Genomic DNA, 72,089 nt, shown 5'->3' on the forward strand with positions numbered 1-72,089 from the left:
TGGGCTTTTCATGTACTGCCTTTATTGTGTTTAGGCATTTTTCTTTTATTTCTAGTTTGTTGAGAGTGTGTCTCTGAAACAGTGTTGAACTTAGTTAAATGCTTTTTCTGCATCTTTTGAGATGATCATATGATACAAATATTTTATTCTGTTGATGTGGTATATCATACTAATTGATTTTCATGTGTTGAGACCCTGTGTTTTTTCTAGTAGCTTTAAAATTGAAGTCTTATATGTTTTTAGTTGATTTTTATATATGGTGTGAGATAAGGGTCCAATTTCATTCTTCTGCTTGTGGTTATGCAGTTTCCCCAACACTACTTGTTGAAGAGACTGTCCTTTTCCATTATGTGTTCTTGGTCCTTTTGTCAAAAATCAGCTGATTGTTAATGTATTCCTAAGTTCTTTTTTTGATGCTCTTATAAATGGGATTGTTTTCCTGATTTCTTTTTCAGATAGTTCACTGTTAGTGTATAGAAATGCTACTGATGTTTGTATGTTGAATTTGTAATGTGCAACTTTACTGAACTTATCAGTTCTAGCAGTTTATTGGTGAAATCTTTAGGGATTTCTTAATATTAAATCATGTCATCAGCAGAGATGATTTCCCTCCTTTCCTGTATGGATGCCTTTTATTTCTTTTCCTTGCCTAATTGCTCTGGCTAGGACTTCCAGTACTTCATTGAATAGAAGTTATGAGAATAGGTTTCCTTGTTTTGTGTCTGATCTTGGAGGAAAAACTTTCAACTTTTCGCTATTTAGTATGATGTTAGCAGTGGGCTTATTATATATGGCCTTTATTATGTTGAGGTATAGTCCTTCCATACCTTTTGTTTTTTGTGAGAGTTTTCAATATTAATGAATGTTGAACTTTGTCAAATGCTTTTTTTTTTGTATGTATTGAAATGATCATGTGGTTTTTGTGCTTCATTCTGTTGATTTGATGTATCACATTTATTTGCATATGTTGAACCATCCTTGCATCCCTGATAGGATTTCCACTTGATAATACTGAATGATCTTTTTTTATGCGCTTTTGAGGATTTTTGTGTCTGTTCATCAAGGATATTAGTGTGTAGTTTTCTTTGCTGTGTCTTTGATTTGGTGTCAGGTAATGCTGGTCTCATGGAATGAGTTAGGGAGATTCCCTCATCTTCAATTTTTTGAAATAGTTTGAAGAGGATTGGTATTAATTTTTCTTTAATTCAGTAGTGAATCCACCTGGTCCTGGACTTTTCTTTGTTGAGAGACTTTCTATTACTGATTCAATCTTACTACTCATTATTGGTCTGTTCGGGTTTTCTATTTCTTCCTAATTAATGATTGGTAGGTTGTATGCTTCCAGAAATTTATCCATTTTCTTTAGATTTTTCAGTTTGTTAGCATATAGTTATTCTTAATAGTCTAGGATGATCTTCTGTATTTCTGTAGTATCAGTTGTAATGACTCCTTTTTCATTTCTGATTTTGTTTATGTGGATCTACTGTCTTCTTTTTTTGGTTAGTCTAATTCGTGATTTATCAATTTTACTTAACTTTTCCAAAAACAAACTTTTCATTTCACTGATGCTTTGTATTGCTTTTTCAGTCTTCATTTTGTTTAGTTCAGATCTGATATTTATTATTTCTCTTTTGCTGCTGGCTTCGGGATTGGCTTGTTTCTACTTTTCTGGTTCCTTGCAGTGCATTGTTATTTTTTAAAAATCTTTCTATTTTTTTTTGGTGTAGGTGTTTATTACTATAAACTTCCCTCTTGGCACTGTTTTTCTGTAAAATACAAGTTTTGGTATGCTATATTCTCTTTTTCAAAAAATTTCTGTTTCAAGAAATTTTAAAATTTTTATCTTAATTTCATCATTGACCCCATTGTTTCTCAGGAGCATGTTGTTTAATTTTCATGAATTTGGATAGCTTCCAAAGTCCCTTTTGGTATTGATTCCAGGTTTTATTCCACTGTGGTCTGAGAAGATACCTAATATGATTTTGACTTTCTAAAATTTGTTGAGGCTTATTTTTTGGCCAAACATATGGTCTGTTCTGGAGAATGTTTCATGTTCTGATTAGAAGAATATTTATTTTGCAGTTGTTGGAAAAAATGTTCTATAAATGTCTTTTCGGTTCATTTTGTCTAAAGTCCAGTTTAAATCCAATGTTAATTTGCTTATTTTCTATCTAAATGGTCTGTCTAATGCTGACAGTCCCCACTATTATTATATTGGAGTCTATCTCTTTAGATCTCATAATATTTTCTTTATGAATCTGGGTGGTGTGTGTGTTTGGTGGCAGCAGGTTGAGTGGACCTGACCTCAGATCCCATGAGGGGTGCTCAGGTGTGCCACTGGTAGTGGACTTGGCTGGGCGTTCCCCAGGGCTTTGGACTGTGTGCTCAGGTACTGGAATTGGGGGGTTGGAGCCAGGCTGGGCTGTGCTTTTAGAGCCCCAAGAGGTGCATATAGATGCTAGGGGTGGTATGCAGTGGTGGAATGGACCCCAGACCCCCAGTAGAATGCTCAATTGGAAGACACAGTGGCTGTGCTGTGCCCCTGCTACTGGGGAGGACAGAGTTGCTTTTCCTGGGAGCAGTCTTAGGCAGGCAGCTAGGAGACATGGGCTTGCTAGTGCAGCTGTGGCAGTTGCAGGCAGTGGAATTTGTCCTTGGGGGTGTGTGAGAATGCTTGGGAAACCCTCTGCGGTGGGGTAGGTTTGCTGCTGGTGACTCTCTCCTCACTCCAGTTGTAGGGTAGTATGCAGTCCAGTGTGGGGTAGGCTCTTAAAGTGGTGCTGTGCTGCCACTGCTTAGGATTCAGGGTTTTGTGGGATCCAGTGTGTGCTCTCTCTGGAGCAGTGCCTTCGTGCAGTTTCCAGGGAGCTTCAGGGCTAGTGAATGTTGAGGGGCTCTCCTGAGGCTAGGATTGTAGGGATCCTGTGTTGGGAATGAGGATTGCTGGGGCTGCCTCACTTATCTTTTTCCAACCTTGGGGAGTCTCTCCTGGTTCGTAGCCAATCTCAGTCTCCACCAAGCAGGTTGTCGCGCTTCCCTCTTTTTCCTTGCTTTAGGTGTTTCCTGTCACTTCTCTGTTGAATTCCAGTGGTCTTTCCTGGATGATCTATTTGAAGTGTGACTACTGACTAATTTGGTTCTTCTTAGCAGAGGAGGCGAGTAGATCCTCTAATCAGACATCTTGAAGCCTCTCCCGTTAGGTTGTTTGAGATATTTCTACTATTTTGGCGTAGGTTTTTATTGCTATAAACTTTCCTCCCAGGACTGCTTTTGCTGCATTTTGTAAGCTTTGGTATGTTGTATTTCCATTTTTGTTTGTCTCAAGATATTTTTAAATTCCCTTTTAATTTCTTCTTCGACTCATTGGTAGTTAAGGAGTGTGCTGTTTAATTTTCACATACCTGTGAAGTTTTCCAAGATTCCTCCTGTTATTGTTATCTAGTTTCATGCCATTGTGGCTAGAAAAGATACTTGATATGATTTCAGTCTTTATACATTTGTTAAGACTTGTTCTGTGACCTAACTAATGATCTATCCTGGAGAATGTTCTATGTGGTGATGAGAAGAATATTTATTCTGCAGTGTTGGATAAAATGTTCTGTAAATGTCTGTTAGGTCCATTTGGTATAAATTGTAATTTAAGTCCAATATTTCCTTGTCCATCTCTTTCTTCAGATATTATAATATTTGCTTTATATATTTAGGTGCTTAATGTTGGATGTATATATATTTATAATTGTTATATCTTCTTGATGAATTGACCCTATAATGATCTTCTTTTCTGTTTTATAGTTTTGATTTAAAGTCTATTTTGTCCACATTTTCTTTTGGTTTTTATTTGTGTGAAATATCTTTTTTCCATCCCTTTAGTTTCAGTCTTTGTGAGTCCTAAAAGGTGAAGTGAGTCACTTGTAGCTAACATACAGATGTGTCTTGTTTTTTAATTCCTTCAGCCACTCTGTGTCTTTTGATTGGAGAATTTAATCCATATACATTCAAAGTAATTATTCATAGGTAAGGACTTACTATCGCCATTTTGTTAATTGTTTTCTAGTTAATTTGTAGATCCTTTGTTTCTCTCTTCCTCTCTTGCTGTCATCCTTTGTGGTTTGATAATTTTCTGTAGTGGTATTATTACAAGTTAGACAGGCATGAGTAGGGCGGAAGAGGGCTCTCTCCCACCCACTAGGAATGTCAGGTGATGGCTTGACTGACAGTGATCACACTGACTCTCGAAAAATGATAATTTGGCAGCTGGCACTAGGAACAGACAATCTCCTAATGGTCCACAAGCTGTTAACATTAAAATGTTAATTGAATGCAGACACCAGGGAGAAGCAAAAAGGGCTTCCAATAAAATCTCAGATATTGGGCTAGTGAGCCTGGGCACATGCATTAAGAGACAAAATGGCAGAGTATGACCTTCCAGGGGCACTCCACTGGAAAAGGGAAGAAAGCCTCAGATGAGCATGTGTACAACTTCCTGAATACACTGTGCATGCACACTTCCCAAGCATAAGGAGGGCACTGTACATGCAGGCCGCCCACCCTATGGGAAGAATCAAGGAAAAAGGTTGCAAGATGCCGGAGGTGGGCCAGCCTATAAACTCCTAGGATCAAGGTCAAACGCTGCGTTTGACCTTCTCAGTGCCTGCTTGGGTCTCTTCGAACTGTACTTTCCTTTATTTCCTGCTCTAAAGCTTTTTAATAAACTTCCACTGCTGTTCTGAAACTTGCATCAGTCTCTTTTTCTTTTTTCTTTTTTGAGATGGAGTCTTGCTCTGTTGCCTAGGCTGGAGTGCAGTGGCATGGTCTCAGCTCACTGCAACCTCTACCTCCTGGGTGCAAGTGATTCTCCTGCTTCAGCCTCCTGAGTAGCTGGGATTACAGGCATGCACCACCATGCCCAGCTAATTTTTGTATTTTTTTTTTTTAGTAGAGATGGGGTTTCACCATGTTGGCCAGGCTGGTCTCAAACTCCTGACTTCGTGATCAACCCACCCCAGACTCCCAAAGTCCTGGGATTACAGGTGTGAGCCACCGTGCCCGGCCCTCAGTCTCTTTTTCCGTCTTATGCCCCTCATTCGAATTCTTTCCTGAGAAGGCAAGAATCGAGGCTGCTTCAGACCTGCACAGATTTTGCCACCAGTAACTAGGATAAAGATATCCACACTGGTAACAGTGTAGTTTGAATTCTTTATTTTTATCCTTTGTATATCTACTATAGCTTTTTGCTTTGTAGTTACCATTAGGCTTGCACAAAACATTTTGTGCTAATAACAGGCTGTTTTAAGCTGATAATGACTTAACTTTGATCACTTGCACAAACTCGACTCTTTTACTCCCCATTCTCAATTTGTTTTGTTGACATGTTTTGTATATTTTATGGTTCGTGTCCCTTGACAAATTATTGTAGCTATAGTTGTTTTTAATAGATTTGTCTTTTTTTTTTTTTTTAAAGAAAGGCAGGAGGATCACTTGAGGCCAGGATGAAGAAAGCCTACTTAATATAGCAAGACCCTGTCTCTACAAAAAATAAAATAAAAAAAATTAGGCATGGTGGCACGTGCCTATAGTCACAGCTACTGGGAAGGCTGAGGCAGAGGATGGCTTGAACCCAGGAGTTCAAGGCTGCAGTGAGCCATAATCACACCACTGCACTCCAGCCTGAGTGACAGAGTGAGATCCTGTCAACAACAACAAAACATAAAGAAAAAGTAAGAAATAGTCTTAGGTGAAGGAATGAAAAGATAATGTCTTATGAAAAGGGAATGTTAAAATGAAAGCTTCCTAACTTGTTTCAATGTAGCTAGCTCCTGAAGAAGTTAAAAGTCCATCTTGGAGGGATTTTAGAAGTGGTAAATTAGGTCTAGCGTTCATAAGAAAAAGAAAAAAAAAATGCTGCTTGAAGATGAAGAAAACATGCACAGAATAGCCTATGCAAATAGACTCTAGTAATAACTCTAATGACTCAGACACCATGGAGAATCTCAGATTTAGGAACTTCTGGTCTGGCTCCTGATTTGAGAAGGTACAAGTTGTATTATAGACTGATTAGGTACAGAAGGGCCCAGAGCATCTGAGTAGGATGGTTCATGAGATACAGCCAAGGAGTAGAAGCAAAAGACTTTCAGACCAACTGGGGTGTGTGATAAATAAAGCTTAATTTTGAAATTTGAGATACATTTTATTTGGCAGAATTCTTAGTAAGCTGGTCTCTTAAGAAAAGCAGTCGTCCTCAGGTGCAAAAACCTTATCCTAAGAGCCTGGTAAGAAGGGTAATAATTTGAAAATATACAGAGACTAATGAAGAAAACCTAACAATGCCATAGTGTGATATTTTGGGAGGAGGGAGAAATGTCAAGAGGCATTTTAGGCAACTTTCTATATGATGTGTGCTATATACAACTTAGTCTGGCTGGGCGCTGTGGCTCATGCCTGTAATCCCAGGACTTTGGGAGGCTGAGGCGGGTAGATCACTTGAGGTCAGGAGTTCGAGACCAGCTTGACCAACATGATGAAACCGTATCTCTACTAAAAATACAAAAATTAGCCAGGTGTGGTGGCGGGTGCCTGTAATCCCAGCTACCTGGGAGTCTGAGGCAGGAGAATTGCTTGAACCTGGGAGGCGGAGGTTGCAAGAGCCAAGATTGTACCACCGCCCTCCAGCCAGGGCAACAAAGCTAGACTCTGTCTCAAACAAACAAACAAAAAAACAGCTTACTCTGTGCTGTACTTGTCAGGAAAACTACAGTAAATATCTGTTTTTCAAGGCTTCTGTATTACCATTTTTTGACAAGGTTGATAAGGAGAAATAGACTGTACAAAAGCCCAAATATGTTTAGATTATGTGTGTATCTTCTCTTCCCTAGGGTTATCCAGTATATTTCCTTTTAAAGGAAACATCTTTCCCTCTAAACACTGAATACACACATCAAAAATTCTCTGAGATGTTGAAAATTATTTCCTCACATTTGGAGATAAGAATATAAAATATTAATTCACTTTTTTTAAAAAGAGTAAATCATTATTTCTTTTACAGTCACCTACTGCATAACATTCCACATCTAACCCCCTTTGTATGGCCGTACCGTATATCTTATTGAGATAAAATGCACTTTTTACACAAACCAAATAATTTTTTTAGTTTTCTAGATAACTGGCATCATAACACTTCTGTTTCTGTTTTTTAAAATTGGGATCTATTTTGTTATTACCCTATGTTACTAGTGTAATAAAATAATATCATTTAATGTTCTCATATCCTTTAATTATAGACTGAGTAGTGTTGGAGGAAAGTCCCTGGGCCTAGTAGAGGGACAAGTTGTGGACTGCTAGACATGGCATATGACAAAGCTCTAAGCAGCCAACTAAATTGTTTGAAGTATAAAAGTGACACACACATCTTCATATTTATTTGGTGACTACAGTAAGTAGCATCTATAATTTTCAAAGACCACATAAAATCAATACCACAGAGAAGAACAAGACTAGTTATAGCCCCAAAAATCTAGCACAGTCCCAAGCCTCCCTTTGTATAACAAATATGTTATTATTTCTCCTTCATGATAGTAACATGGAATTCTCAGATAATTTAACCTACCTACATACAAAAATTTAGGAAAATAAATGCCCTAGTTGTAAAATGAAAAAGGAATAAAAATAAAACAATAAACACATTCCAGTGTGTAAATTCATGAGCACAATTACACTTGAAGACATAATGATGTGTATCTTTTTTTTTTTTTTTTGAGATGGAGTTTCTCTCTTGTTGCCCACACTGGAGTGCAATGGTACCATCTTGGCTCACCACAACCTCCGCCTTCTGGTTTCAAGCGATTCCCCTGCCTCAGCCTCCCAAGTAGCTGGATTACAGGCATGTGCCACCACACCTGGCTAATTTTGTGTTTTTAGTAGAAACGGGGTTTCTCCATATTGGTCAGGCTGATCTCGAACTCCCTACCTCAGGTGATCCGCCTGCCTTGGCCTCCCAAAGTGCTGGGATTACAGGCGTGAGCCACCGTGCCTGGCCAAATGATGTGTATCTATACATAGAAAGCATGTTGAATGCAATAGCTAATAATGCACATTGTATTGTATTATACACTGAAGGAGCATGATGATGGTGACTTTTTTCCAAAATATTGAGAAACTCTTTGCTAAGTTCTGGGTAAAGCAAATACATTTTTTTCCTTGATTACATGGTACCACATATATGGTTACTGCATAAAGAATGCCAGACATACTTTATATTTACATGTGAAGTGGAGTTAGGTTCCAGGCCCAAGTAATTATAAATAAGTTTTCACTTGCAGAAATCATGCACATTGCCATTTCATTCTTAAGGGTATAGTCCTAGTGATTGTATTGCAGTATATCTGGCATATCTGGCCCCCACCCTTTAAATGCCGCTAGTATTCCTCCCAATTATTTTGACAACTAAAAAAGTTTCCCACTATTTTCACCTTTGTTGAAAATATTGCTCTCCTACTTTTCCTTGGTGTTTAACTGTTACAGTGTTAATGGAAAGAATAACACATCTATCACTAGAACATATGAAGTCCGCAACTAATAGGCTCCTGTTGACTGTTTTAAGAAAAGCCTTTTTTTTTTTTTTTTTTTAACTTGTATTGTTAGCTATCTTTAGATCTCTAGGTATTGCACCCTCCATATGCAACCAGATTCTAAAAACTTCTGATAAAAAATGCATCTCCTGGAAATGTTTGTGAAAAGGCTTGTAGACAACGAGTCAGTGTGGTAGGCAGAGCAATGGAACCTAAGAATATGTATATGTTATCTTAGCACAAGGGACTTTGCAGGTGTGATCAAACTAAGGATCTTGAGGTGGAGAGATGATTCTGGATTATCTGGATTACAGGCGTGAGCCACCGCCCCTGGCCCTCACGTTCTTTTGATTGTTGGTCTCCTTAACAATTTTTCTTTTCCTTTGACCCTCTGCTTTTCTCATTTTTTTTTTTCTCCTTGAAGAAATGATCCATTCTTAGGGCTTTAAACATCTCTTTTTGTGTTGATGTTTAAAAATCTTTTATTATTAGTCTCTATTAATATTAATAATAATAAATCTATTATTATTAGTCTCATATTCTCACTCACGACTCAGACTTCTAGTACTCCTAATGAACATTTGTGTCCATTGGGTGATCCTGCTGCCATCCTAAGCTACACATACTGGGAATGGAACTCAATCATCTTTTCTTTGCAAATTAGTGTCTCTTACCAATTTCTTTCATTCTGTTCACCCGGTCTTCTAGGTTTGAAATTTTGGGGTTGTTTTTAGGATTTTGTATTGCCTTTATTTTCTTAATTAATCAGAGTCCTTCTAGTTCTAGTCTAGAAATATGTTTCATATCCACCATTCATGTTCCACTATGATTTTGACTATCTTGAAGTTACTGATAATTTTATGAATAGATTAATATAATGCTGTTTAATTTTTTCTATATGCTTAATTCATTCTAGACATAGCTGGAAGACTGATCTTAAATTATAATTTTTTTCCCTATATGTTACTCCTTCAATAAAGAATAAACCTAGGTTAGTATTTCACTTGGCAAAGTGTAGTACATCATGCATGAATTGCAGCATCAGGATCACTTGTGATATTTGCTGAAGGTGGTCATCCCACATCAACTAAACCAAATCTCTGGGCCTGGATTCTGGGAATCAGCATTTTTAGAAGGCATCGTAAGTGATTCTGATGTACACTAACATTTGAGAACTACTGGAAAGGATAAAATTCAACCTAAAATTCAAAACCCTTTAACATATGGCCCTACCTTGTATATTCCAGTTTATTTTTCACTAGTTCTAATATAACCTTTTGTTCACTCTAGCAGTCACTCTAGATATGCCACCATCAAATTGCTTCTGAGAATTTGTTTATACCCCCTTTATTCAGAATGCCTTATTTTTTTTTTTTTTGAGATGGAGTCTTGCTCTGTCACCCAGGCTGGAGTGCAGTGGCGTGATCTCTGCTCACTGCAAGCTCACCTCCCAGGTTCACGCCATTCTCCTGCCTCAGCCTCCCGAGTAGCTGGGACCACAGGCGCCCACCACCACGCCCAGCTATTTTTTTTTTTTTTTTTGGTATTTTTAGTAGAGACAGGGTTTCACTGCGATAGCCAGGATGGTCTTGATCTCCTGACCTCGTGATCCGCCCACCTCGGCCTCCCAAAGTGCTGGGATTACAGGCGTGAGCCACCGTGCCCGGCTGCCTTATGTTTTTTTTTGCATCCATCCTTCAAGCCCATCTTCTTTATGGACTCTTTTAAGCTATGAGCACCTACTATTTATGTCAGACACTTCATGGAAAATTTTTACTATCCATTAAGCAACCTAGGTATAATTGTTCCCATTTTACTACCAAGGACATTGAGACTTAAGCAGCTTGCCCTAAGCCCTACAAATAGTAAGGAGTAGAGTTTGATTCAAATCTAGGTCTAGATTTGACATGTTCCTCCCAGTGGTAGCTTTCAAGTTGGCTCTGTAGGCAGCTGCTTAACTAAAACCTACCTGGTTTTCTGTGTTTATATGCTAGGGCTTTCCCACAGGTCACTTTTAAATACAGCTTAAGTATTTTTAAAACCCATTATATGAGTTATATTAGGACAGTAGGGCACTGAAATGGAAATTCATTAGATCATTACTTAACTGTTAAATGTGTGTCAGCTTCTCTGTAGTTGAGCCACAAACTTCTTAGAGAACTGAAAGGAAATTTTAAAAAGCCTATCCCTTTCATCACCCAGCGTGGTAGTGGTTGTATTTAGTAAGTATTCACGGAATATCTGCTCAGATTAAATAGAATCCAGAACAGTGAAAGATGTACTTTTGTGGAGTAGGAATCACTGGTTCCAGAAAACAAGAAATTGTGAGCATCTGAGGACAAAGACTACCAGTTATTTTAAAGTTTTTTTAGAGCATTTTGAAGAAGATGGGAACCTAATACAATTTTAATTATCATGTGTCTATCAATTGGTGATTAGAAAATGTTTTCCAAAGTTTTTGTGTGTTCAGCATGAAATAAAAGCAAAATATTACTAGAAGAATTCTACTAATGTAACATAAAACTACAATGAAATATACCATTTTGGGATGTTATCGACTAAGTATCATTAAGTTTGTCCCACTATAGAATTTAATACTTGTTTGTCCTTGTAAAACATGAATATTACTATCTTACAATTTTATCTAACCTTCAATATATTTGTAGTTTAGGCCAAAAATATCTATGTTCTCATATCACAAAAAAACACTTAGCTCAAGTGAATTGACTTCCTCTATCATAATCAACTCTGTGTGATTAAGAAATTACTAAACCTTGAAGAGGAACAATCAATAAAGTAAACATTTTTGATCCATTACGTATAATGTTAACTCTCAAGCATGTCTGGTGAAGCTATGCTTTCATATAATGCTTTCAATGCATTATTAGACAAGAAGACAAGTTCTCAGTAAGGTTGTGGTATATGAGTATTAATAAGCATTGAAGGCGTAACAGCACTGGCTGTCAAATCTGTGTGTATTAATGTGAACTAATGAGCTTTTCCTCTCCCAAGAGGAAAACAGGTTATTATAGGTTAAACAGTGGTGAGCAAAACACAGGCAATGCCACTGTGATAGAAAGCCTTCAATTTAGAAAAGTGACCTTTAAAAGGAATTGCATAAATAACCTCAACATAATCACTTGGTATAACATTTTGTGTTTAGAGTTTAGATAGCAGTAAAACATGTTTATTGATTGGTTTGATTTTTCAAAATTGTACCCCTTGGGAAATCACCTCAGTGCAGAATTAAAGTGAAAAGACAATGATAACAACAAAACATGTATGACTAAAACTATCATAGAATGAAATACTGGTTTGAAAAAAAAAAATCATCCTTTTAATGTCACACTATGGTGGAAAGTTAGGTATTTTCAATTCTCCAAATTATACAGAGAAAGTAGAAAGCACTGATTATGTTTATAGTTGTTGGTGTGGAAAGGATAATACCTTAGGACTATTAAGCTAATATATTTTCGTTTTTAGTAATCCCTAGTTCCAAGTTGATCCAAGGCTGTGTTTAGAATCATGCCAAGAGGACTCACATATTTGCGTTTATATTATAGCAAAGATATCCTTCTATGATTTAGGCTGAGCAGTTAGGCTTAGCATCCCAAAGAAGGAGGATTTGATACTCTGGAAGACCTTGACATAAGGAAAGTTAAAAAGCCTGTTCCTTCTGGTCTCAGAATATGTGCGAAAGAATTAATCAGACATAGGTTTCTGACTTCCCTTCTCCAGGCTGACAAGTTTGCAAGAAAGCCAAAAATAGAGTAGCTTTTGTTCAACTTTTTTTTGGACTGTTCATATGAGGCTGTCACTTCGGGTGGCTCTGTGTCAACATGTGAGGTAATACGTGGCGATGGTAGATGAAGGTGGCTACAAAGATGAATCTGAGGCAACATACCTGGCTCTGAGAGTCCAGCTGTGTTTGGAGGGGGTCTTGCTAGGAATTTGCCCAAAATGGTTTGCTGCAGTAGTGGGCGAGGCCATTCAATGGGAGTCACCTCTAAACTCCATTAGGATAGCTGCACAGGAAGCAAGATTTGACTAGGGGTTGAATCAGTGAGAGTTGCATGGGGTGGAGGTGAAGTGTCAGCAGCCCATTACTGAGCAAAGATAACAGACTTTATATTCCTTTGTAAAACAACGGCATATCTAAGGGTCGCACCAGCCACATCAGAGTGGAGACCAGCGCAAGGATGGCAGGCTACATGGAAGGGATAATCCGTTGAATTCTGTAAGCTTTCCTCTATACCCAGATGTCAGTTTGGGAGGAGGAGGGTGAAAAGTTCAACTCTGAAATCGAGCTAAACTTTGAGTTAACCAAATATTTTACATTACGAGGTTGTTTAAACTGGAGCTATCAGTTGGCCATTTTGAGATAAGTCCTTGTCCTCTCACTTCCTTCCAAATAGGGTGGAATATTGAGAAGAATATTAAATGAGTTATAGAAAATAAAATAGGCTTTTTTTTTTTTTTTTTGCACATTTCATTAATAGTGTAAATTTGAGAATTTGCTAGTGAATCTGCTGTACTTATCCCCACTCCCCAAGTCCTCACTCTCAGCTGAGCTGGTTTCCTTTTTCTCTAAGAAAACTGAGGTAATCTGAAGGGAATTTCCACAAATTTTCATCATACATCTATTCGCTTACAAATTTCTGTGACCATATACTCTGTCTTCCCATCTGGAACATTAGAGGAGTTGTCTGATTCATCCAAAGGCAACTCTTCTACTAGGACCTTAGATCCTATCTCCTCTTACCTATTATAACGATTCTCACCTCTCTTTTGAGTAATCAGTTTTTTTCTTGTTATTGATTATTCCATCATAAACACGGTTTATCTCTGACCATCGAAAACATGTTCTCTCAATGCAATTTCATTCTTCTTCATTCCCATATCTGCGTGTTCTTTATAGCAAAACTTCTCAAATACCTCCAGTATCATTCTTCAAGTTCTTTTAAAACTTACTACAATAGGTTTTCACCCCAATCATTCCACTGAAACTACTCTTATGAAGGTAACTAATGACCTCCATATTGCTAAATACGATGGATAATTCTTCATTTTCCTCTGTCTGGACCCACCATCAGCACTTGACCAGGTGATCGTTTTCCTTTTTTTCTCTTCCTTGACTGGCTTCCACTTCCCAGTCTCTGTTATTGGCACCTCCTCATCTTTCCAACTTTTCAATATTGGAAGCTCTAAGGGTTCAGTCCTGGAATGTTGTCTCTATTCTGTCTACACTTACTCCTTTTGTGATCTCATTCAATTTCATGGTTTTTAATATTATTTCTATGTGGATATCTCCCAAATTTTTATATCCAACCTGAAAATAGGTCTTCTGAACTTTTACCTCCTATAGTGAATTGCCTACTCAGCAACTCCACTTGGATATCTAATACATATCTCAAATGTAACATGTACAAACAGAACCTTCCCCTTCTCAGCTGATGACAGCTACATCCTATGGTTGCTCAGGCCAAAGAGCCTTGGAATCGTCATTGATTCCTCCTTTTTTCTCACAATCTATATGAAAGCCATCAGCAAATCCCAGAGTCCAGCTCTGTCTCACTACCCCCACTACCACTGTCAGTTTTTAGTCTCTCTTTCATCTTTGTCTCCCTAGAGCCTATTCTTAGCTCAACCAGAGTGATGCTTTTGAATGTAAGTTATGTCACGTCTCTCCTCAGCTTAAAACCCTCAATGGCTATCTCTGTCCCTCAGAGTAAAAACTAAAGTTTGTATCCTGATCTGTAAGTTCTTATGGTCTTCATGGCCCCTCTCCCCCACCTCTTTATCTCATCTTTTACTACTTCTCCTCATTCTTACTCTGCATAGCTGCACCAGTTTTCTGTCTTTCAAATACACTGGGTACATTCTGATCTCAAGGCTTTTGCCTTTGCTCGTCTTTCTGTCTGGAAAGCTCATCCCTAATTTCTGCATGATTCAAGCTCTCACAGTATTTGTTTTTATTTCTCAAATGACACATTCTCATTAGGACCTTCTTTGACTACCCTGTTTAAAATTACAGTCTCTACCCCTAATATGGCATTTCTTATCTCTTGTTCCTGCTTTGTTTTTCTCCATAGCTTTTATGACTTTCTGATATCCTGAACAAGTTATTGATTTTTTAAATAATAAGGCTCTATTTTAATGTTGTGTAAATTACCAAGAAGTAGAGATTGACTGTAATTTGCCAAAGACAGAACATTCATTTCACAGCTACACAAGAACAAGGCTGTGAGTGAAAAGGCACTCTAATTTGGGATAGTGCGAAGAAACATCATTTGTATTTTGGACAATTTATAGAGAAAAATTTCCAGGGGATGTAAGAATACTGTTGGTTTATATGGATATAAAGTGAAAAATGAAAGAACTCATGCAAAAATCTATGCTATCTTTATTCTCCCTAGGTTTATTAAATCTATATTTACTGCAAATTTTATAAGTGTATTCTCCTGTTATTGGAGACAATGAATGTTTTCAAAGAATTCCTATGCTCCAGTTTATGAAACCGTACTCTGTCTAGACAAGGGCATAGGAGGTATTTCTAAATTCTAATAATAAACTCAGAAAAAGAAATAAAGCCATCTCATTTACAATAGCATAAAAACTTAGAAATAAATTTAATCAAAGAAGTGAAAGATCTGTACACAGAAAACTATAAAACATTAATAAAAATGGAAGAAACATAAATAAATGGAAAGATATTCCATGTTCACGGATTGGAAGAATTAATGTTGTTAAAATGTTCTTATTTACCCAAAGTGGTATATAGATACAATGCAATTCCTATCAAAATCCAATGACATTTTTCACAGAAATAGAAAAAAAAATTCTAAAATTCATATGGAACCACAAAAGACCCTGAACAGCCAAAGCAATCTTGAGTAAAAATAAATAAATAAAGAGGGAGGCATCATATTACCTAATCTCAATATTGACTACAAAGCTATGGTAATCAAAACAGTATGGTAGTGGCATAAAAACAAACACACAGAACAATGGAGAATAGAGAGCCCAGAAATAAACCGAAACATATACAGTCAACTAATTTTGACATTGGCACCAATGAGATGGCATGGGGAAAGTTTAGTCTCTTCAATAAATGGTGCTGGGAGAACTGAATATCCACAGGCAAAATAATAAAATCAGACCCTTATATTAGGGAATGCGAGAAAACAAAAACAAAAAAACAAAAACCTCAAAATGGCTTAAAGACCTGCACATAAGACCCGAAACTGCAAAACCCCTACAAGAAAACATAGGTGCAGAGCTCCTTGACTTTGGCCTTGGCAATGATTTTTTGGTTGTAACTCCAAGAGCACATGCAATAGAAGCAAAAATAAGAGGTACTGCGTCAAACTAAAAAGCTTCTGCACAACAAAGGAAACAATCATCAAAATGAAAAGGCAGCCTACAGATTGGGAGAAAATATTTGCAAACCATGTATCTAATAAAGGGATAATATCCAAAATATATAAGGAACTCACACAACTCAATAGCAAAAAAATGAATAACTTGATTAAAAAATGGCAAAGAACCTGAATAAATTTTTCCAAAGGAGACATAAAAATGGCAACAGGTATATGAACCGGTTCTCAACATCACTAATCATCAAGAAAATTCAGATCAGAGTTGCAATGAGATATCATTTCACATCTGTTAGGATGGTTGTTATGAAAAAAACAAGAGGTAACAAGTGTTGGGGAAGGAGTGGAAAAAAGAGAACCTTTGTACACTGTTGGTGGGAATGTAGATTGGTGCAACCACTGTTGGAAACAGTATGGAGGTTTCCTACATAGTCCAAAACTAAATATAGAATTACCATATCTCCAAAATATGATAGAACTATTATAATTCCAAAAATTTAATCTAGAACTACAATAATCAAGCAATCCCACTTCTGGATATATACTCAAAGGAAATAAAATCTCTACTCCTGTAGCTAGCTGCTGTCTCATGTTAACTGCAGCATTATTCACAATAGCCAAGATATAGAAACAATTAAAGTGTCCTTTGGTGGATGATTAGATAAAGAAATTGTGGTATACAATGAAATATTATTCAGCCTTCAAAAATGAGATGCTGCCATTTGTGACAACATAGATGAATCTAGAGGACATTATGTGAGGTGAAATAAACAGAACACAAAAAGAAAAATACTGCGTGATCTCACTTATATGTAGAATTTTTTTAAAAATGAATTGTGTAGAAACAGAGAGTAGAACAGTGGTATTAGGGGCTGGGAGATGGGAGGTAGGAAAGTGTAGGCGAAAGGACACACAAAGTCACAATTATGCCCCATGAGTAAATCTAGAGTCCAATGTGCAACGTGAGGGCTGGGCGTGGTGGTTCATGCCTGTAATCCCAGCACTTTGGGAGGCCAAGGTGGGCAAATCACTTGATCTCAGGAGTTCAAGACCAGCCTGGACAGTATGGTGAAACCCCATCTCTACTAAAAATACAAAAATTAGCTGGGTGTGGTGGCAGGCGCCTGTAATCCCAGCTACTCGGGAGGCTGAGAGAGGAGAATTGCTTGAACCTGGAAGGTGGAGGTTGGGGTGAGCCAGGATTGCCCCACTGGACTCCAGCCTGGGCAACAGAATGATACTCTATCTCAATAATAATAATAATAATAATAATTGTACAACATGAGGACTATAGTTAATAATATTGTATTATATACTGGTAATTTGCCAAGAGAATAAATTTTAGATACTCTTACCATCAAAAAAAAAAAAAAAAAAAGAGAAAAAAGAAAAGAAAGGTAACTATATGAGATGATAATTTGCTAAACTGTAATAATCCATTTAGTATGTATGTGTGTGTACATATATATACACACACACACACATATATATAAACATGTTGTAGCCCTAGAATCTATGCAGTGAAATTAAAAAAAAAACCTAAGATAACTTTATTCTTCCTAATTAAATTTATATTTGCTGTAAATTTAAGTTTATTGTCCCATTCCAAGTGCTAGTGAAGGCTTTCAAAGAAGTCCTTTGTTCGATGTTATTAGCGATATCATACTGTATCTAGATCAAAGCATAGGAGGCACTGAAGATTGCAACTAAGACTAACCAAACCCCAGGGGTTCTCAAAATTTAGTGTGGGTAAGAATCACTTGGAGTAGGTTGGGAGTTGAAGAAAACTTGTTAAAAATGCACATTTCCTGGCTGTAACATAAGGTATTCTGAACCAATAGATTTGGGGCCTAAGTTGGTAATCTGCAGTTTCAATATGCTCCTCTGGTGATCCTGAACAGGTGGTCCATCTCCCATCCTTTGGGAAACACTGCACCAATGTTTATTATCATAGAAGAAAATTACATAGAAGAAATCTAGAAGAAATTTCAACAGAATTTTAGAACATTGCAGAATTTAGGGGTCCAGATAGCTTTCTTATTTTTTTGCTGTTCAAATCTTATTTTTTGTAAGAAAAAACTGAATAGCTAGGGACATTGGTGATATCAGAAACCTAGATTTCACTTCCTTTATCATTGTTTATAAAATCAAAGTGATGGAGTCCTAAGAACAGACTAAGTTTATTTTACAAACACCGAAAGAATGTATTTGATAGGAAATTAGCACCTGATCAAAGTGAATATTGACATGCAGGGAGAAATTTCCTGAGAAGACTGTAAACTTGGCATTATGTTAGTTTACAAGAAAATGAAGCTGCATGAAGAGGATATTTATTAAATAGTGAAACGTTAGGTCTCTCTTTTGTTTGAATTATTTACAATAAACGTAAAATACATTTTAAGTAAAATATGTCAATGAATATATAGATAAGAAAAAGGGCACAGGTTTTTTTCACGCATCTTGTAACCATTTAAAGGAGACCATTGTATTTAGTGCTTAACCAATACATGTTTTATTGTGTAAACCAAATATTTGGATATTAATATTTTTAAAAACTGATAAAGTCTTTATCAACTTTTACTGAACACCGTATTATCTACTTGACTGTTATATTGCTTTAAGAGTCCAGTCTTAACTCATCTGTGATCCTAAGTGAAGAATAAATAACATGAGAGCCTTAAAATTTCCTAGTGAATTAAATTCAGATTGAATCCAGATATCTAAAAATAAAAGTCAAAGTAACACTATCATAAACAGTCTATATTAGCTTTTCAATTAATTAATAAATTAATTAATTTTTTTAGAGATGGAGTCTACGTTATCCACGCTGGTCTTTGACTCCTGGGTTCAAGCAGTCTTCCCATCTCAGCCTCCCAAGTAGCTGGGACTGCAGACATGTACCACTATGCCTTGCTGACTAGAATCTGTATTAGATTTTTAAAAATAAACTTGTTTTTATTCTTTTTGGAATAATCTGAGATTTACAGAAATGTTTCAAAGACAGTATAAAGTTTTCGTTTCCCTCATTTTTTTCTCTTTTTTTTCTTGATTTAATTGACAAATAACAGTATATTTATATGGTGCAATGTGATGTTTACTTATATGTATATGTTGCAGAATGACTCCTCTTATGTCCCTTGCCCAGTCTCCCCTAAAGTTAACATTGTATATCATCATAGTACATTTTTGAAAACTAAGAAAATAAGCTAGGCATGGTGGCTCACACCTGTAATCCCAGCACTTTGGGAGGACGAGGTGGGAGGATCGCTTGAGTCCAGGGGTTCAAGACCAGCCTGGGCAAAATAGGAGGACTATGTCTCTACAAAAAATACAAACATTAGCCGGTCATGGTGGCACGTGCCTGTAGTCCCAGCACCTCAGGAGGCTGAGGTGGGAGGATCACTTGAGCCCCAGAGGTTGAGGCTGCAGTGAATTGTGTTTGCTGGGGCAACAGAATGAGACTCTTGTCTCAAAACAAATAACAAAAAACAACATTGGTGCATGGTTATTAATTAAGCCCCAGACTTTATTCGGATGTCACTGTTTTCCTGCTAATGTCCTTTTGCTCTTCCAGGATCCAATCCACAATACTTTTGGTACATTGGCTATATATATAGATGTAAAGGGCTGCCATAGGCTGTATGCTGTACTACTCTGGGGGTGCCATTTACATTGCTGTGCCAGGCACTGTTCATAGTGCTTTACATCTATTAACTTGTTTAGTCATCACGGCAGCTCTAAAAGGTAGGCAATATAATTATCCCTATTTTACAAGTAGGGGCATTGAGGACAAAGAGATTCAGTAACCTTAAAAGATCACATAGCTAATAAGTGGAGAAACTGAGATTCTAGTTACACAGCCTGTGCTCTTAGAGACATTTCAAATTGGTGAGCTTCCTATCCCAACTAATCAGCTATGAGAACACACTTCTTATTCTAAGGAACTGGCTGATTGACCTTAAGCAAGTCACTCAATCTCTCGGGACCTCTGTTTGCTCATCCATGAAACTGTAGAAGTGGATTACATAATCTATACAAGTTTCCTACCTTTAAAACAAATGTATAACCTTGAAATATGTATCTTTAAATTTAATTTCCAGCTCAGAGACCTACTGCATTTTTGTACTCTTGCCAATCAACTTTTAAAAAATAAAATGTTCAGTAAAATCAGACTATTGAATATTAAAATGCCAATTGTATTTTTAAGGAGGATCTATATATCACATAGAGACACTTCTTTTTTTGCCTCGAGTTGTTAGCTTGTTGATTTTGAATTTTATATGATGCTTTTGAATACTACTCAATTTTACATATACCCTTTGTACGCCAATAAAACTAAACTAAATGTATGTCACTTCTTATGTAGGAATGCACAAGCAAATAAATAGTATATAGCCACATATTTCAGTAGATTAAACCCAGCTGAAATTATCCCACATGCTGGCACTGTAATAGGCTATTGATCTCAGAGTGCATTTTCTGTTTCTTTATAATTGAATTTTGTTCCCAAATGAAAGAGCATGTTCATTTTCAGTTTGTGTTTAGTGAAATAAAAACTGCATCTGGGATCAGTTTCATCATGTGCCCAATGGAAGACTAAGTATGAAGTCCTCCATTATACTTCCATAGACCTAAGTATGGAATATTGTGACTATTTTAAAAAAGGAAGCATGCCACCTTCTTGGAAGATACTGTTTTTCCCCAAAAGTGCTAAAGTTTAGATTTGAACTGCCATAAAAATTCTGCATGATTATATCCACAAATCAGGATATATACAAAACTATGGATTTTTCCCCCATGAATGACGAGTAATGGAAGATATGCTGCAATTACACAAATTAACCCATCTCTAGAGACCAAAGGAAATTAAGATGGAAGGAAGTAGGGCAGAGGGCTTAAAAATAAAACAAAAAAGATCTTAAAATAGAAAATATTATGCCAAAACTAGAGGTGATTTTCTTTCTTATGCTAGACCTTCCTTTGATTCTTTTAATTACAATGAGACGGAAATTTTAGGACACCAAGGGAGACAGATTATTCAAAGGCTTTTGCATGCTCTTTATTCTCTTTCAAATACGATACTCCCCATAATAGTGTAATACCATTCATCACACTGCTTTCAGCCCTCTACCTGAAGGTGACAGTCTTCAGCTGTTCCAGAAGGTCCTGGATCCCAAAGTTCCTGTTACTCACTGCTGACTGGGCATAGATGAGAGCGCCTAATTTTCATTCAGCAGCCTGTTGTGGGTACAGGGTTACAGTTGCAATGAAGCAGGGCCTTTCTGATCCTTTTTATTATTCTTCTTTCATGGGGGAGGAGAGACATAAAGTGCCTGCAGTGAAATGCACTGCAGTACATTCACTCTACGACTCATTTTTCAAACCCCAGGGAAGACTTCCCTGCATCTCTTGACGTAAGTCCTTGAAACAAAATGCAGCTGCATCCTTGTGCTGTGAAAGTTGTGTGTGGTGGTGGTGTTCACATTGGAGAAGGACACTGCTTCAAAGCACGGGGAGAATGTGAGCAGAGCAAACACGTAAGTGAGAGAAAAGACAAATTGACTTTCCAAATTCTTCCAATCAGAAGGCATGAATGCTGATCCCCACAGTGCCTAGTGTCATTTTCTTGTTTCACTTTGTGTCCAGCTTGAGATTTTGGGAGTACTCATGTGTTAGTAAGGTATCCTCAATGGTTGCACATGGTTGGTGAGAAATATTTTGCAATGGTGAGCAATTTATTTTATTTTAAAATGTGTGTGTATTTATGTATGTATGAACGTATGTATTATATTTATCTGCATGTATCTATTCTTAAATTTTTATTAAAAATTAAACATAATCTTAAATGTAATATGTTTTAAGCATAACACATTGGCAGCTAACACATTAGCATTGAATATTAGAATTTTAGATGGTTTTATTTTTCTAAAGTATTTATTTTATTAAAATCTTTTTTTTTTTTTTTTTTTTTAAAGAAATGGGAGTCACTTTATGTTGCCCAGGCTGGACTCTAACTCTTGGGCTAAAGCAATCCTCTTGCCTCAGTCTTCCAAGTAGTTCTGGGATTACAGGCACTGCTATTTTTCTAAGTATTTAATAATATTAATTACATTTTCAAAAAGTTAGGCAGAAAATTGATTTTAAATAATTTTGATTTAAAAATTGATTCTGTTAATATGTGTGCCTTTTAATTTTAAGAAATAGTTTTGAATGTTTTAAGAGAGAAACAAACTATTTGAAAACATGAGGCTGATGGTTAATATCCAGTGTCAACTTGGTTGGATTCAAGGATACAAAGTATTATTCCTGGGTGTGTCTGTGAGGGTGTTGTCAAAGGAGATTAACATTTGAGTCAGTGGGCTGGGAGAGGCAGACCCACCCTCAATCTGAGCGGGCACATCTAATCAGCTGCCAGCGGGCTATAATGAAGCAGGCAGAAGAAGTTGGAAGGACTAGACTTGCTGAGTCTTTCGGCTTCATCTTTCTCCCATGCTGGATGCTTCCTGCCCTCAAATGTCAGGCTCCAAGTTCTTCAGGTTTTGGACTCTTGGACTTACATTAGTGATCTGCTTGGGGCTCTCAGGTCTTTGACCACAGACTGAAAGCTGCACTGTTGGTTTCCCTACTTTTGGGATTTTGGAACTCGGACTGGCTTCCTTGCTCCTCAGCTTGCAGACGGCCTCTAGTGGGACTTTACCTTGTGATCGTATGAGTCAATACTCCTTAATAAACTCCCTTTCATATATACATCTGTCCTATTAGTCCTGTCCCTCTAGAGAAACCTGACTAATACAATGAGGAATAATTTAATTTTTCAGTTTTCTAGCACTTAATTTAATTTACATTTTCGGTGCAAATATATCCACATTTGAACACTTTGAAGACAATTACATTTACTTTTTAATTCTTTAAATAATTGAGGATGAATACAAGTCAAAATTGTGATAAAAATAGATTGAATAGAAACAGCAATCATTTGGTTGTGGTTTCAGCTACTTAGGAGGCTGAGGCAGGAGGATCCCTTCAGCCCAGAAGTTCAAGGCTATAGTACACTATGACCATGCCTGTGAATAGTCACTGCACTCCAGCCTAGACAATCTAGAGAGACACCAACTCTTAAAAAAAAAATGGAGTATCACTTGTTAAACATTTCTCTCAAAAATGAAGCTCAGGAAAGAAGAAAATTGGGGAAAAAGCTGGGGTTGGGAGGAATAGAAAGACTTGCTTCCAACAAATAGAATAAGGCAAAATGAGAGTGTATATCTTCTGAGGACTGGGTTGCAAAGATAGTGTGACTTCTTTCTTTTGGATCTCTTGCTTTGTGGGAAACTAGCTGCTGTGCTTTGAGGACACTCAAGCAATCCAATGGAGAGAACATATGGCAAAGAACTGAAGCCTCTTGCCCACAGCTACATGGTTCAGCCATTTCAAAAATGAGTCCTATGGCCCCATTTGACCCTGGAGGAGACTGTAGCCTCAGCTGACATGTGAACCTTCTAAGAGACTGAGCCACAATGACCCAGTTTAGCTGCCTCCAAATTCCTGACCTACAGGAATTAACGATAAATATCTATTGTTTTAAGCTGATATATTTTTGAAAATTTTAGTGATGTAGGAATAGGTAATTAATACAACCTCTTTTAATCTATTCTCATAACAGCAACCAAACCATGTTTTAAAAATATGTCAGATCATTTTGTCCAGTTTTTCTCAACAAAGTGAAAAAGTCAGATCATGGACTTCTCACAACTGTCCTATGGCTCTCCATTTCCCTCAGAGCAAAATTCAAAACCTTTAATGGCCTTCAAGGTCTGGCCCCTTCTCTCATGATTTCCTCACTGACCTCAGCTCCTCCTTGCTCTCTCACTCAGCTTTGGCCACCCTCTTCTCTTTGATGTTCCTCAAACATCCCAGGAATGCTCCCACTTTAGAACTGTTTTACTGGTGGTTCCTGCCAACCCAAAACCCAGTGAGCCACACAGCTAACTTCCTCATTTCCTTGAAATCAGCCTAAATGTTACTGTTCCAATGATGTATATACTGCGATCACTCTATTTATTATATTTAAAATTCACTGCTATCTCTAGCTTTGAGACCCCTCATGCCATTTGTCATGCTTTAATTCACACTAACATATTATAAAATTTCCCTTTTAATGTTTATATTATATAATGCTTATTTTTTACTGTTTTCGTCTCCCAAATAGCAGGAATTTTTGTCTGTTTTGTTTATTGATATAAACAAAAACATGCCTAAAATAGTGCATGGCAGATAGTAGATGCTCAATATATGTTTGTTGACTGATTTCCTCATTCCTAGCATCTCACTTTTAAAGCACATCGCTCAATAGCAGGCACTCATTCAATTTAAGGCACTGAATCCTAAGTCTTGCATGATCCATCTGAGGCTTTTGAAGAATATATGCAAACACCATAAATATGGCCATCATTCATTCATTCACTCAACAAATATTGTTTATTGAATGCTTTTTAGATTATAGGCATTTTGCTTGTACTGGGGATACAAACATAAATAAAACACAGTTATAATGTAAAGAAAGTTATAGTTTAATAGGAAGAAAAAGCAAACAGTTCATTACAGGAAATGGGAAAGGGTGGTAAGTTAAAGATGCTTTGGGGATACCTAAGTAGAAATATATTTGTCTACAGAGTTTATGGGAGAGGTTTGGGCAAGATGTATATTTGGTTGTCATTGTCATATAGGAAGTGAATGAAGTCACTCAGGAAGGATATACACAATGGAAATCGGAGGTCAAGAATCAAATTTTGAGAAATATTTGCAGTGAGAAGGAGAGGATGCAGTTACAGAGGCAGTTTAAAAATATTTCCGTTCTTTTCGTTTTGGGCATGGGGTAGGATTGCATTTCTCTGGTCACTGTGAAGTTATAACCACACTGCTAGCTTTGGCCAATGGAATGTGACCAGAAATGATGTGTGTCACTTCTCAGCACAGGCAATGCACCAATCAGCTGGTTCCCTTCTCCTTGCCTTGAACGATTTGAAATGTGTTTGTCAGAGGCATTGGAACCAGAGCAACTCCATCTTGAATAGGGACTGGGTAAAATGAGGTTGAGACCTACTGGGCTGCATTCCCAGACAGTTAAGGCATTCTAAGTCACAGAATGAGTTAGGAGGTCGGCACAAGATACCGGTCATAAAGACCTTGCTGATAAAACAGGTTGCAGTAAAGAAGTCAGCTAAATCGCACCAGAACCAAGATGGTGATGAGAGTGACCTCTGGTCATCCTCACTGCTACTTCCCACCAGCGCCATGACAGTTTACAAATGCCATGGCAGTGTCAGGAAGTTACCCCATATGGTCTAAAAAGAAGAGGCATGAATAACCCACCCCTCATTTGGCATATCATCAAGAAATAACTACAAAAACAGGTGACCAGTAGCCCTCAGGGTTGCTTTATGCAGTAGCTATTCTTTATTCCTTTACTTTCTTAACAAGCTTGCTTTCACTTTATGGACTTGCCCTGAATTCTTACTTGCACGAGATCTAAGAACCCTCTCTTGAGGTCTGGATTGGGTCCCCTTTCTGTAACATGTTGACATGGAGCCTCTGTCAATCTGCTTTCCTTAGTGATTATCAATAGTGAAACTCCTCAAGACCTGTCCCAGACTTGCAGTGTGAGTCAGAAATACACTTTTGTTGGGTTAGGTCACTGAACTATTTGTTACCACACCATAACCAAGTCTACCCTAAGGATTCAAGGAGAGTCTTAGGAAAAGGAGACTTTAAAGAGGATTTAAAAAGAATGGAGAAAGAAGATTCAAGAAGATGAAGATGTCAAATGCCTCGTTGCAAAATAGAGATTGGAAAGTGTTCCTTTAACTTGGCATTTTGTGGGTCGTTTGTGATTTTAGTGTATTATGCAATGTGAAAAAGTATACAGTTTCTTTCAAATGGTGAACAATTAAAGAAAAAAAAGAAGTCATAAGTGTGGGCTGTAGCAGAAGTGAGGCTCTTACTGTTATCATTGACTGATGGAAATCTGAATTCTGATCCCACAAATTTGTCTCCTCCCTTTTCCCTGCTCACTTTGAACTGAAGTACCTCTTTACTCCTTCCTTCCTTTCCCTCCCTCTTATCGCCTTGCCTCCCTGTAGATTCCATCACAGCTTCCTCCATCCTTTCTCAGGGGAATGTCTTAAAAGAAAAGCATATAACTGCCATTTGCAATTCCTCACCTCTTATCCACTCTTCAGCCTACTGCAAATTGACTTTTGACCTCTTCAATCTACTGAAGTAGCTCATGCAGAGAGACTTTTTATGAAAATCACATATAATTTAGATTGTTTTATTTTCTGCCTAAATCTCTTTCATTGTATGTGATAATACAGTGCACGATTATTGGTTGAGCCATTAATTTTGTATCAGCCAAAGAGAAAGGTGAACCTGTCATTTAAACTGGATGGAATAAGAAATAATATTTTAAAATTAGCAGTAAATAGAAACTTGCACAATAAAAATATTTTTGTGTCACTTGAAATATTACCATTGGTTGCAAGATTTAAAGATGTAAAAGGTGTTTTCTTTCACGTTCGCTTTATTTTTTTCCAGTAGAGATACTGACTGCAGGCAGCTTGCCTCTTTTATTTATTTATTTATTTATTTTGGCTTGTAGTCACAATACTTGAGCACAAATTTAATGAAGCATTGTTTAATTGAGACTTCCCTGTAGTGAAACAACAATATTGCAAATTTTTTTTCATAGGCATTTCCTCACTTAATTTTCAAACAAGTTTTTTATTTTTATTTTTTTCATCATGACACCTGTAGACAGGATCAAACAACTTTTGAAGGGTAGTTGATTTCCTCCTATTTACAGATTAAGAAACTGAAGCTCAAAAGAGACAAATTGCCACATTCACCTTGCCACAGGGTGTGTGTGTGTGTGTGCATGTGTGTGTGTGTTTTCTGACTCTAAACGTAGAGCAATTTCTACTATGCCCCAGCCACTTGGGTGTAGTATGTGTACAAAAGTGACAACACAGATACAGTGATTCTTTAAAGTAGGTTTATTTTTCTAATTGACATTTTTGTTCAAACATTACAGGATTATACATTTCCAACAATTTTAAGCAATTTTGATGCTTTCCAAAATGTTGTATATTGAATAACTTTTTGCATTAAATGAATTTAGGTTGGCAATAAGGAACCACCATACACTTTAATAGATACTATTTCATACCACAGTTGTGTTGTCTTTAATGCAGGGATGGGTGTTTAACACTCTTTTGCAATGGGAAGAAGTTAAAGGAGTTTGAGTTAAAATAGTGAGAGAAATAATTGGATATGATTGTTACCTTAAATAGAGCCACAGTCTGTTGATTTTGGCTTCTGTTAGTCCTAAAATATTCAACACATTCATAACAAAATTTTTTGGGAATCTCTGTCTCATTTATTAATACCTATGAACCTGCAAAACACTGCTCTATTTGTAAGACTGATACGTGTGTGATAATGTATGCGATAAGCAAAAATCTGAGTTTTCTAGATAGCTTTTGAACTGAAAGTAATGGAAACATGACTACTCAGATTTTAAAAAACCAGGCTTTACCTTCCATAGTTCAATTTATGTTAGAGCAAATTCTTCTCAAAGGTGGTCTCCTTGAGAAGGTGCACAGGCTACTGGAAATAGTGAAGACAGTAATAAGAAGATTAACTGGCTTACTTACCAAGAAAATGAATTCAGGAAATTTGATTCTAGTAGAGAACTAGAACAAGCAAACAGGATGAGCAACCACTTATTGGAATAGTGTATTTAAATTTGAGAAAGAGTGATTTTTTTTTTTTTCTCCCAAGGGTTAAGAATATGATGAAAAGCCTGGAGCTGAAAGAAGGACAATATGTATGGGAGACAGTGAGGACACTTACCTGACCAGAGAAGGTGAACAGGTACAATAAGGCTAGATTGTAGTGGCTGCAGTGGGTGTTGAAATACATGTTGAATGCAACAAAGAGGTATTAAAATTTCTTGAGCATTAATTGATTGGTCTAATCCTGGGTTTTAGGCAGAGCATCCTAAACCTTAACAAATGGTGAATTTGGAAGCAAATAAACTCAGGGAGATCAGCTATATTGTTTTGCAGAGTTTTGAATTTCATAAGCTAGTAAAGCTCCCAGAAAATTCTTGAGGACTAACATGTAGTTGTTAACTATTTATCTTGAAGGAAAGAATATTTAGAAAACCTCAACAACAAAATATAAAGAGTAAATTACCACATACTATCTTCACTATTTCATACAGGAATGAAAATTTAACATCAAATCAGCAGGAAGGACATTCTCCCAGGGTAAAGGACACAACACTAAGATGAATAAACTTGATGTTCTTAGAGACTTACTACATTGCCTCTGTTTTCTCACTTTCTCCTCTACCTGTAACTCTGTTTTATAGCTGCGCAGATATTCAGAATGATATCTGAGATCCACTGAGCTAAGAAAATACCATAATTACTCAGGTATAACATAATGAAAACCTGCGAAAGGAGAAGAAAGAATAAGAGAAGGAAGGGAGATGATAGAAGAATGACAGCCCATGGCAACAGATTGAATATAGAAGGTAAAAGAAGAAAGTGAAAGATACCTACAAAAATTATACTATGACCTCGTATCGTTTTTAATTTTAATTTAATTTAATTTTATTTTTGAGATGGAGCCTCGCTCTGTAGCCCAGGCTGGAGTGCAGTGGCACAATCTTGGCTCACTGCAAGCTCTGCCTCCGAGGTTCACGCCATTCTCCTGCCTCAGCCTCTCAAGTAGCTGGGACAACAGGCGACCGCCACCACACCTGGCTAATTTTTTGTATTTTTAGGAGAGACGGGGTTTCACCGTGTTAGCCAGGATGCTCATATCGTTTTTAATAGTATTGCACATAACACTGCCCTAATTCATCTTGTAACAGAGTCTGTGGGATGTCGTATCAATTGATTGATGTCCTGCTGTCTTCTTTTTCAGGACCAGACGCCAGAAATGCAATTTGCCAAGCATATGAAGAACATGTTTTTACTAGTTTTTGATAACTTAAAATACTTCTTCATCTAAAACCAGGCTGATCTTGAGAAAAATTTTAAAGGAGATTAGAAAATTCACTTTAACAAGCCACCATCATATAGTCACATCAATCTTTCACAGATATTTTTCCAACAATTACCAGAATTCTTAGAGTTTATTACTGATATTTTGTTCTTAACCTTTGACAATTTCCATTTAGCAATTGTATGGTTTTACCTTTGTGGTTGTAGAGTTTCTGTTTTGTTTTTCATTAGAATTATATAAGTAGAGGAATAGAAACTGTTATATTTGCAAAAAAAGAGCAAAGATGCTTTGTGACTTTGGTAATTATATTTGAAGGTGACTCACAAGAGAAAACTTGTTTAGGAGAGATGGTTAATTTTTTTTTCTTTCAAGCAGACATTTTTTTTCAAAATCGGTTAATGGCAAATGTGTTCTTTGCTGAATATTAATCTATAGTATCATTTAAGATGTTCTTAATTTATGTTTCTGGACTTCGTTTAAATGTGAAACTCTAGAAAGGGTAAACTAGCTCACCCCACTGCTAGGTAGTAGCTAGTATTGTCTTTGCTACAGGGCATTTTATAGTAAAATTTTGAAGTATATTGAAAAAAGTTACCAGTTCACTTACTATACAATAGCTTGGAATGTGAATGTCTGAAAGAAGAAAAATTCAATAAATGACTGTGGAGTTATTTGGTGGAATTCACAACATAATAACAAGAAAAGGTTTTCAGCTTCGAGCATAATGGAAATGAGTCATTTAATTTTACCCTCAGTCCTGGTACACAGTTTTAGCACCTACTAAGAAGTCTGCTTGCATTTAAATGACTTAAGCAATTATTAAAAGCAAGTTTCAAGAAATAAATGGCATTTATATAAAAAGGAGACTGGGTTTAAACTGCTAGTGCTTTAATTTTCCATAAAAGCAAATTCAAGTTCAGAACAGGATTCAGGATTTAGTAACAATTCAAAGGTTTTCAATCCCTTAATCTCTTTGTGATAACTATATTCATCATTTAGCCATTTTTAAAAGGAAGAGAATAAAAACGTTAATGCTGATTCCTACCAGCACTTGTGACTGAAAAATTCATTATATATGGTAAATACTTATGGCTCCAAATAGCTATTTGATTTATAATTTTGGTATTGAAATGTAATGAAATACTTCTATTGTATTTGCAATTGCTGGAAGAGTAGCACGAATCATACTTCAAATAAAAGTATTTCTTTTTATCATTTTTCCCAAATGTTTCGAGTGTAAGAATGCCGTTTCCTTTTCTCTCAGGTGTACAGATCTTTACTCATTGTCTCAAAGGTGATTATTTTGTAATTTGACCTTAGTCTTGCAAAGAAGCTCTATTTAGAGATTTAAATATAGTATTAACTTAGAAAATAAATTTCAACTATTCATACTGTTTTACCTAGAGTTATTACATTATTAAGAGTAAGTATCTTATTAAACTCAATGAGGAGCCACAAAATAGATAAGATTTCTAAAGGAGATAACTGATGAAAAATAAAAGTTGAGAAAATGGGGCAGCTAAGTCATCTGTCAACAGTATTTATACTGAAAAGACATTGTAAATATTAACTTCAGTTTTTCTAGCTTGCCATATGGAATTGCTATTATTGGAAAACAAAACAAAATGTGGGAGATGCCTGACATTTCACTTAAATTTATTTAAACAAAGTTTGTATATGTTCTGAGCCACCTACAATTTTTGAGGCACTATTCTAAGTGCTTATATTTCTTAGGTCACTTAATCTTCACAATATCATGAGGTGGGAACTTTTGTTTTTGATAAGGAAACTCAAACAAGTACAATCTAGACCTCCAAATGGACACATGCTGCTTAGTAGCTATGTGGCCTCTGTTCTGAGTCCTGTGACCATTTCAGAGTTATAGTTCATGATTCCTTCTCGTAGTCCTGTCACCAAGTGCTATAATTTCATCATTTCCTTGAATTGTTCTTTCTTCTTTTTGCCTGGGTTGTCTCCATTTATGCCTGAATGACCATATATCATAGTCTCTTAGTTTAGTGAATTTCAGGCATCAGTCTGAGGACTTGAATTGATTTGTGAAGAAATTTCAGCATCTGCTCTCTTAACCTAGTGATTTACTTCCGGGTTTCAAAAAAATGGTTCCTACACAATAGCTATTATTTATAGACTGCTGTAGGAACTACTATTTGTAGCCATTTATTAGCACTCACAGGGCCACTTTCTGATCTTCTGAAGGTTCTTTCTGCATCCATGCTTGTTCCCTCTATTTTGCTCTCTATTATACAGCTATCAGAACTATTATTTTAGAATGTGATATAGTTTGGATCTTTGTCCCCATCCAAATCTTATGTTGAATTGTAATCCCCAGTGCAGGAGGTGGGGCCTGGTGGGAGGTGTTTGGGTCCTGGGAGTAGACCCCTCATGGCTTGGTGCTGTCTTCCTAATATTGACTGAGTTCTTGCAAGAAAAATACTTCTGTAAGGACAGAAGTATTGCCCAGCAACTGCTGGTTCAACTGCCTGGGCTACTGTCACCCTTGTTATTGATCCTTGTAGCCAAAGAAAATTATCTCAAAACAATTGTGTAATCCTCCTCATTTTTCCTTTAAAAAAATTATTTTCTTGTATCTCTGTGAATATGCACATAGTTTACTATGACACTCATATTCCCTTAGCAATGTCCTATTCCTGAATGAATATAATTTTCTTTTAGAGAGACTCTCTTGGTTTGTAGCAATTATTTTTCAATATATGAGATTTATCTCGATATTGTATGGTTAATAGTGTTAGTTGCTGTTACTCTCTTCTAAAAAGTGAGGCTAAATTGTAGCAAAATGATATACCTTTTGTTTTGTGGAAGTTTCCCAAAGGAAAGCCATAGTTCAGGTTAAAGCGGTTAAGCCTACGGCATTTCCTTTAGCAAAATCTCAATAAAAGATAAACTAGGTAGTTAAATAATCCTAAGGGTTAGATTACATGAACAGTCCAACTTGCTTTAAGTAAGCATTTAATACATTCTTATTGAGTGAATAATCTGTTTCCCATTTGTAATTCTCTTCGGACTTACCCTCTATAATGACTGTTCAGTGAACAACTTTTTGCTAGAATGACTTGCAAAATGCTAATATTTTGGACAATGACTTAAAAAATTGTCTAACAACCTTTTCATCAAAAAACATACTACATAAACAGATATTTCGACACTGTGATTTCAGGCAATGACACATTTGACAATGTACTTGACATAACAATTTTTAGTCAGCTCCAAATATATGGATCACATTTGAATTGCCTTCCATGTATGGATGAATCCAAAGCATTTTCCTCTCTGTACATACTCTAAAGTACTTCTGCCTGCTATTCTCTTCATCTCTAAGCAAGAGATGAAGATGCAGTATCTTCTGGGAGTCTTCTGTCTGTTATGCCTCTCTATACTTAATCTATATTTTACCCAAAGGTGTTTTTCTGGGATAATTTTACTTTAAGTGCAAAATAATCATGAGCCCTCCAAGTTTGAAATATTAGTGAAAAAAATGTTTCAGAAATAAGAAAAATAAAGCAAGTACAACATTGCCATTTATATATAAGCTGTATTTGTTTACTCCCAAATTGCTGTTTATTACTAATAAGAACACATTTTTATTCAATTGATATATTTTTCTAGCTGTGAAAATTGGGTATCTTGTGTTGAGATGAAACATATCATAATTTTTCCATTAAATTTAATGAAAACTTTTTTTTCCCATTTAAACGCTCTTTACTTAATGTTGGGGTTTTCGGATACTAACGAAAGTCATTAAGCAAGGGAAAGGTGTGCTTGAAAAAAACTTTGCTTGAGACACTTAATGAGTACTAACTAAGCCCTGTGTGGAAGACCTGCAGTTTGAGAAGCCATCACTGTAGATCAGAAGTCTTGGCAATTTTGTTATTGTTTCTTATCTGACTTTTATCTAAGTTGAGTTCTTTTGCAATATAGCTGTCAAATTTTTGACTCTCCTTTTCTATCTGCCATTTCTCATGGGCTTTATTTAACAGGACGAACAAGTTAGCACCGTCACCTGACTTTGCTAACTTAACATTATTTATCACACCAATTCACTAATATTTATGAAATAATTTAGATGGTCGATAATCTATTATTTCTCCATTTGAAATTATTAACCATAAATCTTTGTTTCCTATAATTGAACACATATTTAAACAGTAGCAAGTTTTGCCTTGAAGCTATTTTCAATCTTATATCTTAACTGCTTATCATAGAAAAAAAAAACAAAGACTAATTAATAAGGTGAATATTCAACTTAAGAAGTTAGAACAATGGAGCAAACATAAAGGAGTGAAAGAAAGAAATGGTAAAGAGCAGAACTGGTGAATTAGAAAACAAATTATAGAGAACTTCACAAAGCCAAAAGCTGATTATATTAAAAGATGAATTAAATAGACAGTCTTTGACAAGAATGATAGAGAGAAGCCATGTATAATATTAGGAACAAAAGTGGGTAGAACTACAGATACAACAGAGATTTAAACATCATCAGAGACTAGCATAAACAAATATATGCTTATAAACTAGAATAGTTAGAAAACATGGACAATTTTCTAGAAAATTGGTTTATGAAGATATAGAAAATCTGAATATACCTATAGTATAAATAAATATGTATAAATATGTAAAAAGAAAGTGAATCAGTAGTTAAAAGTCTACACAACACATACATACACACTGTGAAATACACACACCATATGATATACACACATACACTATGATATACACACACACATACACTTATCCAGGCCCAGATGGTTTTACAGATGAGTTATAACAATCCTTCAAAGAACTAATAATCATAAAATTGGAAAAAAAGAAAAAAGTACAAATGATCTTTTTGGAAACTTTTCTAAACTTTTCAAAATTTAATGCTCTCTAGGTCACTTTATGATGCTAATATACCTTGATTAAAAACAAGGCAAAGACGTGGGTACGGTGGCTCAGACCTGTAATCCTAGCAGTTTGGGAGGCCAAGGCAAGAGGATTTGAGGCCACCTTGGGCAAAAAAGTGAGACTTCATCTCTACAAAAAATAAAAATTAAAAAAATTGAAAAAAAATGTATGAGAAAAAAATGTTGCAGGATAACACACTTTATGAATACGAAGACAAATATATAAATTTAATATTGGCAAAAAGAAATTAAGCAGTGTATAAGTAAATCATAGACAATTATTTCCCCCAGAAATATAGGAATGGGTTAACAGAAAATCTCTGACTATAATTTATCACATTAAGTGTACTGTTAAATTTAATTACCAGATTTTGATTGACTGAAGTGTCAGACACAGACACTGCCTGGGTAAATCAAATACATCTAGAGAAGGAAGTCATCCTAAATTTGAGAAGTATATGATTCAGCTTTAGCCTTTGAGTTTAAATTTTAAACAATATAGGATTTGAAAAAAAATCTTTACAAAAGTGATACCTATTTTTCCTTTGTCTCAAACATACTATTCTTTACGTTTCTTTTTGACCCCTTCTAAGAAACTAAATAATGATAGTAATAAGAATAAGAGCTAATATTTATCTATTGCTTTTGATAAAATTTGATGATAACCCTCTGAAGGAAACTAAGCTAGCGTGTTACATAGCATGCCCTTTGCATATTCCAAGTCACAGCTAAAAAGTGTTAGAAAAACATCACTTTAAATTAGTGAATTTACAGTTATACTTTCCATCAACTTAATAGTATGAATATACACTACTGTATATATCTATACAATCTTCATATTTTTCATAGTATTTCACTGAGTTGGTTCACTTCAGTGTTTCTAATGGTTAGACATTATTTCCAAGTTTTGCTATCATACATACTTGGTTATGACGCAGCTATTTTAAAAATTCTTTTGAACAATTTCCTCTTGGGATGTAGACCCAGGAATAGGATTTCAAAATGTAAGTGTTTGAATATTTTAATATTTTGCCATACACTGCCAGATTACTCTCTGAAAAGACTGCAGTGATTTACAATGATCCCTTTTAAACAGACAAAATTCCAGAGCTATAAAAAAAGGACTGATGTTTAAATTTGTGGAAGTCTATAGATAGTTGGTTATATGGCTCTGTAAGAAATTCTAAATGGGTAAAACTTATTTGCATGTTTATGCTATGATATGACTTATTTTCTTAAAAATGATACGAACTGAGGATCAGTTCTGAGCCCTTCTTTAATTTTTAAATATTTTATTTCTTTTATTAAGCAGGGATTGATAGTAGATACATTTCATAAATAGTTAATGAAAAGATTTCATATATAAATGCAAATGGCTTTTTACCTGTGGTGCACCATGGATACAGGACAGCTTGTATTTATTACTGCATTTTGAACAGCCGTACATTTTCTTTTTAATTGCCTTTTGCTAATATCATTTGTCCTAGAAAAACATTTTAATACAAAGTACCTAATGAAGCTCTGACTAATGAGCATTAAAAATCATTATGAAAACTTTCAAATAGGAAAAAATAGGACAAATAGTTCAATAAGCTATACCCATCACTCAGATTATGAGGATTTTGCTGTGTTTGCTGCATCCACCCCCTACTTCTTTGCTGATTTAGTTTAAGGCAAATTCCACACTTAGTATCAGTTCTTCCCTGTAAACTTCAGTTTGCCTTTCTAAGGGGAAAAAACAAAAAACAAAAAACTATTTTCCCATAGTACTACTAGCATAATGAACATTAAAAATAATCAGTTGCTGTCACCTAATACACAGCTCAGAATTACCCTTCCCTAATTTTAAAAAGTCTCTTTAGAAATGATTTTTCAGAATAAGGATTCAAACAAGTTGACACGTTTGGAGGGGTCATACCTCTGAAGTCTCTTTTCACGTAAAGCACTCTCCTCATTAGCTTTTTCTCCAGGCTATTGACTTGCTATAGGTGTTCTATAAAATGCTCATGCTCTCTGGATTAGGTGTTTTTTTTTTTTTTTGACGGAGTCTTGCTCTGTCACCCAGGCTGAAGTGCAGTGGCAAGATCTCCGCTGATGGTAACCTCCGCCTTCCAGGTTCAAGCGATTCTCTTGCCTCAGCCTCTCAAGTAACTGCGATTACAGGTGTGTGCTACCATGGCCGGCTAATTTTTTGTATTTTTAGTAGAGATGGGGTCTACACCATGTTGATCAGGCTGTTCTCAAACTCTTGACCTCAGGTGATCCACCTTCCTCGGCCTCCCAAAGTGCTGGAATTAGAGGGTTAAGCCACTGTGCCCGGCCTGCTTTCTTTTGATGTTATCATTATTCCTCGTTTCCATCTATTTCCTGTAAATGAAAGTTCTGGGAGTTTGATTAGATTCAGATTCAACTTCTTGGTCAGAATATTGCTTAGGTGGGTCTACGTGCTTTCTATTAATCACATTGGGAGGTACTATGCCAGGTGGCCCCACTAGTTGTAACACAAATTGATCAGTGATTTCTGGTGGTGACATCCTGATGCCTCCGACTGAAAAGTTTGCCATCAACCTATGACCTAATGGTTTTATAGATGGATGGTTATTGCTTGAATCAATGCTTTCATTTGGGTTGCAAAATGGTCATATTTTAATGTTACAATTCCTTCAACATTTATTAGTTGAAATTCCTCTGTAAAGAAAAACTTTCTCCTATGATGGAATAAAACTTTCATAAATATTTCAATCCAATGTAAATGAAAACATAATATGATTTTTTTATTTCTATGGATGTGTCTATGTTTATCCTCTGATTCAATAATTAGCCTTATGATGCTTTTATTGAAGACTTATTTGATCACCTGCACATTAATATTAAAATTTCAAACCTCATGAAAAGAGAATACTTAAAAGAGAATCCCGTCTAGCCACTTGATACATTGTTTCCCTCCGATTCCATTTGCAGAACTGTTATACTCTTTTGCAAATCTATCATTTTTTCCCTCTTAGATGCAAGGCGAAAGGCAATCATCCTTAGCTTATTTCCATAATGCAAATACAAAGGATAATGGAAACCAGATTAATTGATTAGATTAGTGCATTTTTTTTTTTTAAATCCTACCAGCTGTCTCTTCATGGAGTGAAATATCCAAAGTCTTTGCACTGCTGCTGCTAAAGCAGCTCTGCCCACAGATGGCGGCTTGAAGGAATCCCATAGTTCATCATTAAATGTGGATGTCAAAATTTCTGAACATGCTGTGAGGAAATTGTTTAATTTTTTCTACTCTTTGGTGCTAACTCAGTTAAAAAGAAAAACCAAGAAGTGCTGTAGGTTAGTATCGACAGTATCTTAGAGAAATAAGTGTGAAAAATATGCCAGACCTCTGTTCAGAGAGCTGATTTTATGGTACTGGCCAGCACCATTCATCTCCTGCATCTCTAAAGTCAAACTTTGAAGAGTTTTTGGTATCATTACTGTCCTTAAAAATAGGTGAATGTGTGTTTGAAATCGTTCCAAGGTTGTCACGGATAAATGATATTTGAGATAAAATAATGTTCTACAAAAAACTTTTAGTGCAGGGGAGCAAATTGCCAAAAGTTAACTGAGTGGTGATTTAAGAAGTTTAATGCTTCCAGATAAACAAAAGGCTTTCAAATAAATTTACATGGATATTAACTGAATTGCTTACTTTTGTGGCAATGTTTTGCTCTTTCTAATTCACTGGGCTTCAGCCATACTGACCATTTGTGTGTCCTTAAATATGTAAGACATTTCTTTGTCTCATAGCCTTTGTAGATGCTGTTTCCTCAGCTTGCAATAATTTTCTCCAAAGCATGTTTTTTGGGTCCCATATTTATTCAGCTCAATGCCACCTCCTTAGAGAAACTTCCCTTAGGCACTTCTTGTCACTCTTTATTTCCTTATCCTGAATATTTATTGTTCTCCACAGTGCTTAACATTCTTTTCCTGTTTATTGTTCAATGTCTTTTCCAGGAGAATGTGAGCTTCATGAGAACATCTGCTGTATCTGGAATACGGTCAGCATCGGCGTGAGTTAGAATTGCTTTTTGGTTCTGGGATACAGAAAATACAAATGAGAGCCTTTAACTAAATGATATTCACTGATACTTTGCAAGAATCTCAGGTGTCAGTTGTCACATGGTTAAGGAAAAGTCTCAAGACTTTTCTCTATATCCGCACTGCCTGCTTTGGTGTGTTGTTCTTTGTCCTTACGTTTTTGACTCATGGACATAAGATGGCTGCCTCAGTTTCAGGCATTATGTTTACAAGGGAAGCAGAAAGAGGAGGTAAGGGGTCGTACTAGCAACATTTATCACTTTTATGAGGCAGCAGAGATGTTTCTCTAACTCCCCAGCTGACTTGTACTTACCTCTCATTGAATAGAACCGTGTCATATAGCCACCCCAAAGGATGTCTGGAAAGTGAATATTGAAAATATCTAAATTCTAAAGCAGAGGTGAGGCAAGGGGAAGGGGCTTGTGAGTGGCCATTGGGATAGCTAGTATCTATCACAGTAGCCAAAAAACAAAACAAACAAAAATTGCAGAATTAATGAATGAATATTAATGAAACAGCAAGAGTTGTGTTAGCTCAAGAATGCAAGAGGCCAGGTGTGGTGGCTCATGCCTGTAATCCCAGCACTTTGGGAGGCTGAGGCACGTGGATCACGTGAGGTCAGGAGTTCCAGACCAGCCTGGCCAACACGGCGAAGCCCCGTCTCTACTTAAAAAAAATGCAAAAATTAGCCGGGCTTGGTGGCACGTGCCTGTGATCCCAGCTACTCGGGAGGCTGAGGTGGGAGAATCACTTGAACTCAGGACGGGGAGGTTGCAGTGTGCCAAGATCATGCCACTGCACTCCAGACTGGGCAACAGAGTGAGACTCTGTCTCAAAAAAAAAAAAAAAAAAAAAAAAAAAAGCAAGAAACGGTGCAAATTTGGGTTTATCAATATTAACTCCTATAAGAAAAATCTTATCTTTGGAGAGTATAAGAACTAGGAATCAAATACAATGAAAACCTATAACAAATGAGATAGAATAATATAAAATAAAATTAAATAATAGAATGAAAATGATAGAAGCATGTGGTGATTGTTTGTAAAGGACAAAACTTCCTAGGGAGGTCATGTAGCCTAGCGATTAAATAACTCAGCAGAAAATTTGGATTCTAGACCATCCATGTAAGTTACTTAATTTCTCTAAGACTCAGTTTTTAAAATCCTTATTTTAAGATAATGAAGTATCTACTTCATTTAGGACTATAAAACTAAAATTAGAAAATATATGCAAAATAATATAGTCTAGATCCTAGCACTTTACTGAAAAAAAGTCCAAAATTTATATATAAAACTAAGTGAAAAATTATGGGTATCCAGATTTACTTTTCATGATCCTAACTGTTCTTTAGAAAATTATATTCTGTTTGTTGTGATATTTTACCCTTTTAACCTTTCAAATAAAGTCTAATCTTATTTCTATGTTACTTTTATAACTTATTTTCAAAATGGCAAAAAATAGTTGAGTATATTATTGGGCAATCTTAAGGTTATTCTGCTTAAAAGAACAAATGGGTTAAAAAAAGGACAAATGGGTTTAATAGTTTACATTATGAAGTTTTCTGAGACTAATGTGAAACTGTAGTTTGTCATTAGCTTTTTGTGGTTCATTAGTTACAGTGTTTAGAAGTTGAATGCCACCTGGGTAAGGACACATTAGATTATTTTCTGTGGGCTTGTCTATCTTGATATAGTGCTGACTCTGTTATTCTTGCTTCTAATGTATTCAAGTTGGCATGGAAGTGAAAGACATAATTCTCATTACATGTGCTAAGCCAGGCAGCAAGGGAAACAAGCCTGACTAAATGCTTGGATTTCACCCAATGGTGCAGCAAACTAATGTTGTTTCTGAAAATGAAAACTGTGTCTGTATTTGTCAGCTGGAAATGTCCAGGGCTTTAGAGAAAGTATGCAGTAAATGGAGGACACTGTTCACTAAGTTAACCCCTTTTCAGTCAAAGGCACTGAAATGAAGTTCTCTGTGAATAATCAAGGTGCTTGTTGTTAATAGCATGGAACATTTTGGTGATTTTATGCTGAAGGGCACTTTGTATGACATTTTCATTTTAACTTGGTGCCTTCCTTGGCAGCAGCAGCTAATAAAATCAGATTTTTACAGAAGTGTCAGAAACTGTTCAAATAATTCTTGTAGGTCAATTATGTTGTCTATAGTTTAAAAATTGGCACTTTCAGTAGTTTTAGTTGTCTTTATTAATTACAAACTTTCAATTAACTTTGTTTTTTGTGATTCAAAAAATTTACTATATTTGTGTTGGAATTAATCTTAAATATTGGCCTGATTTTGAAATACTCATCTCACAGTTACATGTTTTTATTTCCTTCTCTGCTTAAAAGCTTTCCCATCTTGTTTCTCATTATCTTGCTCTATACTCGCTAAGCTTGTGGAATGCATGATTACTTATTGGAATACGTGATAGCTCAATGCCTGTAATCAATAAGTACCTGTATTAGTCCATTCTCAAACCATTATAAAGATACTACACAAGACTGGGTAATTTGTAAACAAAAGAGGTTTAATTGACTCACAGTCCTGCATGGCTGGAGAGGCCTCAGGAAACTTACAATCATGATGCAAGGTGAAGAAGAAGCAGGCACCTCTTCACAGAGCAGCAGAAGAGAGAATGGACAAGAGAGGAACTACCAAACACTTATAAAACCATCAGGTCTTGTGAGAACTCACTTACTATCAAGAGAACAGTATGGGAGAAACCGCCTCCATGATCCAAACACGTCCTTTCCTTGACATGTGGGGATTACAGGTCCTTCCCTTGACACATGATTACAATTCGAGATGAGACTTGGATAGGAACACAGAGCCAAACCGTATCGGTACCTATTAGAAAAGTATCAGGTTTATTGAAGACATCCTATGAAAACTTAGCAGCCAAAATTCCTTATATTTTACAAATATGGAACAATGTCACAAATGAACTTTGTGTGAAAATAGTTAATTGTGCATAAATGGTTAATACTGTCAATAGAATTAAGACTTTATTCAGGAAATTTGCATTTCATATTAGTTTGATAAATCTTTTTTTCTTAATTTACTGAGAGAACACTGAAACTCTCTTTTCTAAATAAATTCTTCCAGAGATGTCATGCATAATTACTAACATAATAAGATTTCTATTTAGAAAATGGGAAAGAGACAGATGTTCTTTGACATCTTCAAAAAGAGTCTCACATTTTTATTTTTTTGGACTATCATAAAGTGTTCATGGAATTACCGTGACTGGTTGCCTATTCACTCTGGAAGCCTCAGAGTAACTGAATGAGTAAATGGTTTAAGTGGCCCTAGTGGATAGTAATTTGTGCTTTGGGAATTTGCAAAAGCCAGGATCAACATAATTACAGCATATCTTACTTTCAGTTGGGCTCTGTTCTGAAGGGTCCTCAGAGTTAATATGACTGATTTTGTGGTAGTATCTCCATTGTAGTTAGTATTCAGAAGTCTTTCACTAACTCTTCTAAAATTTATATGTTATGGTGGCATTTCAGAGTGATTGTAAGCACTTAGTTTGGGCATGGATTTAGTCATCCTCAATTTTAATCAACAAACACTTACTGAGCAGCTACACTCACCTATGGACTTGGCTGAACCTGGTGTGCTGTTATTTCTCTCATCTATTCTTTCTCATAGTGAGTTGGTGAAAGGTTTATTTGGGAACTTGTGGTAAATTGTGCCTGGAGGGTGCTTTAGTCTCCTCCCCCCAACTCCAGCTGATATGTGAAAGTCACAGGAGGGAAGAGGTATAAGTTATTATATATAATATGAACATGAATTTTGAGATTGAATATTTTTTCAGATTTGAAGATTTGGGAGTTGCATTTCCAATTCTCACTTACAATTTTGGGAAATTTGCATGGGCATAGAATCTACTACATTTTAAGTACTCAAGAAAAAATGAAGCTTAAAGAATCAGAATGCCAGTATCCTTCACAACATTTTTCTATTTATAGGCTGGCTGCAGCAGCTCCTGGAAAGCTCTGTCCCACTACATCTCACTTCATGTATCTAATTACCTTAGGGAATCTCTCAAGGCTCTGCCGCAGGGACCCAATCATTTGCTTTGTGTGCCCTTTGCAGATTCCTTGCTTCAGATGCAGTTCTTTTCCTTTCTGCAACCTAGTATTGTCTTCTATGTCCTGAGAGCACCTTCACATGGACTCAGATTTTAATTTTTCTGGCAACCCTGATCTAGGACAAAGACACCTGGGTCTACTCCTTGTCCTCCTGGACCCATATAAGCCAAAAACTAAGCCTACATTGATGGACATAAATCTGAAAATATGTTTGTTTAGACTTTTTATGACTAAGAAAATGATTAGTTCAAATATTGGTTCACTTGAAATAACTGCTTATGGGAGGAGGTACTTTGGCTTTACTAATTATTTTTTTTAATTCATCATCTTATAGTTTTGAAGAGCTCAAAAAGAAAATTTAATTAAAAAAATCCTTATCTAAGATTTTAATATCTTCTCATCAATTCTGAAAAAGTAATCCTTTGGAAAATGGACTACCTGTAGTTTGCCTCTGTGTGCCAAAATCCATTAAAATGATATCAGAAGCAAGTGTGAAGAGCCAAGTTTCCAAGGGCTTATTGTTGTGTAGTATGAGCCAAAACACAGCCTTACAAAATGAAGCAGATTTATTTAATAATAGAATGAACAGAACAATAGGAATCACAGCAAGAGATAAGTGGAGAACAGGTGGCAATGAACTGTAATCAGTATGCCAAAAGAAGGTTGGTGATGGTACTAAATCACAGATATCAATCAATGTGGAAGCCATCATTGCATATCATACTCCGGGAGAGGAAAAAAACCCTTTTAAGACACCCTTCTTTAAAGGTTGTTGCTCTCCTGCTGCACACCCTCTGGCCACAAAATATTGATTGCAATTGTCAGCAGGGAATGCTAGGTGTGAGTACATTTTGTCTGCTTGTTTTATAACAGCTTTATTCAGATTAATTTACAAGTCATAAATTTTACCCACTTAAAGTGTACAATTCAAACACTTTTAATAGCTTTATAGAGTCATACAACCATTAGCACAATCAATTTTAGAATGTTTTATCATTTATAAGCAAAATTCAATGTCCATAGAGCAGTCACTTCCTATTTCCCACCCCTAGGCAACCATTAATCTATTTTCTGTCTCTACAGATTTCCCTATTTTTGACTTTCCACATAAATGGAATCATAGAATATGTGGTTTTCTGGGACTGGCTTCTTTTACTTGACATAATGTTTTCAAGGTTCATGCATGTTGTAGTATATGCCAGTACTTCATTCCTTTTTTTTTTTTTTTTTGTGGAATCTTACTGTTTTTGTCCAGGCTGGAGTACAGTGGCACGATCTTGGCTCACTGCAACCTCTGCCTCCCGGGTTCTAGTGATTCTCCTGCCTTACCTCCTGAGTAGAGTAGCTGGGATTACAGGTGCCTGGCACTACGCCCAGCTAATTTTCTTTCTTTCTTTTTTTTTTTGCCACATTGGCCAGGCTGGTCTTGAACTCCTGATCTCAGGCGATCTGGCCCACCTTGGTCTGCTAAAGTGCTGGAATTACAGGCGTGAGCCATCACACCTGGCCCTTCATTCCTTTTTATTGCCTAGTAATAGTCTGTCATATGAATATATCACATTTTAAAAAATCTTATCAGTTGGTGAAATTGGAAGTTAAGTGCTGGACTTTGAGGTAAAATGGAAGCAAAATTTTTAAAATTGTGCTGAAGCTTGAATAGAGAGAGATAGGGAGTAAAATGGTTGAGCAAAAGAGTGGAAAATTGAATCTGAGTTGTAAAAAGTCAATGATTTTCTTAAAGAAAACGAATGTCTAATACTTAATTGTAAACTTTCTGTAGTGTCGATATGCTGTCTCGCTTGCTCTTACCTCCAAATCTCTATTGAAGTCAGTCACTGACAGCTGACATGTAAGTTTGTTGAGAGGAGGAGGAAGAAATCCAGGAGATGGGGTCATGTTCCATGTTTGAGTTGTCACTAGTGAACAAGATTTACAGGAATCACAGAAAGCAGAGAAGAGAACAAGAGTTCAGAAGAAGCGGGAAGTTAATCAGAGACAACCCAAAAAAGTCTTGACACTTTATTACACTTGTTGGGAAGGCACTGGAAATTCCACAAGTCATTCACGAAAGTTTCAGTGCTATTTATCTACATCTTTAGATGCAGGGAAGCCCTAGTTGGCATGCAAAAACCACAATGAATGAATCACTACCGTGAAACATGACTAAAGCATTTAAAAAACATTTATAAGTAAATCGGTTATTTAGAAAGAGTGGTTTTCTTTCTTTCTTTTTTTTAAAAAATATATGATGACCTCAGTTGTCCCTGAGCATCCATTGGTTTGGATTTGGTTTGGGAAGAATAAGAAAAAATGCAAAAAGAACAAAGACAATATTTAACTGCCTATATTCAAAATTAAGATTTTGCAGATTTTAAAAGCAAGCTGTTGTCTCGAAAAATGATTTTCTTTTTTTTCTTTCTTTTTTTTTTTTTTTAATAAGACAGAGTCTTGCTCTGTCACCTAGACTGGAGTGCAGTGGCACAATCTTGTCTCACTGTAACCTCTGTCTCCCTGCGTCAAGAGATTCTTTCACCTGAGCCTCCTGAGTAGCTGGGACTACAGGTATGCACCACCACTTCAGGCTAACTTTTGTATTTTTTGTAGAGATGGGGTTTCATCATGTTGCCCAAGCTGGTCTCAAACTGCTGACCTCAAGCAATCTGCCTGCCTTGGACTCCCAAAGTGCTGGGGTTGTGGGAGTGAGCCACCACGCTTGGCCTCAGAAACGATTTTCTAAATTCCAAATGAAATAGCTCTCTGTTCTGAGACTGGCTCTTCATTTCATAATAGCTTGAAGCACTCCAAAAATACTAATTAGAATTTTTATTTTTGAGATTGCATCTCTGCAATGTATTATTTTTAATCCATCCAGGGTCACATTTTTCTATTTCATCCTGTTTTCCTTAGATGGCTGTTGAGTTTTTGTTGAACTATCATATCTTTAAAATGAGAAGTATATTGATTCAGGGAAATGGCTGGTATAAGATCTTTGCAGAAGGTCTGTCTTGAATGGCATGATTGACTATAGACTTCCCTTTAGGATCTATCAGTAGAGATTGGTAGGCTATCCTGGAACTCCCATAATTTTTCAAATAAGGTTTTACTGTAGGTGATATGAGTTTGTATTAGTTTGCCAGGGCTGTCATTGCAAAATATCACAGACTGGGTGGCTTAAATAACAAAAACTAATTTTCTCATAGCTCTGGAGGCAGGAAGTCCATGATCAAGGTTTTGTCAGGGTTGCTTGCTTCTGAGGCCCCTGTCCTTGGCTTATAGATGGCCATCTTTCTCCTTTGTCTTCACATGGTTTTCCTGTGTGCCTGGCTGCCTCCTAATCTCTTCTTGTAAAGAGGCCAACTATATTGGATTAGGTCCCACACAAATGGCTTCATTTTAACTTACCTTTTCAGAGACCTCATCTGCAAATACTGTAGGAACATTATGAGGTTTGGGGAGTTAGAAACTTAACATATGAATTTGAGGGAGGGCAAAAGCCACCTATAACAGTGACCTCTAGGGAATTTTACTTCTTGGAGGAAGTCATTCTTGTTTTACTTTTCAGGTTCATTGAAGTATTTTGGAGTTCTTGCAGGCTTGCTCTAAGTCTTCAGCCAAACACGCACACTAATAGTCTTCCCAAATAAATATTTCACTGTTTTTTCATTAAAAGTTCTTGGAGCTCCAGCTGGAGATGAATGCTACAGCCGTCCTGAATGTGCATCTGCTCCAACAGAGTGAATGACATTCTCTATTACAGCCTTCTCATATATGTAAGCTGAACTGCTTTAGTTTTGTAAGGCTGACTGTATAAATATAATTCTTTATCTACCAGAAGTTTGTGAAAATATCTGAATGTTGTATCTGTACAAGGCATCCTCTCTTGATTTCACAGTGCCAGGAATTTATTCTTTTTTGTCTCCCCTCACTGATATTTCAAAGGGATTTTGGGAGGGAGAAGAGGAATATGTATGCTTTGTATGGCATTACTGAACCAGAAGTTAACTATAAAATCTTAAAGTACTATATATCTGCATTTCTATTTGTGGTTTATATTTATAAAGAAACATTGTATATGTTGTTTCTAAATCTTTTGAACAATCCTGACACTTAGATGTGACTTGCCTTGTCTTTCTTGAATCCTGGGCCTTTCATTTATACATTAGAGATGCGGCTGCTATCCTTGTATCACAGCTTTTTGAGATAAAAAGAGATCAAATATGTAATGCAACTATAGCACCTAGAACATAGTAGATACTCTGAAAATGTTCTTTTTTTTTTTTTTTTTTTTTTTGTTCAGTGCTAAGTCCTATAGCATTTTTAGGTCTCTGGCAACTATGCGCTTAGCATAGTTTACTGTTACGGTGACTGCAATGCCCACTTACCTGCCCCCCTTCCTAAAGTGCTTTTGTATATAGCTCCCTATGCCACCAGCTTATTTTTAGGTCACTGGTTTGTAAAATTCCTCTCCTAAGGATTCTTTTACATTAAAAAATTATTAAAATCCTGAGATTAGTTTCTGCATGACACTGTCTAATAGAATGATATGCTTGAAGGATTTTTTTTTTCTCTATAGAGATACATCCTTTTCAGCTGATTAAATGTGTTATTTGTAGCCAACGAATATAGGAAAAAAATTCTCTCATCTGATGTTGTTTCCTAGGCTAATGAGATTGATTCGTATATTATTAATGTGCAGGGATTTTTCAAGATGGAGAATTGTCAAGTCATTGTTAGTGCAATAAAATTCTTACAATGCTCTTGTGCCGTCTTTGTTTCATTGGCCTCTTTTGATACTTTACTCCTTTAGCTTTCTCATGTGTCTCATGGGCTTGGATTACAAGTCTGAATGGACAGTGTGGGTTTGGTACATCACATCTGTTTATGTGTCCCAGTCACTGATCTGCTGCAATATGTGGCTAGTGTTTCCAGACAGATTCGTAACCCTAGGTGAGGGAGAGATCTTCAATGTTCAGGGTCATTACGTTTCACAAGAATGGAGAATTAGATGAAAGCTCAAAGCACATTATCTGTTAGATTTTAAAACACTGAGAATTTCCAGGGAAACATAGTCCTTATGTATCTCATTTATTTACAACTTTTCTTATCAAAATGTTATGTTGTTAAGTTCAGAGGTGCCCAGGACGTCAGTTAAACCTTTTAAAGCCTCCTCATTTTCTTGTGCAACAGGAAATCATGTTTTGGCAAGTAAAAGAGGCTCTGTCTTCCATCTAAACCCTCTGTTTCTCAACATTTAGTTGTTTTTATCATTCTCCAAATCAAGAGATTTAAGACACGAATTTGTTTTCATATTATTAAAAAAGGACTGATGTTATAGGCATATAAGAAAGGAGATAGAGGGAGGAAGTAGTGGCACTACTATGTTGACTTGGGGATCCTCAGGAGAAGGAAGAAAAAAGTTTTTAAATTATGCTTTTTTTTAAATGAAGAGGTTAATTTCTTATTTATTTATTTTTACTTATGTTCTGGGATATATGTGCAGAATGTACATGTTTGTTACATAGGTATACATGGGCCATGGTGATTTGCTGCACTCATCATTCCATCATCTACATTAGGTATTTCTCCCAATGCTATCCCTCCTGTTGCCCCCACAGCCCTCAAGAGGCCCCAGTGTGTGATGTTCCTTCCCCTCCCTGTGCCCATATGTTCTCATTGTTCAACTCCCACCTATGAGTGAGGACATGCAGTGTTTAGTTTTCTGTTCCTGTGTTAATTTGCTGAGAATGATGGTTTCCAGCTTCATCCATGTCCCTGCAAAGGACATGAATTCGTTCTTTTTTATGGCTGCATAGTATTCCATGGTGTATAGTCTCGATTTGTAGGGATGTGTCTCTTACTCCAGATATAGAGTCTCTTATTTAATAATTGTAAACAGTACAGAAGGAACTTAAAAATCATGGTTAAAATGAAGAAGAATATTTTATATTTCAGAGTTAGTTTGCAATAATGTGAATGCCCACCAACACTTTGTGTTCTGTGATGTAAAACAAAAGAATGAATTATGGATAAAAACTATCCTGTAGTCATTGGGATTGCTTCCAAAACAATACTCTCATATCTGTTTCATCTTACTGCCAGTTTAAGTAAAGAAAATCGGAATTAGAACTTCAGACAACTAATAGTCAGCTTTCAAATTTCTACTGTAAGTTTAGTCCACCCTTGATACCTTTCTTATATATAAATATTAAAAATTTTTTTCAAATAGTGTGATAATACATGTGAATGAGTGAAATAAAATTGTTTATATGGATTGAATTATGGAATAAATAAATATATATCAACATTTTCAAATATAAAAATATTAGGCTGGTGCAAAGGTAATTGCGGGTTTTGCCATTACTTCTAAAGGCAAAAGTAATAATTAATTAATAAATAAATAAAGTCATAAATAAATAAAGTTTACAAGTAAACTTTAAACCTAATAAAGTTCTTAATAGTGTAGATAACTATTGATCAGATGATTCTTAAAATACCTTGGAGTTTTGTTCTTAACTAGTTTTTGTGTATAATTGTATTCACAATTCACAAAAATGGGTATTATTGGTAAATATTTCCACTTGTCTTGTCTTACAAAATACAGGCTCAGAAACTGCACCAGAAGTACTGATGTGATTTCACTGAAGTGAGATATTTGATTTTGTTTCTTATTTTTGGTGAAAACTTACAGATTCCAAATGATTTGGAATCCCATGCAAAATTCATTTGTCTGATTTGTGTCTTGTATCCTGGCCTTCCAGTTATACATGAGTTTGAATTTGGGCTCTGCTATGTGAGACTGAGCATTAAGCAACCTCTCTGAGGCTGTTTCCTGAGGTGTATATATATAAAAGGAGGATAAGAACTATATGCCTCCAGAGTGTCTTGAAGATTAAATATCTCCAGTGTATACTGTATGGATGATGGAAAGGTCTCAACAAGTAGTAGCTGTTGTTATTTTTGTTGTTGCTAACACTAACAATCACATTTCTCTATTCAGAATGATTTCAAAGGCTATGTTTGTCTTATCGTTGAATGTACTTTGTTGGTTGAAAACCATACTATTAATATTTCTTTGAGATCAAGATATCAGTTTTGCCTTCCTTTAATAGTTGATTGTTCTTACTTTGTAGGTGATTTAAAAGATAGATTATTCTATGATGGAATCAGACTAAAGTGTGTCACTATGATGAATAGATTCAAATATAGATTGAAGGGCAACACCATTTTTAAGAATATCATTTTCACTTCTCTGGGTCATAACAAAAAGAAATGAGTACCAGCATTCACTGTCAACGTAGCATGAGTTTCAAGAAATTAAGGCCCTTTCCGCCTTTCATAACCAAAGGATAATTTAAAAGAAAGTGTTAAAGTGAGAATTTTTCTTTTTATGGAAGTAAAGAAAAAGAAAAATCAAATAAAAAATTGCTGCCAAGGGAGAAAGAGAATTGGAGAACTGTGACAAATCCCTCTGGGGTCCAGATTGTTGGCGCAATGAGAGAGGTTAAAGTGAATGGAACAATGGGAAATCAGTCATGAGCCTAAAGCTAATCATTTGGCTTCTGAACAAAAAGGAGAAAGAACCAATATTTTAGAAAGAGAAGAAAGCCTACGGAGCTGGTGTAGAAGGAAGTTCCTTTATCCAAGAACAAAAAGGCAAATAGAATTCATAAACTATTTACTGGAACCTGAGTGGCATCTGAGAAAGACTTATGTATTCTAAGGAGGTTTCTTTTTCCAGATAGTTGAAACAATGTTATAAAATATTGCCTTTCAGAAAATATTTGATAACATATCTGCAATCTTTTGAACATATTCTTTAATTTCCTTCTTTTTCTTCACAATTATAAACACAGGAGGTCTCCTGTAAGTCTAAAGAGTGTCTGACTGAGGCTAAAAATATGTTATTTTCAGTATACCTAGAGATTGCCGTTTTTCCCCTTCAGTTGCTTTAATACTACTAGAGTTGTGTGTGTATTTTTATTTTCTCATTTCCCATACTGTACGAAAGGAAATGTAATACAATCTTTAAACGATTGCACAATTATAAAAAAACAGAACTGTTGTTTGAAAATTTGCACCACCATTAGCTAGATTGAAATGTTCATCTAAATATTGTTAAAAATCTGGATTTTATGTGTGGAAGGTGTTTTAGAGAAGTAAAAAGATGATGTAAGGAGTTGTGGGTTGAATGAAAATGAAGGAATCCCTAAGAGGGTCCCTAATGATTTGTAAGATCACTTCCTACAAAATGCTTGAGCGAATTGCTTGCTAGATTTGACAATCAGCATTGTTTGGCAGTCAATAAAGTGAATTATTTCTAGTATATTAACATTTAAATGAAATAATTGGGAATGGATGGATGGAGAAGAGATTTACATATCTTACTAGGAAACTACAGAAAAAGTCAATGCTGAAAATATCAGATTTAAAAACTATCTTTCTTATTGCTCAAAATGGAGTGCTTATCCATGTTTGATTCTCAGATTTATGTCATCAACTTTATGGAGTATTTTCTCCTTTTCATGAGACACAACAGTGGGCACAGAAGAGCAAGAAGAAAGACAAAGGGAAACCCCAGTCAATTCACAGCTGCCTCATTTTGTGCCAGACATAATCATCAAATATTTGGTAAATTCACTGGGGGATAAGAAATGTAAGACACTTAGTTGACAAAGTTTCCATTCAACTAAGAAAAAAAGAAAATTAACCAGTGGCTCCAAAAAAGGCACAACTCAGTGTAAACAGAAAGAATAGCGTCCTAGGTTCCTGGATGGAACCTAGAGTCTAGTCTTGATGCTACATTTAATTCACTGTGCAAACTGGAGTATATCATATAATTTAATTGAGCCTCAATTTCCCCACTTGCAAAGTAGGTTGAATGAGTTAGTCTTGGTGATCTCTTTGAGTTCTAAAATTCTGTGATTCTGCATTTCACGTTCAAAATGTTAGAAAGTGATTGTCATAAGTATGTTACACATAAGGTTCTACAGAATTTCAGAAGAAGAAATTGCTTCTAGCTTTGAATTTCATGGAAATTCATAGGTATGAATTACACATGTGGAAGTGAGGGAAAATGCATTTGGATCAGAGGGAATGCAAAGATACGGAGATATATATGAAGCCTTTACAAAGAACAAGTGATTAAACTTTTTAAAAGCCTTTCTAATTTTTCTTTTCCAAAGTAGCCTTTATAAAAAACACGTCTGTGATTAAAAAGTCTTAAGTAAATGAGAATAAAATATTAAATTACAGAGAGATTTTATTTCTGATATCAAAAAAATTATAAGCCCATTGAAGAAAATTTATACAGTACAAAAATTATAAGGAGATAAAACCATTGCACTTCCAACATGCAGAGATAATTACTGTTAATATTTTGATTTTGGTGTACTTCCTTCTAACTTTTATTTTACACATAAATATACACACATTCATACAATGATGCTCCTATGGTACATATTATTTTACTGCCTGTTTTAGAATTTAATATGTCAAATAGGATTGATCCAGCCTGGGTGCAGTGACTCACACCTGTAATTCCAGCACTTTGGGAGGCTGAGGCAGGAGGATCACTTGAGCCCAGGAGTTTGAGACCAGCCTGGGTAATATAGTGAGACCTTGTCTCTATTCTGTTTAATAAAAACAGAAAACCCCAAAAAACAAAAAACAGGATTGAACTGACCTGGCTCCTTTTGGGGAACATTTGATTCTGTGCTCCCCAGTCTGTTTTGTCAGGAATTAGTTTTGTTCAAACGGTCCTTTAAATGGGTCACAGGAGGAAGTAGATGCTAGAGTTGGGTCATAATAGGAATATTTGTTAGCATATGATAAGTAATTTTTTTGGGGGTGGGGGAGGTATTTGTTCCCTTGGCATTAAATTCTAGGTTCCTGGAGGGCAAGGACGAGTCTTTGGTGCCACCAGGGCACAGTATTGGACTTGACATGGAGTAAATGCGCATGCTTGTTGAACTACACTTTTAGGATGAATAATTCTTTTAGAGAAAGGCCAAATGTAGAAAATTTTTCTTGCTGGGAGCTACAGAAAACTTCTGTGTATTTGGAAATTCCTGATCAAAGGCACCATTTTTCTACTTGCTAGTGTTTTCCTGTGTGTGGTAATGTATAATTATCACTAGAGGCGTGTATGGTGATTTCAGCTGAGGCACGGATAAAATAGGACAAATTAATAGAAATGTATTTATTTTAATGTGTATTAGTAAAAATAAAAATATGACTAACACATCAGAGTTGTGATCCTCAGGATATTACTGTATAGAAAAAGGCCAAATTCAATGTAAAGAAAAAGATTAAGTAAATAATGAGGCAAATGTTATTAGGATACATCGAACACTGTAGAAGCTGAACCTGAATGACAAAGGTTTGGAAACACAACTTTGTCGGATTTCCTGGAATGGGTAAGGAGTATGAGTACTTTTTCTACCTTTTTTGTTACTTCTTTTCATGTAGGAGCAAGTACTTAATTTCTTTTTAAAAATTAATTTTTATTTTTAAACTGTTAGTGGATGAAATTATATATATTTATGGTGTACAACATAATGTTTTGTGGTTTGTCTTGAGACAAGATCTTGCTTTGTCACCCAGACTGGAATGCAGTGAGGCAAACACCATTCACTACAGCCTCGACCTTTTGGGCTCAAGCGATCCTTCCATCTCAGTCTCCCAAGTAGCTAGGGCTACAGGCATGCACCACCATGCCTGGCTATTTTTAAATTTTTTTTATGTAGAGACAGGGTTTCTCCATGTCGTACAGACTGGTCTTGAACTCCTGAGCGCAAGTGATCCACCTGCGTAGGCCTCCCAAAGTGCTGGGATTATAGGCATGAGCCCCCACGCCCAGTTCATAATGTTTTAATATATGTGCACATTATGGAATGGATAAAGGAAGCTAACAGCTAATTACTTCACATACTTATCCTTTTTTTGTGGTGGGAACATTTAAAATCTATTCTCTTGACATTTTCAAGTATACAAGATGTTATTATCAACTATTGTCATCATGTTGTACAATATATCTCCTGAACTTATTCCTCCTGTCTAACTGAAATTTTCAAACCTTTGACCAAAATCTCTTCAATCCGCACTCCCCATTCCCATTCCCTGGTAATCACTATTCTCTGCCTCTGTGACTTAGGCTTTTTCAGAGTCCACATTTAAGTAAGATAATGTGTTATTTGTCTTTTGACTGGTTTATTTCACTCAATATAATGACCTCTAGGTACATCCATATTGTCTCAAATGGTAGGATTTCCTTCCTTTTAAAGGCTGAATACTATTCCACTGTATTTCTTTTATTCATTAATTCACTGATGGACAGTTAGTTTGATTATATATCTTGGCTATTGTGAATAATGCTGCAATGAACATGGGAGTGCAGACATCTCTTTGACATACTGATTTTTGTCTCCTTAGGATGTATACTCAATAGTGAGCATGCTGGATCATATGGTAGTTCCATTTTTTTTTTAATCTCCTTAGGATGTATACCCAATAGTGAGCATGCTGGATCATATGGTAGTTCCTTTTTTTTTTTTTTTTTATCTCCTTAGGATGTATACCCAATAGTGAGCATGCTGGATCGTATGGTAGTTCCATTTTTTTTTTTTTTAATCTCCTTAGGATGTATACCCAATAGTGAGCATGCTGGATCATATGGTAGTTCTTTTTAAAATTTTTTCAGGAACCTCTATACTGTTTTCCATAATGGCTCTATTAATTTACCTTTCTACCAACAGTGGCAAGTACTTACTTTCTTTATGTAGATTATTCCAGTTTGAAAATATTCTTTAAATTTCCAGTTGCTCTCAGTACTGTTCGGCAGATCTGATGGCTCTTTTTCATTCTACTTTGAGGACTCAACTAGTTATTCTCAACATCTTTTCAAGCACCTTTTTCCGTTCCTTTGTTTTTATTTGTTAATTATGATACTGTAATTGTATTTGTCTTCCCATCAAGAATTGTCAAGTGTTCTTTGAGAAAGTTTTTCCAGTCACATGGGAAAGTTATTACAGTCACTGAAAATTTTTAACAACATATAACAGAGCTATAGTCTCTTATGTGGGCTTTGCATTTAATTAGTTGTTACACTGGACATCGGCAGTTCTGCTATTGGTAACATGAAACAGGTAATCTCTCTAGAGTTGCTTCTAGCTCTAAGAAAACCTCTCCCAAAACAAAAAACAAACTGTGTTCCTCGATTTCTGATCTCTGTGTTCAAACATGGTATGAGATTTAAAGTTGTGCTCCACTGTACTTTATGGTCAGCCTTACTAAGCTGCTTAACGTTCCCAGAAGTCACTATGTTCTATGCAATTTCAGTTTGCTTCGTTTGCCTCAGTTTGTGAATATTAGACTGAACTCCCATAAAGAGAAAGCATTGGTTTTACACGTGAGATATTAAATAAGCATGCATAATCACCCTGCCCATTCTTTGGTATGAGAGGCTCATTCTTAAACTCTGATATAAATAGCTGTCGGGGTTATAAGCATCTCCCAATGTCTACACTTACAGCTCCTGAATAAAATGTTGATATGTGATTTTTGGTGTTATTCAGTGTGACTTTTTGTGTTCAGAGAAGACTATTCAGGGGTTACTTTTAGTTTAAAAAATTAGTAATACCGAGTTCTTAGGCTCTTAAGTTTAGCTTCCATATCTTATTATTTTGTTTATAAGTCTAGAAAAGGTTACATATATTTAAAGACCATTTGATTAATATTTAGTTCCATTTGAACATATTTAAATATTTTCAAGTGTTTATATATATATTTAATATACTTTATTTCCTTTATAAATAATTCTTTGACTTAATAAAATCTTCCAAAACACTGTTTTTTAAAAACTCTCTAATTAAACTTAAAAATGTGATAAACATTTATGTTCAATGCTTTATATAAAGCATTGACTGAAAATTATTACTCTAAGTCAATCATTCAGTTATACATTTTAAATTAGAATCATGAGGCTATCACTCTAATAGGCCAAAAATTTTTAAACAAGCACAGAAAATGCCAAATATGTTTAGACTACTTTCTAACACAAAAATATTAATATTACTGTTTTGATTTTCTTAAATACATTTCTATGCTTTTAAATCTTCTTGGAGTTGAAAAATATGGGCTCCTTAAGTCAGGTGGTTATCACCCCAGTTAACTGAGTGTCTCAGTCTTTTGGGGCTGCAGTAACAAACTATCATAGACTAGGTGGCTTGAACAACAGAATTTTATTTCTCACAGCTCTGGAAGTCTACAAAGGCCAAAATCAAGTTGCTGTCCGATTTAGGTGTTTGGTCAGGGGCCACATTCTTCTTCATGTTCTCACATGAAGAAAAGGATGAGGGTGCTCTCTGGGATCTCTTTTATAAGGGCATTAATTGTATTTTGAAGGCTCTGGTCTCATGACCTAATCACCTCCCTGAAGCCTTACCTTATAATATCATCACATTGGAAGTTAGGATTTCAACATATAATCTTGACAGACATGAACATTTAGTTCATAGCACTGAGGTTATCTATGACTAGATATTTGTGTCTGCTACTGTCCAGATTCTTGTTGGAGACCCCGAGGAGCCGGCACACTGAACTACACTTGTAGTTGCTGTGTCAATAATTCCACCAGGTGATCACATAGCCCACCACCCTGGATTTGAGTTGAGTTTTATACATTGCTTAATTCTTTGGTGTGTTAGAGAAATCTACAAGCTCTAATCAGGATGATTACTTGTATGTATCATTTCAACTCTAAAGACTTTTGAACTTAAAGAAATTCTAAGGTATAAAATGTTTTACCAAGTAAATTTTAAGGTGTTTGAACCTGATGAAAGCTTAGAATCTCCATTTTCTTTTTAATCTCCTTATAAATATTAAAATGATATCTGATTGACATTGGATATTTCTCAGCTTTTGTTTCACTTCTGGACCCAACTTAAGAGGTCTACTACTAGAAAAGAAAGACCAGGCATGAGTTTCACGGACACTTCCCTGACTTAGTTAAATGGCCTTTAGTAGGTCTGAGTAGAAGCATTGGTCAAACATGATTGATACTGGATACTGAGTTCATTATAATCAACTAGGAATCCAAAGACATTTAATTCTTTTCTGAATATAGTATAACATTCAGACCAGGCTTAGAATAAATCCTGAGAATAAGAGAAAAAGGAAATGGGTTGAGAGAGACTCCAGGCTAATAAGATCTTTCCTCCATTTAAACTGAGGCTCCGTAGAACCACATTGCCTAGTTGAAATATTAGTCCAGCACCAGGGTAATTAGGCACTTGGTTTCCCCACTGCTTCTTCAGAATACATCAATTAGAAAAAAAAAAAAAAAGGGCGTCAAAATAATAGGTAATTATGCATATTTCTCAGGTTCTTCTTGATGCTTAACAAGTGATGAATAAGATTTATTTTGCTCTAACCATAATTGGCTTTTATTATACACTAAGATATCACTTTGGGGCCCTGGTGATGAGGTAAGTTTAATTATTTTTTGATAACAGCATTGAGGTTTTAGTTTATTTTTGCATCCTTACATGTGTTTGGAGGATGGCTAGTATGGGTTGAGATTTTGTCTGAGAATGTGGACTAACCTGAAGGAGACATACGGTCTTGGTCATATTAGCATATTAGCATCAGGGTCTACACAGCTTGTGCCTGTCTCTCTAATGCAACCAGTTCCTAGTCCATCTGAACATATATGTTTTTTCTAGTTTGATATTTCTTTTTCTTTTCTACACTTTTCTATTATTATCATTTTTTTTTTTTTTTTTTTTTTTGAGAAAGTATCTTGCTCTGCCACCCATGCTGGAGTACAGTGGCATGATCTTGGCTCACTGCAGCCAATCCCTCCTGGGTTCAAACAATCCTCCCACCTCAGCTTCCCCAGTAACTGGGACTGCAGACGCATGCCACCATGCCTCGTTAATTTTTTTTTTTTTTGGCAGACAGGTTTTCACCATGTTGCCCAGGCTGGTCTCGAACTCCTGGGCTCAAGCAATCTGCCCACTTTGACTTCCCAAAGTGCTGGGATTTCAGGCTTTTTATTCTTTATTTTGTGTCCTTACATCCCTTCATTTCTTTTAGGTTGAAAAGAAATTATTTTCTGAAGTCAGCTTGAAAAATTTGTCTTTTTAAATTTGGGACAAATTCATACCCCACTCCATCCCATCCTTTACCCTTAAGAAACAACATTCTCTGTATTTTACTGAATAATTTTGATGTCTTTGATTTACATTTTATAGACACAGGAAAAATAGGACAAGTCTAATTAAAACCTCAACTGCAGTGTCCACATTTCCAGCTTTCCTCTTAATGTGGGTAACATTTTGTTCTAATGAAAGGTAAGGCTTCATTTCAAGGGCACTCTCTGGGCGATGCAGATTCTTGGATTCCTCTGTGTTTCGTTGAAATTCATTATGTGCCTGAATGACTAAAGGGAGCATGGATGTTTTTATATTCCTCAATGGATGTCTGTTGTAATCAAGTTCAAGTAGTAAACAAAGCTCAGTGTGAATGAACACAAGGGTGTCATCTATCAGTGGCATCTCCATATTTGAGTTATTGTGCCATTCAAAATAAATGCAACAGACAGACTCTGTTGTAAGTGAACACTGAATCTCTCAGTTTAGTTTGTTCAGATATTGTTGATGTGTCATTAACATGAGAGTGACCTGGAAGAGAGCCAGATTCTCTGCTCTGTATCTAAAAATGCATTACTGTACCACTGAGAATACTGTGAAGCCAATGTAGAAAATCTTTTCTTTTGGAAAGGTACATATAGACTGTAAATGATTGAGGACTTATTTGCAGAGCATTCTTGACTAAAGGACTAATATTCTTTCCTTGATCTCTTCAAGCAAATGTTATTAGACTTGCTTTGTTTTTTCTGGACATGCTGTTACCGACATTAAAAAGAAGGTAACATAAACTTTATGCCAATTGTTTTTTCCTAGGAGAGATTCTTAGTTGTACGAAAATTAACCTGTTCAAATAGCTCAACTGAAGGGGGGATGGTATTTACTGAAAAATGCTAAGATCTTATGAATCTGAGAAGAACAAAGAAGATTTGGGCTTTTATAACTGAAGTCAAGAACTGAGTTTCCTTGCTCCTTCTTTTTCAGTGTTTTCTCCATTCTTCTTTCTCAGTTTCCTGAATATATTTGTCTTGCACAGAAGCCTATATGGCCTTCTCAACATTGACTATACATGATCTTTTAGTTTAAATCCTTATGTCAGATGGACTCAGACTTCCAGTGCCTCAGTTTCAAAATCCTTACAGATAAATCTTATTAATTGTTAGTAATATGAGGCTAAGCTTAGCTCAGGAGCCCCTCCCTGACTACTCCAACATGTTTGAGGATTATGGAGTATGGTCATGCAGACTTGTATGAGGTAGGCTCTATTGAAGTAGTTGTGGTTTGAGTAGGCATTCATACTTGTGTCTATTACAGTCCCTATGCTGTGTCTAAATCTATGGCCTTAAAATTTTTTCCACCACAACCCAGAGGAATAAATACGTTTTAAATCCCATTCCATCATTCATCTATGTATAAATTCTTGAAACAATACTTTCCTTTATTACATGTGATACACTCTCATATTTCCTTTTTTAAATTTCTTTCTATCTCAATTCATTCCATTAAATAAAAGCATGGTGGTCTTGGCTAACATAATTCATGATTCACTAATGATTTGCAATTTTAGTTTCAGAAGACTGGTCTTTGTATTATTTTCCTTTGTAGCTCTTATAATTACAATTGGCACTCCTGTTATATTTTTGTAGTTTTCTTTGTAGCAGATATCACAATTATAATTGCCTCCCTTGTTAAACTGTAAACCACATTAAAGCAGAGACTGTGTCTGTCTTGTTTACTTCTGTATTCCCAGCACCTAACAGAGTTCCTGGCACATAGTAGATGCTCAATTGGGTAAATATTGATAAATGAGTAAATGAAGACCCAAACAGATGGCACCCTTAATGGCTCACCTGGTTCTTTGCAAGGAAGAGATTCAGATACATATAAAATTTGCTAATTTGGGATAGCCCTGCTGATAGAGAAAACAGATGGAAAGACCCAGCAGGAGGCTCAGTGGAGCAAGGAGGCCAGGCCAGAGAGCTAGGTTCCCATATAGTCACCGACAACTGAGTGAAATTCTTTCACCAGGGAAAATTGACTGTTTTAAGGGAAGGATCAATGTCAGGGCTGAGCTCAGGTGTCTTGATTCTTTATGTAAAATGTATTCCACCACGCTACAATGACCTTTTGGTTAGATTTCTAAAATTTCACTTTTGGTATTTTAATTTTTCCCTTTTTAGCTCATAATAAAGAAAGGTAGAGAAAGAACTGCACCTTTTTTTTTTTTTTTTTTGACATAAAACACCATGGTACCTGTTTTCCAATGAGATGTAGACATCTGGTTAGGGAGATTAATAGCACACAGAGCTCTCCCCCCTCTCTTCTTGCTATCCTTCTCCTATTTAGTCACTGACTCCCATCCCATCAAGATTCATTTAACTAACTTCTGCAATAAATGACTCCTACTTGTCTATAGCAGTTATTTCAAAAACTACTTTTCATAAGTGGATATTTTAAATGGTGTCACCTATTTTCTTTTCCCATATGCACAGATTTTGAATCTATAGTATAATTTAATAATTATTATGGTTTCATCTATAGATTTACTAAATAATCTATAGGTAGAAAGCTGAATTTATATAAAAAGCAATTCATAGATTGATAAACTTTCTATACAGCTTCCTGGTGTCCTCAAAGCAGGGTTGAGAGGACTATTACTTTAATACTCAATCAGTTTCATCAGTTCTAAATATTAATTTACAAGGTGAGAATACTCCACTTCTCAAAATTAGTCAACTTAATATTGAATTAAATGGTCAAAGTACAATTCAATTTATTATAATTGGGTATGATATATAAATTTATCATCCACACATATTCATAACTCTTTTGGGAGGGGAGAATTTATATGTCAGGCCAGTGTTTCTCAACCCTTTTTAATAGACTGTGTAAGCCTGCAGGGTACAGTAGACAGATGAGGGAGCTTCCTTCTGTCGTAGGTGGCCATTCCAGCTTTAGTCAAATAAATACGGAAATACCTGCAGCAGGTATAAATTTTGTCCACAGTACTTGAGTTAATGCATTCGTAGCTTTTGGCGGGGGCAATCCTTTGCTCTTCAGTCCAATCCCATTTGATTCCTTAAAGAGAGTAGCTCTATAAATTTTGTACTAAGCTCAGAGTGAGAATTTTTGCTAGGCTGAAACTCTTGGCCTCTTGTGTTCCATCTTCTCAGAATCTTCTCAGAAGGTTCACTTTTGTCTAAGGTTCTGCTCATTCTTCTGACACCTGGGAGTGCGGTTCCGGTTTCTGCTCTATGAGTAACTCATAAACTCTGCCAATTTATTCTAAGTCCCATTGAAAAAAAATTTTAAAAAGTTACTATTTGTCATTTAGGATATATTTTAAGTAAAGCATTAATGAATATACATATATGTGCACACATATGTGTATGTATATATGTATAATGAATATGTATACACACACATATATATGTTATACTGTGCTTTCTCTTTCTATAAATATATACTGTATAGGTAGTCTACAAATACGTTGTTATTGAAGATCTGTTTAGCTAGTTTCTTTTCATTCACGAAAAAGACAAAATATATGTTTCTAGAAGTTATTTAGTAATTACATAACATAAATTAGATATAGAAGTTATATAAAGGTTAATCTCTAATACTGTAAAAATATCTTTTGAGAGTATTGTGGTCTTGTTTTCAAAGAGTTATATTTTAGAAATACATACTAATATGTTTACAGAGAAAATAATCTGACGTTTGGGACTGGTTCAAAAATGATCTGGGCAAGAGAAGGGAAGTTATAGACGAAACAAACTTGGTTATGTTGATAATAATCTTAATTTTTCCATATACATTTGAAATTTTCCTAATTAAAAAATACCCATATATTTGAAACACATATACTCCTGTCCTCTGCCCCCACACTCATAGGGAAGATTGGTGGAAATAAAATGCAGATCTCCTGCAGTGTAAACGTGTGACCCTCAAGCCCTAAGTTGTCAAAACTTCCAATGCCTTGGTGGCACTAAAGTGCATGCATTTATTTCCAGGAGTATTTAGCCCATGTTTCTATTCATTTCTTCGTCATTAAATCACAATTTCAGTAGCACAGGGTGCCACAAGCTGAGAATCAGGTGAAACTTCCTATGAAAATAAATGCAGAAATTCCCAATTGTGTCTATCCTAATAAAAGCAAAAGGAACAACTAATTACCTATTTTCTTTTAGAAAATAAAGTCATTGACAAGGTCATAGCCCTGCTATCCAACCTGACTATGGATTATTCTGAGTACAAAGCAAAGCTAGTTTTTTGTTTTTTGTTTTTTTTCTTGCCGGAGAACTCTACAAGAATTTACCTATACTGATCTTTCTCAGGTTGTTTTGTAATCACACTAAACTTGACTCCATGGCACCTAATTATTCCTTCAGGAACCCCTCCTTCCCCGCAACTGACCTTGTGTAGAAATCTGAAAACATTTATAAAATACAGTTGAATATATATTTTCTGGTAAGAAAGATTTTGTATTTGAAGACATACATGTTTACTAAAAGGCATTTCATTTCTAAAAATTTAAACTTTCCTTAGTTTATATTTGACATTATTAGAAAATCAGTTCTCCATGTGGAACTTTTCATCTAAAATGTCACAGGAACTGGGAATTGAAAAAAAGGAAACTTTACACATTCTTTCACATCTTGAGTTTTTCACATGCTTTTTCTTTGCCTGAAATCTCTTCCCCATCTGGCCCTTGCCAGGTGGTAAATTCTTGTCCATCCTTCAGGGGCCAGCTCAGCTCAAGTCACTTCTTTCCTGATGTCCTTCTCAGTCTCTAAAGGATGCGACAGTGGGCTTTGCACACAGTGTATCTCCACTATTGTTCTTACCACATTGTGCCGTAATCGCTGTTTTTTTACTTTTTCCCTATTAGATTATAAGCTCCTGCCAAGAAGACTTTAGTAACATTTATTAAATTGTTGGGTTGAATTGTGTATTCAAAGAACTGTTGAAATAATGGAGAGATTTCAAATAATAAATACATGAAAGCAAGAAAATGTCAGGGTTGAGGAAATGTTAACTGAAAAAATTACCTTTCCCCCAAAGTAATGGCTAAATATAACTTGCTTTTTGAGAAAGATTAAATCACCTTGAAAATAATCATTGACAAGAACATTTGTCCTACATTGTCACATCCAGTTGGAAAGCTGCATTTAATAGTTTACATTCAACATAAAACTTGGACTCCTTCAAAAGATAAGTTGATTTTCCTCTTTACAACAAGACACAAGTTGCTTTAGTACTTCATAATAGAATAGAAAAATGATTCCGGTTCACAACATGAAAAATACACTAAGAAAGAAAAAGATTTTACAGATAAGCTCCAGGTCTACACTAAGCCAGAGCCTCACAAGAAGCTATTACTGTGTAAAGAGTAATGCGCTCCCTGCATTGAATGCAGCACAGTGGATGCGTTCCAGTGGCATCATAAACAACAAAACCCAAGTTCAAATCATTCACATGAACTTGTAATTGAATTTTTCAAGATGTGATTTAGTGTAGTAGATGGAACGAGGATAAAATGTTTCAAATGTAACAGTGATCGAACAAGTTAGAAGAATTAATAGGGAGTGAATATTAATATGGGGTAGCTTTCAGATATCTTGAGATAGGAAAGCTCCTCACTTGCCTATTTAACAGTGAAAGAGAAACTAATACCAGGCTCAGTAAGAGGACTAGTGAGCAAGGAGAATATAGGACAATATTTTACTTCTTGAATGATACAATAAGTGATGTCGCTGAAAGTTGCCGTACGGATCTATTTTTTTAAGAGTGCTGGATTAAAACTTAGGAAAAATAACTATAAATCTCAGCTCATAGGTGGAACTCAACAGGCCTCCAGTTCCGAATTTGGAGACTCTCTTCTTTTTATTAAAGTGTATTCAAATGTACTACATTACTCAGAATTTGGCTGGCTAAAAGATTTATAAATTTGCTGAGTTGTGAACTTCTTTGACCAAAATGTGAGCTCCAGATGCTGTGAGCCTGGCAATTCCGTTTGTGTGAATGGGCTTTGGATTTCCCAACATTAAAGTTTAGTATTTGTTGTTGGGTCTGGAGCAGATACTGACATGAATTTCACTGTTTGATATGCCAGCACCAGGGCAGAAACACTTGGTAGGACTGAGACGGCAACTGATTCTACAGTATCAAGTGGCTTTCTAGTGAACCCTCAGGGCTTTGAATGGAAGTGCACTGATGTTTTTCATTGTTTGCTGGATGTGGCTTTTTTCCTAATATTCGGAGGTAACTCTCAATTCTTACCTTCTTTCCTTGGAGCTTAGAATTAGAGTCTGTTTCCAAATATAGCCAGCAGATGGTGCAATTTACTTTATTTATACTCTATCTCAAATGAAAAAGCATTAGACTATTCTATATACATACACACACATAATATGTCTCGTCTCAATCTCATTCATATGTACAAATTTAAGTGTATGTTTCAAAACTTTTTATCTATTTGGAAACAACCTATTTAACATAATTTATCTCCTTTTAGAAAAGCAGTGTTCATTTTTTAGAGTTTTATTAATAATTCAACTTACATTTTATTAGCTTTATAGACCTCAAAGCAAGACACGAGAGGAGACTATTAGTCATGACAGGAAATATATCATTTCTTTTTCATCAGCTTTCTTACACAATTCGTAATCACATGTCCTGCAAGACAAGAGTAAAGCTGGTTCTGATGTGCCCGTGGAATTCAGCAATACTTAGCTATAATTTTGAGAGTCCTGTAATAACAAATGTTAAAGTTCTGATTTGGTAACTGACTTCAACAGAGCTTTCAAGTTGAAATTTATTTATGGAATCATTTCAGCTATTAGACTATCCATCCTATCTCTTGTCAATAAAGGATGCTTTCCCATAGGAGATAACTAATAACTTTATAGAATTTTAAGATGTAACAGAATGTTATTGTCCCCTGGAGGTCACACTTACCAACCAAAGGGTAATAACTTTTATTAGAAGGCTGTAATAGTCTATAAATATTTCATTAAATCCTTAAAAATGTGCAGGTATTAATTCTCCACTCTCTTCTTTTGATTTCTGGCTACCACCCTGAGATGGATAAAATGTTCCTGGGAACCTGGGGAAAATGCGATTGTGCTGAATTTATCACCTGTAATATTTCCTGGTGGGATTATCTGAATACATGTGGATTTCAGGAAGAATCTTCTCAGAAAATTTCATTATTATTTTAAATGCTAGGCTCAGCATCGAAGTTCTGCCTTTATCATTCTCTCTCCCAACATGTTCCTACCAATTCTCAGCTCACTTTAGGGAGCAGGTGAAGAAAGGAGAGAAGACACTGCATTTTCTGGCCATCTCAGTCGATTCAAAAGCATTTATGGTGCAGGGCACTGGCGTGGTGCTGAGTTGATTGAGTTAAAAAAGACATAGACTTTGTCCTTGAGGCAAAGCAGCTGCCAATTGCTGAGTCCAGGGAGAAGTGCTTTTATTTCTTCAGTATGGGCAGAGCTGCCACGGAACAGGTTATGTGTCAGTGTGAACAGGTAGAGGATGCTCACATCATTCCTATCATCCTAGAAAACAGATAAAAATTTCATTTTCTCAGACTGCAAAGAAACACAGTTTACATTTCTGAGAAATTAGAATTATAGAATACTTTAAAACAAAATATAGTTTTTACTTTCAGGTTAGCATTGTAACTAATGAAATATTGCAAAATTCAAGTTCCTTCAGGGTTCAATTTAATGAATAGAGAATAGAACTGAAAAAGGTAATAAAACAGATTCTCACACAAAGGCTGCCTGGATTTTGCATCTGAATAACACTCTGCTGTTACCACCCAGAGCATCTTTTCTCTTCTTGAACCACAAAAAAGACCTGGCTTTCTGCTTTTACTTCTCTTGAGCATCATTCCTATATAATAGGTCACTTGTACAACACTCACACATAGCAATGAGTATGAGGATATTTTGTGTATGACCCATTTACTTGAAGGAATTGTTCTATTCTAGGTGCTTTGGTTGCAAGGAACAGGAACCCACTCAAATGGCTCAAGAAAAAAGGGATTATTTAAAAAAGAGAAATTCATGAATACAAAATACGGGAACAATAGTCAGGTTTTATAATGAATGTCAGAAGGCTATATTCTTTCTCTTTTTCTTTCGTAACTTACTTTTAACAAATGGTCCCAGGTGAACTTGAGGAGGTCAGGTGGGGCCAGCTATATTAGTCAGGATTCTTTAGAGGGACAGAACTAATAGGATGTGTGTGTGTGTATATATATATATATGTTATATTATATATTTATGAGTTTATTAAGTAGTATTAATTCATATGATCACAAGGTCCCACAATAGGCCATATGCAGACTGAGGAGCAAGGAAGCCAGTCTGAATCCCAAAGCTGAAGAACTTGGAGTCCAAAGTTCGAGGGCAGGAAGCATCCACCACAGGAGAAAGATGTAGGCTGGGAGGCTAAGCCAGTCTAGCCTTTTCACGTTTTTCTGCTTTATATTCTGGCTGTGTTGGCAGTTGATTAGATGGTACCCACCCAGATTAAGGGTGTGTCTGCCTTTCCTGGTTCACTGACTCAACTGTGAATCTCCTTTGGCAACACCCTCACAGACACACCCAGGATCAATACTTTGCATCCTTCAATCCAATCAAGTTGACAGTCAGTATTAACCATCACACCAGCCAAAGCTGGATCATATAAAGTCTTGAGGTTATGGTCAGGGATAATCTTGTGGCCATACGTGAACAACATGACAAGGAGAAATGAAAGCCCTCAATTGAACTGAACTGATTGGATTTTCTCTAAAAAAATTGACCTGGGACATTGGTTATTTGTGACTGGTTCTGAAAATACTAATAATAACATTTAATATTTGTCAAGAGCTTACTGTGTGTCAGCTCTTGTCCTAGGCTTTTTTCATGCTTTAATGCATTAATTGTCACAACTATATGATATGGATCAGTGTGATTCCATTTTTACAAATAAAGAAATGGAGGCATGACTGAAAAGTAAAATAGCTTATACAAGTTGACAAAAGATATAGTAGGGCTGGTAGTGGAACCCAGTCAGTTTGACTCTGGAGCCTGTGCTCCTAGCCACTACATGACACTGTCTTCAAAGTGTTAGAGTGGGAGCTGGTTCTATGGCAAACCAAAGCCACATGCCACTCAAAGTTATGGAGTAGGAGAGGCAGAATGATGAGTGAGCAGAAGAAGCAAGTATGGGGAAGAACACCAAGCAGTTGCTCACAGCAGCACCCCCACTGCTTAGACTGAACAAAGCCTGGGACGTGGCAGGTACTCACTAAGTATGGGTGGAATAGTGAATGAAAACTTTCAGCAGGGGCTGTGGATGTGACATATCCTCTGAGAAGCTCGGGTGTGCCAGTCAGGCAGGAGCCTCCAAATAACTTATTTTAATCTGTTTCCCTTACAAATTAACTAAATTATACATACACCAGATGAATACATTCTCCTTTTTAAAAACATAAAGCTCTGATCTACAGAGAATAGAGTTCCTTCGGGCCACTTCCCCATCTTTGTTTCCTGCTTTCCACTCCTCAGAGATCCTTCCAGGCTTTGTTAATATATTTAGATACATATATAGAAACTGTTGGAACTCTAAAATATTGTTTTGCATATTTAAAAAATATTTGCATAAGTATTATAGTGTTTATTTTTTCCCTCATTTAATGTATCATAGAGATCCAGCTATATTGTTATGATAGACATTCAGATGGTTTCTAAACTTCTTACTATTATAAAATTATGTTTATAATTTGTATTACAGATTTTTTTAAAAAAGAGTTTTGCTCTTTTGCCCAGGCTGAAGTGTAGTGGTGCAATCTCAGCTCACTGCAACCTCTGTCCCCTGGGTTCAAGTGATTCTCCTGCCTCAGTCTCCCAGGTAGCTGGGATTATAGGCACCCACCATCGTGCCTGGCTAATTTTTGTATTTTTAGTAGAGATGGGTTCTGCCATATTGGCCAGGCTGGTCTCGAACCCCTGACCTCAGGTGATCCACCCACCATGGCCTCCCAGAATGCGAGGATTACAGGCATGGGTCACCGTCCCTGGCCTGTATAGTCTCATGATTATCTTCCAAAGAGTTTTAAATTTTTCATTACTTCTTAAACTCGTAAGTTATAAAAGAATCAAAGCATTATCTGAGATATCAACTAGTCCAATGACTGTAAACCAGGATGGTGGAGTGGTAGTGGGTTTATCTAAATCACTTCTGAAGCGTTTTTCCAATAACAGCCTCCCTATCTTCTGGAAGAATTCTGGCATGGCAACCATGTTACAGTGGCAATGGGAGTGAGTGGGGAGGAAGGGTGAGTAAGCACCTGGCTTGTTTGCTAAACTACCAATTATTCTGATAGGTACCTACCCCCCAGCATGCCCCCAAAACATATAGCTAGTTGAAGACAAAACCAAGGTTCGATGCAAAAACTCCTGCCAATTTTAGTCTAGTCTTTTCCTAATTATTTTGCTTTGCCCTGACAATTCATCTTCATGGAATCTCCATAATCCTTATTAGTTCCAGATAGAAACTTCCTTCAATTTACTTAAACTCTGTTCTGGGAGCTCCCCTGCTCTCAATCTTCTTCACTTAAAAACAAATGAACAAATTAATGAACAGACAGCAACACAAACAAGCTAAAACAAAAGGGCAGAGACGATCAACTATACACTGAAAACTCATTTTCTCATCTCCTGGCCTGGGGTTATTGCTGTGGGGGGCGGGGGTGGCGGGGGGGGGGGTCAGCTTCCCAGCCAGGTGCTGCTTTTCTTAGGCCCTTTTGCATCCAGGGGCGTCCATGCACTCATCAGTTTTCAACCACCAATCAAGCAGCTGTCTTCTTTCCCGTGGCTAATCAGGCAAGGGTCATCTGTCACAGAACTATCCAATCAGCATTAAGGTGCCGAGTACAAAAGGCTGCTCGAAGACGGCGTTTTTTCTGACCAACAACATTCTACTTTGTTAAGTATTTGGATGTGAGATATATATGGAAAGTTGACATTTGGCTGTGGGAGCAGAAGTAAAAACAGACACGGCGAGAGGGACCTGAGGTAGGAGATAAAGTTATGAATAAGCAGATGCTATAAATGTAGAGGAAGTTGGTCAGTTGGGAGAGTAGCAGAAGCAGGGGCAGAGAGGACTGAGTCATCATGGCATATGTTCACCCACCTCTTGCTGCTGAGGGGGCAGTAAGATAATTCAGGCCTGGAAATGTATCAGAGCATTTCAGTTTACCGCTGCGTTTCCCCCTCTGTGAGGCTCAGTTGAACGCTAAGCAGGGTTTCCGTGTGATTCTGATTTCCTCTGCGTCCCTGTGTTTCTTGACAAATCCGTCTTTCTTGAGGTAGCCCGAGTGATTTTCTGCCTACCAAGCTTGCAGCCAGAAGAGCCTGACGCATCTGTCCTTCTTAGTTTTCATTAATTAGGATATTTAGTCTGCTTATAATTAAACATGAAAATATGGATGTATAAAAAGTAGGTATTGCCTTAATGACTGATTTGGGGAATATTTTATGATTTAAAATGATGTATGTTTATTCTTTATTTCTTTCAACAAACATTTATTAAGTATGTACTACTTGCCGAATTGTTTCTTGTTAACAGAACGAAAAAGACAGTAGGGGCCTGGTGCGGTGGCTCATGCCTGTAATCCCAGAACTTTGGGAGGCCAAGGTGGGCAGATAACAGGAGGCCAGGAGTTTGAGACTAACCTTGCCAACAGGGCAAAACCTCATCTCAACTAAAAACACAAAAAATTAGGCAGGTGTGATGGCACATGCCTGTAATCCCAGCTACTCTGGTGGCTGAGGTAAGCGAATAGCTTGAACCCGGGAGGTGGAGGTTGCAGTGAGCTGAGATCGCGTCACTGCATTCCAGCCTGACTGACACAGATTCTGTCTCAAAAGAGAAAAACAAAGCAAAACCGACAGTGGAAGTCAAGGTTAGATTTGAATCATTCCATTTCCAAGTTCAATGACTCTTCTCACATGCTTAGTTATTATGCCCACACTTGATTTGAGGGGGGATCTGCAGGAATGTTTATATTTGTCTAAAGTTGGGTCCTCCAGAAGCTGCACTTAGAAATTGCTTTTCTGGATTCTCCCGCTGCATATTAGCCACATCCTTCAGCTCTTTCAGTGAATAATCCCTTTTATTCCTTTGGCCAGAGCCATGCTGATCTGTGACTCTAGCTATTCATCTTGGTTGGAAGGAAAAAAATGGATGGTTCTTGAGGAGAGCTGATATTGTCTTAAGTAGCATCTGCCTAAGTTGAGGCCTCTGCCTAGTCTTTAGGCAATGCAGTGGGGTCTACTATCGTCTAACAAGGGGGAGTGGGCTGCCTCTGCAAGCCCAGAGTGTTCTAGAGAGTCTGAGAGTTCAATGTTCTTGAGTGTACCCACCTGGATATCTCTACCCCTAGCCTTGGAGTTCCACTCCTTCCCTGATAATGTAGGAGACTTGTTGGGGCTGTGAATTCAGGGTTATCTCAACTCTTACTTCTCTACTCTTACAATGAGGATCGAGGCCTGGTCTTTAGCAGGGTCTGTCTTGTGGTCGTAAGAGAGGAAGGCGTCTGTAAACACTGCCCTGGGAGCCTTCTAACTTTCACATTTTGCCTTAAGTGGCTAATTGGCTGAATGGAGCTTGTTATTTTCTCTCTTCAGTGCATCAATAACACTTAGCAACAACCAAACAGATCCCCCAGTCCTTATAATTACTATTTCTATCATACTTCACAATGCCAAAGATATCACAGAAGCCATTGCATCCCTTCAACCTGTCATCCATTCCAAGTCACCACAGGTGAAATTCTTGGTAATTGCCATGCTGCAGTGTGCCAGAGGCCTTCAATAGTCACTTCACACTAGGGAGGGAGTCCTAGTTGCCATCTGGCTGGAAAGTGATCCAACTTCACAACTGCATCTCAGGCACTGCTAGTTCCTCTTTCTCTGACCAACTGTTTATTTTGGTGGTCTGTGGAGTGTATAGGTGGTGAGAAATTACAGCCAGCTTGGTCTTGAAAAGAAGATGAGAAGTAGGGTGGTAGATAGAATGGAGATAAAGAGTAGGGCTTGGAATTAGAACTAATTAGGATTACAGCAGAGAGGAGATAGCCAGTAGAGAAAAGGGGGAGAATGCAAGGGCCTGAGTTGGTGAGATGATATGGAATACAAAATTGATTGGATTGCTGCTGCTTCTGAGATTGGAGGCACAAAAACAAAGAAATACATACAACTAAGTTTGTCAGTCATAATAATATAAATAATAATAGCTAATATTTACCGACTTCTTACTGTGTTGAAGCATAGTTCCAAATGCATAGGCAGAAATTAATTTTCATTTAATAACATCAGAAAATGATTTTTTAAAGTTTTCTACCAGGTCTTTGACATAATTCAATACATTAAAATGGGAGAAAATAAGTCAAGTGTTGAAAATATCATTTTCTTGCTATTAAGCCCCATTTCCTTCTGCACTTTTCTTAAAAGAGGAGTTTTATATTTCATTTTTTTATAACCAACAATTAGAAAAAGCCACTCTTACAAAGTTCCTATTGTTTCAGTTCTTTCTCGAGACCATTAGCCCTTTACTTTTAATATAATGGGCAAGCCTAAAAATAAAAATTGTCTTGTGTATGGCACATAATGGAATGTGAATGAAGAGCTGAAAAAGAAAAAAACATTTCTTTTTCACAAGGCATCTCGATTTGATGGCCCAGCAGGCAGCAGTTTATTGCAGCAGTTGCTGCAGAGATCTTAAAAAAGGTGAGGCTTTGCCCTGAGCAAAAAGGGCAAAGTTAACAGGAAGCTATATAGTGTCTCAACACTGCAAATAAACGTGGAAGGGTGCAAGGGATAATGTAATGGGACATGTGTCGTTTGAGAGGTCTTTGGTCGTTTGAGAGGTCTTTGGAGTATTTTGTTGTGATGGAGACCAAGCAGTATCTTGATCATTTCCTACATCTGTGTAGCTCCTTTTAACTAAAGCCTATGAGAAGCTCTGAAGAATATATTAATGGAGAATAATAATCTCATGATTGTTGCAATTCCTATAAGCATGAAACTTCCTTTACAAATTAAAGCAGAGATTATGAGTTAACTGCAGGGCTTTTCTCTCAATTTCACCCAACAATATTATTTAAATATTACTGATTTTAAGATGATAGAGGCTTATAAGCTTTCACAATATAAGCTGTTTTTGTTTGTAAACAGCAGTGGTGGCCATTTTTGGCCTTATGAAAAAAGGTAAGCCTAGGCAGTAGCACTTGACTTTAGGATAACTGGATTTATTTCAAGTTACTTTAAATTATTATTTAATAAAATAGAACCAGTGTGTTACTGATTTCCTCATTAATAACATTGATAATTTTCAAAATTAGTTCATATTTTGTACTAAAAACTTACCATAACTTAATATAAAGTCGGCAATTTTGAACCATGTCTGAGGAGGTTCTGTTCCTGAATACTTCGTTATAAAGTTGTTTCACCTGCAGCATTAACTCTAGGGATCACAGTAGAGTAAGTTCTCAGTTTATTTCTTTTGTTTAATCAATAGATGAAATAACTGCTGTAAACAGTTGTAGTAGGGAAATAATTTAACATGGTTTGAATTTGTGTTCTCAAATCTATTGATTAACAGAACTAGGGCATGGGCCTTATGCTAAAGAAAACTTGCAAATCTGCTGCTGGACATTTTTCTTTAAAATGTTAGGAGCACCCACTAAAGGACTAAAGACCATAAAAAAATTAGCTAACAAAAAGGTTTATTTCAAAGCATATTGTTCACTTTTAGCCATTCATTTAGA

The sequence above is a fragment of the Theropithecus gelada genome, chromosome 12 (genome assembly GCF_003255815.1).
Source record: "Theropithecus gelada isolate Dixy chromosome 12, Tgel_1.0, whole genome shotgun sequence".
Lineage (NCBI taxonomy): Eukaryota > Metazoa > Chordata > Mammalia > Primates > Cercopithecidae > Theropithecus > Theropithecus gelada.